General features: G+C 35.6%; 3 protein-coding genes across 3 annotated transcripts; all 3 read left to right on the plus strand.

Moving 5' to 3' along the window:
- The first annotated feature begins 8,727 nt into the window (after positions 1-8,727).
- On the plus strand, positions 8,728-9,816 carry LOC140450484 (zinc finger BED domain-containing protein 4-like). The gene has a single exon (XM_072544129.1). The coding sequence runs from the start codon at positions 8,728-8,730 to the stop codon at positions 9,814-9,816; it is 1,089 nt and encodes a 362-aa protein (XP_072400230.1).
- Positions 9,817-16,382: 6,566 nt separating this feature from the next.
- Positions 16,383-21,815, plus strand: LOC140450485 (uncharacterized). The gene has a single exon (XM_072544130.1). It carries the CDS (start codon positions 16,383-16,385, stop codon positions 21,813-21,815), a length of 5,433 nt encoding a protein of 1,810 aa, XP_072400231.1.
- Positions 21,816-34,285: 12,470 nt separating this feature from the next.
- LOC140450486 (uncharacterized) lies at positions 34,286-34,795 on the plus strand. The gene has a single exon (XM_072544131.1). It carries the CDS (start codon positions 34,286-34,288, stop codon positions 34,793-34,795), a length of 510 nt encoding a protein of 169 aa, XP_072400232.1.
- Positions 34,796-72,089: the final 37,294 nt, after the last annotated feature.

The raw sequence follows: 72,089 nt of genomic DNA on the forward strand, positions 1-72,089 counted from the left end.
TTTCAACCAGGTATTGCTGAAGATTTCGGCGTTCACCTTACGACTGTATGTAAAACCATAAATAATGTTGCTGACAGAATTTTTGAGAAATCACATCAGTGGAAGGTATGGAAGAAGCAAGGACAAAGTGGGCAAATCGATTCCAAATACCTACCGTTATTGGCGCACTGGATTGTATCCATGTTCAAATTAAAAAACCTTCAGAATTTGGTGACGAATTTATTAAACGTCACGCGTGACGTTTTGGCGTGACGCGTGACGTCTTCACGTAAAAATGTGACGATATATATAATAATATTCGTAGTGTTATATATCTCGTATGTTACTATATATTCATTAATAATGCTAAAATTAGTTTTACTTTATAATTTTTAATTACCCCCGGTATAATTACTAATAAAAGTTTTCATACATCATAATAATTCCTCGAAATATTATATTATAACGAAAATGTGTAGTTTGCTATCTGACGTCACCGGATGTAATTGAATTCCAATCGCTATTTTCGTTCCCACATCGAGAAGTTCGCAATATAATACCCGGTGCACGTGTGTACAAACATGCTTCAGCTTGCAATTCTCGATAATTTCCAGTCGAGTTACGTCATACCAGCCTGCCTATTTAATGAATGAATACATTTTTATACTCGCAGTGTGCAGTTAACCTTTGTGATAGCGTGTTCGTTTGGTGTTTGTGCTACAAATAAAGATTAAAGAGTGAGTACTATTTTATATATTTTAGAGGGCTCGAATTTGATTTTTTACACCATCATTCTAAGTTTGTCATATTGTTAATTTATTTCTACATTATTTAAAACATGCAATATTATTTGTCAATATGTTTAATTTTCTCGTATTACGTTTAAAATTCTCACTCTTTTGCTGAATAATATTTTTGTACACACCATATTTTGTTAAAAATATTGTTGTAAAGTGTTCCCGCAGGTATTCTATTAGAACATTTTCTTCGTATTTACAATATGTCATTTCAACAACTGAGTTATAAACAAAAAAAACAAATACTTTAAACATTACTTTTATTTATATCCTAGCATCTGTATTATAGCAATAAACATTTTTTTTGTCGTATTTTAACTCTGGAGTAACCTTACAATATGCCGACGTCGATTTACTTTTACACACTCCTTTTTTCATCGTAACACCATCCGAGTAGACCTTTGCCTGTTGGTAATATTCAGTGTTAGAGATGTTTGTGATGGGGATAATAAAGATTTTTTTGTTGTTTACATCTATGCTCATTGTTGGCAATTGAATAATATGTTAGACTCTGCCGGTTTCGATATATAATTCTCTATTCAGCAAATTTTACATGTAAATATTCGATTCAAAAATGAATACAGTGTTGAGGTGTTAATATGTTTAAACGAACCAAAACAATGTGAAGGATGAAGTCTGATAGCTCTAAACAGTACATCATACTAACTATCCCCACCACTTTTAGTCTTAACGAGGTCAAAAGAAAATATTTACTTTGTTTTTAAGTCGGTTGCAATGGTTTATTGTTTTGTAAGTTGCCTGTAATGGGTTATTTTTTTGTTTTTCAATATATTGTGTTCGAACCGCTATGTCCCATCTTATGTGCCCATGTTCACCATAATTGGACCCATAATACTGAATATATAACATAAACCCTATTGGTATTGCGTTAACTTCATTAATTTTTATGAGATGATGCCTCTCATATGTTGATTATGTCAATTATGCCAAAGACATTGCATAATGCCCTACTGGCTTTGTAATTTTTGTTTGTGTCGGTGTTGTAATATATTCGTTAAGCCAGACAATAATCATGTTAGTAATGTACCAATAATGACGAAAATGTTATATAATGTCCTATTGATATTGCACATTTCTCTGTTTGTCGCTGTTAGTATATTCTAATCATTAAATCCTATAAGTGATAAACCGCCAAACGATACAAGTTAGCTGCAATGATTTATTGTTTTTGTAAGTTGACTGCAGTGGTAAATTTTTTTGTTTTTGTAAGATGGGTACAATAGTTTATTTTTTTGTTTTGTAAGTTGGCTGCAATGGTTTATTGTTTAAAGTTGGTACATCATACTAATTACCCCCACCACCATTTAGTCTTCCGTCCGACCATAAACCTACCTTATACCCTGCTGTCGCCCAGCCTACTGAATTGTGATTGGTCAAATGGCAACAGTAATTGCAGCCAATCATAATTCAGGAGTCTGTTGCTCATTTTCTGTATTATCGTTGGTTGAACGGCATCTAAGCTGCAGCCAATGATAATACTGAAAATTGGGCATTGGTCGTCATGCAGGTCCAATCGTAAAGAGGTCCAAAACGACCGTTACGATTGACCTACTTTTTTTTTTTGGCATAAAAGAAGTGCACGACGGCCAGGAAATCAGCATTCCTGTACGAGACGTTGAAGGAGTAGGTCACTGGAAACATACCAACTTCTAAACAACGTCGGCGGGAAATTTGAGAGAGTGTATACTCTGAAAATTGCAGTACATAGATTGTCTTGGAAGTAAGCGTCAGACAAGCCGAGGTACCCAGTGGTAGGCAATAAAAGTTCGAAAGTACGGGGTTTCAGTAGAATATACTGGCCCCGGAAATTGTCCATTTATTGGCAAAATCGCAGGGCGTTTAGGCGAGAACGACGACTTATAATTCCGGTATAAGACATACAACGAGGGACCATTTAGCAGCGTGGTAACGCGCGGTGAGTAAGGCCAGTATCAAGTCAACAGGGTACACGTTAAGTAGAACAAGCCTTTTTTTCGGGGGGTTTACAACCCCCTGGCTTCCGTGAGGCTGCGGGGCCTGCTTATAGTCTGTACTTTGCGTTCTAATCATAGTGAAAATGCCTGGTTCAACCAGGTCTGCCATATCCTCCCGGTCTGTGACCAGATCACAGACCGCGGCACTTTCGTCAAACCCTTACGCGCCTCTTATTCAATCCGAACCTGAACCCGAAGAACACGAAGAATCCTACAATCCCGCTGCATCTGCCCACGAATTAAAGCAACTCCAGGCTGAAATCCTTATCCTCCAAACTCGCTTCAATATGAAGCGCAGGGAAGTGGAACTACACGACCCAAATCATCCGATGCTCGCCAAACACGACTCCGAATACCCTCCTCTACCTCCTACCCACAAAAAACTCACCATCAAACACACACCAGCTCCTGAATCTCGATCACAATCACAAAAATCCACAGTCGCTCAAAATACTCACACTTCATCACCTCAAATTCCTCAAAAAACACCCACATCATCTTCTCAAATTCAACCTAGCACGTCCAACACTCAACCTCAACCCTCCACTTCAAAATCCTTCGCTAATGCCATCAAAACTCCACAAATCTTCAAGCCTAGAACCAATCCCAACATCACAAACTCAATTAATAACCCAAAAACATTCGAATATCTTATAAAGGACATACCGCAAGATTTGTGTAATCAACGCACTTTCTTTAGAGTTCTCAACTGCATTCCTTTATTGTATCAAAAGATACACTCTCTTAAAGTCTTAAGCCACGGCATAGCCCATCTCAGAACCCTTCACTCCCTAAATGCTGAAGAAATGCAGTTAAAAATACACAAAGCAACAGGACAGACTCAAATTAAAATCTCTTCTAGAAACCACAGTTCCACAAATCAAGCTCCCAAACCTTCTAATTATTTGTTCCTCATAGTAAACGTCTCACACGATTACGACGAGGAAGAAATAAAACAAATCCTAACCGAGCAAGAAATTCCTGTCTCCAGATTGTGGAGAGTCAAATCTCTGCAAACTGGAAAAGACACTCTACTGACAAGTATTCGCACGTGCTCAATTATGGCATACCAATTGATGGACTTATCCATTACACTGAGCTCCCTCACGGAGCAAATCCCGTCATTCCAACCCCGAAATATTGTAGCAAATGCTGCACTAATGGCCATTCCATCTCAGAATGCCGACATAGAACTTTCGTCTGCCCTAATTGCGGACAAAATCACAAATCTAGCGAATGTCCTTCGCAAACCAACCCTAAATGTCCTAACTGCGGCGGCGAACACCCCGCATATTCCAACAAATGCCCGAAAAGGCAAGAAAAACCATCAGACTCCCGTCAAACCCAACCTCTGACGATCGAAAGATCAACTCCACCTTTCGACCTAACCACCGATTTAAAAAACACCATTAAACTCAGTACCCTTGTCCTTCTCAATATCCTTCCCGAAAGGAGAGATCTCATCACTTCAATCACAAGCTCTGTGATTGAAAAGATATTCGGCCACACAATTGTATTGTCTGGCCACAATAACACCGTAGATATCTCCTTCCATCCTAACTTCTAAATCCGCTGTTAATGGATTTCACAATCGGTGCAGTTAATTGCCAAGGGATCTCTAAAAAGAGACCCCTAATCAAACATATCCTGCAAAATCACAACATCCAAATCCTCGCCCTAACTGACACACTTTGTCAAAACACTCCGACTTTTGCAGGATATACTACAATCTATCGAAGCCGCTGTCAGGTTTCCCGTGGGAATGGTATCCTTATCAAACACGGACTACCACACTCCCCCCACGTATTTCCACAAAACGTCCCTCCACCCAACGTGGACTTCCTGGCAATTGATCTGCATCTCCCTAACAACCAAACCCTTACGATAATCTCTTACTACAGACATCCAGCAAACCCGCTTTCTTTAGAACTTTTAGAGTATTTCTCTACTCTAAATAAAGCAATTCTCATGGGCGACCTGAACTGTAGACACACTCAATTCGGTGATCACTCTACAAATCCGGAAGGCATCAGACTAACTGATATACTTCTAGACCTTCCAATCATAAGAATCACAAATACAAACTTCACGTTTTTGAACGCAAATGGGGCATCTATAGTGGACCACATCATTGTTACAGGTAGCGTGATGCACAGGTTCGACGATAGATGTCACATAGGCGATACAATAACGTCCGACCATCTCCCGATATTAGTTAATTCTGATATCATGTCTCCTCAAATCCCACCTCCTCCCAGACAAATAAGAGATTATCGTCACGCAAACTGGCCACGATTCCAAAACTTCATAAATAACAACATTCCTGAGTTAGGCGAATTAAATTCAACCGAAATTATCGATCAGAGTGTTATCCAAATTGAAAACCTCATAATCGAGGCAATCAATCACTCAATTCCAATGAAAACCATTCTACCATTCTCACCGGCACTTCCACAATACATCATTGCCAAAATACATCAAAAAAGACGGCTTTTACGTCAATACAAAATCAACAGAGACCCCCTCGTCAAAACAGAATATAATCGCATCTCTGCTCGAATTAAGAGAGAAATATCTATCCTACAGGCTCGCCAGTGGGAAGATGCTACCTCGAAATTGGATTACAGAGATGGGAGTAAATTCTGGAATAAATTTAAAGTCCTAACAAAACAAAAACTATCTCAACCCTCTCATCTGTTGATTAACAACCAAATTATTAGTTCTCCCGAACTAAAAGCTGAGGCATTCAAAAACTCACTCAACGAAAATTTTCGCACCCCAGACAAACCAAACTTTGATCGCTTATTTAAACTTGAAACTGAATTCGCAGTAAGAAATACTCTCTTGCATCAAACTCCAAACCACGTCCCAATTATGGACCCTATTACTGACAGAGAAACGGAGAGTTATTGCCAAATAGGCAAAAATAACTCTCCCGGACCTGACAATATCAGTAGAAGGTGTCTAAAGCAACTTCCAGAGAGTATAATCCCACTTCTCACAAAAATCATTAATGCATGTCTCAAATACTACTATTTTCCTACTCCTTGGAAAATAGCAGACACAATCATGATACCTAAAAAAGGTAAACCCCTTACTAACGTGGAATCATATCGACCTATCTCCTTAATAAATTCATTAGGGAAAGTTCTTGAGCTAATCCTAAAAGAGAGGCTCAGCGACTTTCTCGACAGTCACAATATCATCCCAAAATTTCAATACGGATTCCAACCTAATAGATCCACAAAAAATGCATTAGTAGATTTCACCTCTAAAGTCACTCAGACGTTAAACAGTAACGGTATCGCCATAGCCACTTTTCTTGATGTACAGAAGGCCTTCGATCAAGTCTAGCACGACGGACTAATTCGGAGGCTTATGGACATCGGGCTACCCCTACAATTCATTAAAATCATACACTCTTACTTATCGAATAGAACAGTGAAAGTGAGAATAAGCGACAAAGTTTCCACCCCATTCACTCCCCTAGCGGGAGTACCTCAAGGCTCAGTACTCGCACCCCTGTTGTACATCACATACAACAGTTCTATCCCTATCCCAAACCTACCGCACACGCAAAGGTACCTCTATGCAGACGATACAGCCCTCCTTACAACAGCGAGCAGATTTGCCCCTGAGACAACTTTTAGAAGAGCACAAACTCTTTTAAACGGTGTCGAAGAATGGTGTAATAAGTGGAGAGTCACACTAAACGCGGCGAAAACACAAACTATCGTGTTTCGCTGCCCACATTCATCATCTGGTATTATGCGCAATCGCGCCGACCAAACGCCCCTGTTTTTGATGGGAGAAAGACTCGTTTTTAGCCCGACAGCTACCTACTTGGGTGTCTTATTTACTAAAACACTCAACTGGGAACCTGATCTAAAGGCAACTTTAGATAGGGTCAGAAACCGAGCCCGTCTCCTAGTCCCATTATCAGCGACGTTTGGCAAAACCAACAATAAAACTCTCACACACACTTATAAAACATTCATTCGACCCGTTATTGAATATAAGTCTAGCTTATATTGCCTTCTTAAAGGTTATCAAAGGAACAAACTGTCTGCTGCGGAGCGTAGAATCTTGCGTAGAACGTGCAGAAAACGTTGGCACTTCCCCTCCCGTGAAATCCACCGCACAGCAAATACCACTCCCGTCATCGAGAGAATAAAATCTCTCAACAGGAACTTCACCCTCAAAACAATCAACGGCCCCATTTCCATCACACAAAATACCCTAAAAAGTTCCTGTTCCTTCCTAGGTCACATATCCACCCGAATACCTAAAATCAAATATCCTCACCCACCATCAATTCTACTGCAGACATGCGTAGACGACGAACTTCCTGGTGAATATGTCGACATCCTCGAGGCCACTCCACTAGCCTACAGAACCCCATAAATATCACATCCTATTCCCTACCCCGGACAGGGGGAGATTGGTTTTTTGCGGTTTCCCAATCTCACTACTCAATGATACCTGTCCGTCCCTGAGAAAATAGCCGCAACTATTTTCTCAACTGAATCGACAATTGCTGGAACCGTCTATCGAACTCCGACGAGGCCTGGCCGTTAGCGTAAGCGACCGAAAACAGAATTTTAGTGCAATACACTAGTTCTGAAGTCGGTTGCAAACGCATAAACGGCTGCAGGAACAATGGTCACTAGAGAACACGGTTTTAGTTTCTGTCGATTCAGACTCGCACACATACACACTAAATCACATTCACACACACACACACACACACACACACACACACACACACACACACACACACACACAAATCAAACAGTGAAAGGGGCACTCTTTCTGCTACCGAAATATCCTCATCACCGAGACCCCCGGCCGTCTGCAGCCTCCGTTACTTTATACGGAGTCTGTGGGCGGCCGGAGATAATCTAAGTGATAGACGGAATCTGTAACATCGAAATGGCAGCGGCCGTCACTGTTTGATTTACACACACATTCACACTGAGCGAAATGCGACAAGTCAACTCTCGAAAGCCGAGGCGCCTCCACTCACGAGCACACTCGATCACAAAATTTCAGTGCAATACACTGGTTTTGGGGCCGAGTTAAGCTCGAGACTGCACAGGACCAATGGTCACTAGAGACAGGGCTTGTCGTATCTAGCTCAAAACCAACACATTCACTGGAAAGAACATCGATTCCAGTCAAACCCTCTCGCCCCTGGCTCGCTGGCTGCTGAAAAGTGACGAAGAAAGAAGAACAAAAATCGCCGGTGATTTTTCGGACTGTTTTAGCTGTGTGTACGCCATTATTCAAACAACAACATTCAAACTCAAGCCTGAAGAGGGTCAACCGACCCTAAACGGGCACTTCAAACATTCTCTCCCTCATAATAAAGAATCCTTTACCCTATCCTCCTGAGAATGAACAATGTATGATGATGCCAGGAAATCATTCCACTCGAGACGTTCGCAGTAGGGATGTGCTAGTCTGCGATTTCTTTGGAGCAGTGACAGAATGCGATTGCTCCGGCTACGTCACTGTGACAAATCGCAGTGATTTTTCGGAGCAGTTGACCTTGGTCCTATAAACGCTGCTTTCTGATTCTATTACCGAGTAGCATGTAATACTGCGAAATTGCGATTGCGCTATATCGAGTACATGTTGGGAGATTGCTACTTTTAAAGTATTTTAAATTTATTTGTAGTATTAGAAATATTATAGCGATATCAATGATACTGTTAGGCTGTAATAATTTTATGTCTTTAAAATACATGGTACTCGGTTATAACTTATTCTGTCTTAGTTTATATGTGACCACCTCGCAACTCTAAGTTCTTGGAATCCCCGAACTGTAAAACACTATGTCCATTCAGTCATATAGTATAGCGATTACGCAACATATAACGAAAATTGTTAAAGCTGTTTTACGATTTATAATTTGTTGAAAAATTTTAAATTGGTGTGTAGTTTCAGTGATAGCGATGAATAGGAAAAAGACGGCGCATATTTGGAAGTTTTTCACACCCCAAGACCAAGCTAACGCCATGTGTAATATATGTAAGCAAGTACTTAGTTATAAAACATCAACCACCAATTTAAAAAGACATTTTGAAAGAAAGCATCCTTTAGTAAAATTATCACCAGATCTAACTTTAAGAACCAGTGTTTTATCGAGACCGGTACAAATAGCTACTACTACCCAAGTTAATCCTATTCAACCAGGTAACTCTGAACCATCCACATCTTTATGTACGAGTATATCTTCTTCGGCAGGTCATAGTCAGGAGTCAAATGTCAGAAGCAAAATTCAGACTTCAATTCCGTATACCACTAAATTAATAAATATTCATTCGAAGAAAAAGTTTGACAATGCTCTAATGAGATTGTTTACAATAGATTTGCAACCATTTAGTTTAGTTGAAGATACGGGCTTTAGACATTTTGTAAATACTTTAAATCCAGCATACCAACTGCCAAGTAGAAAATACGTTACAAACACTTTATTACCAGCATTATATGAAGAAAAACTCCACAATGTACGGGAAATGGTAAAAACTGTAAGCTCCGTAACTATTACTACTGATTGTTGGACATCGATAAATACTGAGAGTTTTATGGCTACCACTATTCATTTTGTGACCAAAGAGTTTGAGCCAAAATCTATTTTACTTGAATGTAGCTCATTTCACGAAGCTCACACTAGCGTTAATTTGGCTTCTGAATTGAATCGGATTACAACTGAGTGGGGTTTAGAAATTAAAATTTTGATAGCGATTTCTGATAACGCTGCCAATATCAAAAAAGCTATTAGAGAAGAATTGAAATGGCCACATTTTGGATGCTACGCCTATACCATTAATCTTATTGTGAAGGATGGCCTTGAGGAAGCAGAGCCTACTATCAACAAAGTTCGGTTACTAGTAGCACATTTCAAACGCAGTACATTGGCTATGCTGAAACTGAACGAAATACAGAACCAATCGGGTAAGGAGCCTCTGAAATTGTTACAAGATGTACCAACACGGTGGAATTCCACTTTTTACATGTTGGAAAGAATCTTACAGATGTAGGAAATTGTTCGCTCAACAGTCGCACTTCTAAACAGTACTAATTTACCCATTATATCTGTTGAGGAGTGGCAGTTGCTAAGCGATATTAGAAAAGTCTTACAACCAATGGAAGAAGTGACTAAAATTATTTCTGGTCAAAAATATGTTACATTATCATCTGTAATAATTTTAACGAATGGAATTGAAAACACATATAATGACATGAAAAAAGAAAAATTGTCACCCTTAATACTAAACATGATCACTAAGTTTTTAATTGGTATTTCAGAGCAATTACCTTTCCTACAAAATTCAAAGAGTTTGATTGTGTCTACGTTTTTAGACCCGCGATTTAAAAACATTGGGTTTTGTAGTGAAAGTAATGCAGAAAGGGCCAAAAAGCTCGTAATTAATTTAGTTGCCCACAAAATCAACGAACTCTCTACTGCTCCTGAATTAATCAATTCAGATGACAATAGAAATGAGAAAACACTTTCGACGATGCCATCAGTATGGGGATTTTTGGATAAAAAAGTTGTTTCCACAAAGAAAAGCTGCTCAGCTCCGGCCACGTCAAGAGCAATAATTGAGGTTCAGAGGTATTTAGAAGAAGATTTGATTGACAGACATGAGGACCCATTGAAGTGGTGGCAAAGGTGTTCTTACAATTTTCCAAATTTGTCCAAAGTCGTTATAGACAAATTCGGAACAGTTGCAACCTTAGTTCCCTGTGAACGTGTCTTTTCCAAATCTGGACAGCTTTTATCAGAAAGACGATCAAGACTTAGTTCTACAAATGTTAAGAATATAATGTTCCTAAATGTAAATAGTGAGTGTTAATTCAACATCGACAATTTTTATTAATGTAATAAAAATTTTCATAATTTCTCTTTGCTGTAATTAATGCTTCTTATATTTTTTAGGTTGTCATGAAATTTTCTTGTTTTTAAATAAAATCTTAATATTTTTCTAATAATATTGTATATTATAATTATAAATAATTTTCTTAATAATGTGCACGCAATGACATTATTTATTATTTATAACTTTCATTTTATAAAAGATTGAAATAAATACGCAATTCATTTTTATTAAGAACAGCTGTTCTTGTTGATAAAACAATAATGATCCAACCAAAACATCTACATATTGTAAGCGTATTTACGGAAAGAGCACTGTCACTGTCATCACTGCAAGCAAAGGAGCGCATCGCTTTGTCAGTAATCACAGTCACAGTCGCAATCGCAATTATTGAATGTTCGATCTTTCACAGCTTGGCGCTGTTCCTTCGTCACCGTTCTGATCGGACCGTTGAAACGTAACTGCGACAAAATGTAGCAGTGATTTTTTTTAAACCGGAGCAACCTGTGATTGCGACTGAAGGTGAACAGTGACAAAGTAGCAGTTAGCGAAATCGCAACACATCGCACACGGTGAACGTGGGCTGGAAACTCGATATTCCTAGTACAGTATATAGGAATAATACCAAAAAGTGAATAAAATCCAATCGATAGAGGGTGAACGAGTAAAATCCAAACGAGAATATCCACACTAGGAGGGTTCGGCTGTGGAAGGTAACGTTTACGGGAGTACGTCACGGTGCGTCTTCGTGGGTAGTGGTCCTTTTAAAGCGGTGACACCGCTTATTTGGACGTCCCTCGGAGGCGTACCTAGTTAGCTCGCGGAGGTTCGTAAGTGCCTAACGAGCACTGCAGCGATTCCTATCAGGAGCAGGACTTTTTTACTCCAACAAGGTTCTCTTGTTGTTGACGTTGAGTCCGCCGTCGACCAATAGGAATCGCGGACAAAAAATCCGTTCATCCACAAATTTATCCCCATAAATGGGCCTGGCCCACGGAGTTACTGGGCACCTGAGGTGGAGACACCATCACCTCAGCGATGCCACCCCCCTCCAAGCCAAGCATGCCTACCTTGGACTCCCCCCCCCCACATTGGCCGAAACGTCTGAAGACTTTCTCGCCAGATTGGCCATTATCCTCCAGGAGGGCTTTTTAAGGTATCCTGATGCCTCCACCAAAATTATAAAAGATCTAAATATAATCAAACCACTGTTAAATCCCAACTCTATCACCACGGAAGACGAGGACTCCGATGGTAGTTACGAGGACGTTGCTCCTCTGCCTACAATCGTCGAGGAAACCTCCGATTCTGAAACATCAGCCACTCCTCCTACTCCTAGACCTAGGACCCGCTCCAGGTCGAAGAGAACCAGCAGAACAAAAACTTCCAAGTCAGCTTCCAAAACTACATCCTCCAATGTAGTCTCTAAGACTACCAAAGCCTCTGCCACCAAACCATCCGCCCAAACAGCCACTCCAGCCACCGCTGCCCCAGTAAAAATGGTTACAGTCGCCGCCACCATTGAGGTTCCTTCGACCTCACGTGCCAAGCAACCTCCAAAAACTGCTGAGGCACCAGCTGCCCAAGCCAAAGCCGCCAAAACCTCCAGTTCGGAAGACCAGGCGAAGCAGCCTCAGCGCTTCACGTATAAAATTCTCAATATCCCATCAGCCTACGACACTCAACGAAAACTCTTCCAATTGGTCAACACCCAAGAACTTTTCAAGGGTGTCATGATGAATTTGAAGTTTGCCCCCAAAGACCACTTGGCATATCTCGAGACGTCTAAGACGTTGAACATCCGAGATATGTCCAAAGTGCTACAAAACCGAACTGGAGAACCAGCCATCACAATTGAGCCTAAAAACTTACGGCAACGCTCCAATAAGCCCCATATAGATAAGCAGTCACCTTTCCACCTAGTCGTCACAGATGTCGACCTGACCATTTCCATCGAGGATTTGGCAATCAGCCTGAGTGAAATGGAATTTCCTTTCAAATCACTCCACAGAATTATCTCTAAAAGGTTCAATAAACCCACCAGGCTCGTCCGCCTATTCCTCGACTCCGAGGAGTATTACACAGATGCCTTGATCAACGGCATCTGCATAGATGGGTTGATCAGGCCCTGTGAGGCTCCTCACAACCCAAATATTATCCGCCCGGCCTCCAAATACTGCAGCAGATGCTGTCAGAGTGGCCATGAAATATCCGAATGTCAAAAAAGGCAGGCGACTTGTCCAAACTGCGGCAGCGGCGAGCATAAAAGCTCCGACTGCCCACAAATAAAGAACCCTAAATGCCCAAATTGCAAGGGCACACATCCGGCTTGGTCACCAAGATGCCCCAAAAGGCAGGAGACACCCTCCTCACACCAGGAGGCCAAACCTCTTACAGCTGAGCGTAGGATTCGTCCTGCGTCCCTCACAGCAGACGTTAGGTTGTGGATCCAATTCACAACCACGCTGCTAATGAACGTATTGCCAGACAGGAGAGAGACCATCGCCAAGTACTCCTCTGACCTGTCGAGCAAAATGTTCGGGCACTCCATAGTGCCCACTGCAAGAAATAACAAGGTCGAAATGACCTTCGTCCCGCCCCAGTAAGCCGTCACAATCAACTGTGTAATAGGTACAGTCAACTGCGCGGGAGTCGGTCGCAAAAGAGCACTCCTCAAAAACTTCCTTTTTACCCACCAGATTCAAGTCCTTTCCCTCACCGACACCCGCCTTAAGGCGCCACCTAATTTTATAATTCATTCCACTTGAACAAAAGCCAGGTCAGTCATGGCAATGGTCTTTTGATTCACCACACCATACCTTCCTCACCACATACACCTCCTCCTCACATCCTAGACCAGCTCCGTGACGTAGATTACCTGGCAGTTGACCTACACCTATCAAATAACATCAAAATTACGATAATATCCTACTACAAGCATCCAAACATACCCCTCTCCTTACCTCTTGTCGAGTATTTTTCCACACTCGATAAGGCGGTATTAATGGGCGACCTAAACAGCAGGCATACTCAATTCGGTGATATTCACACAAATATCCCAGGCAGACAGCTCTCAGACCTTCTTCTAGAGCTGCCCATCTCAAGAATCACCAACAATGATGCAACGTTTTTCAATCACAATGGAATGTCCATCGTCGATCATATCTTATGCACGGATAGCCTGCTTGATAGGATCGATGATGAATGTTTCATTGGTGATTCAATAACGTCTGATCATCTTCCTCTTTTAGTCAAAACCGACTTCAATTTCCTCCCTCAAACAAGACCTGCAATCTATAGGATAAATTATCGTAAAGCAAATTGGGAACTATTTCAACAACATATCAACCAGAACCTTCCAGAGTTAGGCAATATGTCAACACATAACTTATTTGACACAGGGATCTCCAAAGTTGAGGAGCTTCTACGAGAAGCCTCAGCCCTGGCTATTCCAAAAACCAAATATAATCCATATACTCCAACTCTTCCACCGCACATCATCGCGCAAATCAAATCCAAACGAAAAATGCTCAGAGAGTATAAAAGATTCCGAGACCCACTAATCAAAACAGAGTACAACAGACTCTCGGCGGTTATAAGGCTGGAGGTGAACAGGCTGAAACAACAACAGTGGATGCGTGTCACCTCTGACCTTGACTACCGAGATGGTGCTGCATTCTGGAACAAACTCAAAGTCCTAACTAAACAAAAAAGTCAGCCACGATCACATCTCATAGTAAACAATGTCATTCTCAACAATCCACAAGATAAGGCCGAAGCATTCAAAGACACCTTACAGGCCACCCTCGTCTCCCCAAATAACCCCAATTTCAGCGAAAGATCCAAACGAGAAGCCGAAAGGAGAGTGGAAGATATATTCTACTACCCTCAGGCACATGACGGACCACATCCTCACCCGATGATGGCCCCTGTGACTGAGGACACCGTCAGGTAGATGTGTAACATTGGCAAAAACACATCTCCTGGCCCAGATGGCATCCACAGAAGATGCCTCAAAAATCTTCCACAGAATATAATCCCGTTGCTTACTAATATTATCAATGCATCTCTATCACTGAGCTACTTCCCTACTCCTTGGAAAGTAGCCAGTACAGTCATGATCCCCAAAAAAGGGAAAACCCTCACCAACCCTGAATCGTACAGACCCATTTCACTTTTGAGCACCCTAGGTAAAGTCTACGAGAGGATCCTTAAGGAGAGACTCGTAGAATTCCTAGACGCTCACCTCTTAATTCCAGACTACCAATTCGGATTCAGGGCTGGACACTCCACACAAAATGCATTGGTAGAAGCAACAACCTTCATTTCACACTCAATTAACGAGAGGAAACACGTCATAGGTGTTCAAATCTCTTTAACATAAAAGTATTTATTTACAAAGTAAGGTAATTTACAGGAAAGTCAGTTTGTCAATTCTCTTTATATCAGTTCTCCGAATGTTTAGTGGAATTAAAAATCTATTCTTTGTTCAAAAAATAAAACCTTTCTCTCAGAGACTACCTGACCGTTAAGTCGTACATTGTATTAAATGAATTCTAGGAGTTGTTAAACCGGTGATTTAAAGGGACTTTGTGGTCCCTGACTTGATGTTTGGCGACGATTCAGTAACACAAAAATATATTCAAGTATCGGCCTTCAGTCGTAACGGTTCGATAATATAGAGTTTCTCTCTCTGACTCTCACTCAAGAATAGTAAAGGGGCAGTCACGTCTCAGCCTTCAGTCGTAGCGGTTCGATGATAGAAAAATTTTTCTCTCTTTGATTTTCACGCGGAAATAGTGTAATTAGAATCTTAAACGGGATATATTCACATCTGTTCGCGATCAACGACATAGCAAGAAGCATTTATGGTCGGCTTTCGATGATAATTATTATATAAAATCGCATTTGTTAGAATAGTTGTGATCAATAAAATTGACTGGTAGCAGATTCAATACTTTCTTTATTACCGGAAATCATCCTTACTTCGACCGAGATTATTTGGAATCGACGTCTTAATACGAAACCAACAAAACGCTTGGTTCCCTTTCTTATGTTTGGACGAAACATCACATCTCCACACATAATTTGGTACCCCTGGTGGGACAGCAAACGTCCTCTACAACACTACAGAAGCAAGGATTTCCAGTTAAAGAGTTCTGACTCCATCACCCACATCGAGATTTACGAAGACGCTGCTCCAAACCCGTGAGTCGTCTTCAAAACGACCCTCTCCAACAGGTAACACCGTTTACAACAACGGTGGACTTACAAACTTTATTTATTTTCGCGTTACTCAGTGACTCTAACTCGATACAATTTCTATAAACAATTCTCACAGTGTTTATTTGTATTTTATATATTATCACTCACTATAATTTTTATACTCGTTCTCGTTTTAAGTAATACTTTCTTACTTATATAATTTACGCATAATATGCAATTTTGAATGTGTTTATCAAAGTCGTATCCTACTATATTTATGACTAATTAAAAATTACTTATCGCATTCATTTACAGATATTTCACGATTTTTTTACACATTTATATAATTTTGAATTTGAATTTTTACACATTTTTTATAGTATAGTACAATTTCAATTTTCAGCCACGATCTTTTTTCTTTTTAATAACAAACATATCTTTCTATCTCTACACTGTACACTGGTGTTGTCTCAGTTTTGTTTTCGTTTTATTATCACATATTTTAATTTATACTAATTGACATGGATCTATTGAAAAGAGAGCGTGGCACATGCAAGTCTACAATCACTAGAATTTTAAATTGGATCAATAACTCCCTTGATATTCAAACTAACACCTTTGAATTAGATCACCGAAAAGCACATTTAGTTAATACCTTTAATAATTACAATGATATTTGCAATAAAATAGAATCTATTGATGCGGTCGACTTGCATACCGAAAATAGGGAAGAAATCGAGGATAAATACTTCTCTGCTATGTCACGAATTGACGGAAAATTATCTCAATTAACGCTCAGTAACTCATCTTCCTCCCCATCACATTCTCAATCACAGGAACCCGCTAGTAATTCAAATGTAAGGTTACCACCCATTTCCGTCCCCAATTTCAATGGTGAATACAGTAAATGGCTCTCTTTTTACCAATTATTTTCTTCTCTAGTAAAGGATAACAATAGTATCACAAAAGCACAAAAATTAATATATTTAAAATCTTCTCTTAAAGGTGAACCCTTAACTTTAATTGACTCACTTGAAGTTACTCACGAAAATTTTGATCTCGCAATAACTATTTTAGAAAAAAAATATGATAATAATCTCGCGATAATAAATTCGCATATTAACGCTATAATAGATTTCCCTACACTTTCAAAGAGCAATTATCATTCATTAAATGAATTCGTAAATGATTTGAAAAGACATATTGACTCCTTAAAAATTCTGCATGTTCCGATCGAATCGTGGGATTATCTCTTAATAAATATTATAATTAGGAAACTTGATTTTGCCACTAAACGGTATTATGGCGAAAGAAGGGATCGCGACAACACTCCCTCGATTGTCGAACTTTTTGAAATATTGAATGAACGGTGCAACATTCTCGCAGACCTAACATATACCTCTGACTCAAAAAGAGAAAAATCACACGGCAAATATAATGCTACCTCTCTCCACCTCAACGCCTCTGCTACACTCCCATCTCGCGTTTATATTAAATGTAATTACTGCAATGATTCAGCTCACAAAATATATACATGCAGAAAATTTTCCTCTCTGCCACACTCTGAAAAATACAACTTTCTTAAGGCTAATCACATGTGTTCTAACTGTTTGGGTACAAAACACACCCATGCTGATTGTCCTTCACGAACTTGCTCAATCTGTTCCAAAAAACACCACACTCTACTGCATCAAAACTCCTATGCGCAAAATACCAATTATTCTGGCTCTTCCCATTCTCCGCATTCCGAAAATTATCGTTCTAACATAAATGGAAATCATTCACGATTTAACCATTCAACACAAAACCCTTCGTATGATAATAGAACTAAACATAACTCTTTTCGTCAACCAAATGATGCCAGTCCAACAACCTCACAAAACACCAATTCTCCTAGTCTCTCATATCAACATAAAAATACCACGCACTCCACGGAACCGCTTCGGACTAATAATGTCCAACCTTCTACTTCTAACAATTTTCCAGACAATGGAAACGACTCCAGCGTCGCTTTGAGTGCTACAAATAAGTCCTTTACATACTCTTCAGTTCTCTTATCCACTTTTCAAGTTAATTTGATCGACAAATCAGGAAGGCCCTTACTAATTAAGGCAGTCCTAGACTCTGGAAGCCAAAAAACGTTCTGTTCTCAAGAGTTGCTAAGTAAAATCAATTGCAAAATTTATCACAGGGAATTACAAATTTCTGGCATTTCACAAGGCTCTTTCACCTCGAACTTAATGGCAAATATTAATGTTCATTCTCCTAATTTAAAATCTCAGCATCTTAACTTGAATTGTGCAGTTATCCCAAAAATAACTTGTCAGTTACCTCAATTTCATATTCACCCCAATAAGCTCAATATACCCAAGGGTTTCACTCTTGCTGACAAGCATTTTTATCAAAAATCAAATATTGACCTTTTGATAGGAGCAGATTATTATTATGACATTCTTCAACCAGGTCTCGTAAAGTTAGGACATAATCTCCCTACTCTTTTCAATACAATTTTTGGCTGGGCAATCGCTGGCAATGTTCCAAACTACGCTCAGTCTAAAAATAATGTCTCTCTATTTGTGCAAACTCAAAATACCCACTCTTCAGACTCAAACCTTGAAGCCCTTGTTTCTAAATTTTGGGAAACTGAAGATTGCCCCGGCGAAAAAATATTGTCCCCCGATGACCAACTAGCCGAATCAATTTTCATTAATCACCTCAAAATTCTCGAAAATGGTCGATTTCAAGTAAATCTACCTCAAAAATCTCCATCTGAGCACCTCAAGCTTGGTGAATCATTCCAAATTGCAAAAAAACGTTTCGAATCACTTGAAAAGAGATTTAAAAATGACTCCAATTTATATAATGCATACAAACATTTTATAGATCAATACATCTCCCTAAATCACGGTAAATATGTTCCTCTTACATACCACAACTCGCTAGATGAAAACAAATATTTTCTACCCCATCACTGCGTATTAAAGGATTCAGCAACCACCAAATTGCGCGTAGTGTTCGACGGAAGTGCAAAAACCACTTCTGGATACTCTTTAAACCAGATACTTCTTACCGGCTTTCAAACACAGCCAGATCTCTTTGATATCCTCTGTCGGTTTCGGCAATTTAAATTTGTTTTCATCGCCGACATCGAAAAGATGTATCGGCAAATTAATGTCAATCCCAATCAAACTTTTTTACAAAACATCCTTTGGAGAGACAGCCCACACGAACCCTTAAAGTGTATTGAGCTAACGTCTGTAACCTATGGCGTAACGTGCTCCAGTTTTCTAGCCACTCGCTGTTTAAAAGAGATAGCTATTTTAAATACCACAAAATACCCCCTTGGTTCTGATGCACTGTTAAATCAGACATATGTCGATGATATTTTATACGGAACCAACACTCTAGCCGAATTAGAAGCTGCATATCATGAATTAAATTCCATCTTAAACGGTCACAGTATCACTCTTCACAAATGGGTTTCTAACTCTGCTGAATTTTCTGCCAAATATATTCGGTCATCTCAGTCTAATTATGAAATAACCTCAAACAACTTAAATACCAATAAGGTCTTAGGTCTCTCGTGGCAACCCTTAGATGACTATTTTACGATTTCAATTCCAAGTCCTCCCGCTGCTGATAATAGCTTCACAAAAAGAAACGCCCTCTCAGCACTCGCCAAAATATTTGACCCCATAGGTCTCTTGGGATCATTCACTGTCACTGGAAAGGTATTTATTCAAAAACTTTGGCTCAATAAATTAAATTGGGACGATCCACTCCCTGAAACTCTTGCTAAAGAATGGAAAAGATTTATTAACGATCTCACTCTCCTGGAGTCTCTTAAAGTACCCCGTAATCTTTTTAACAGCAGGCAAATCTCTAAAATTGAAATACACGGATTTGCCGATGCCTCAAGTAAGGCGCAGGCCGCTGTTTTATATTTTCGCACAATTTACGCTGATGATACTATCAGTTGTACTCTAATCGCATCCAAATCTCGTCTAGCTCCCTTAAAAACGGTATCCATTCCTAGATTGGAGCTATCAGCCATGTTACTACTGTCAAGGTTAACTAAAAAAATAAATTCCACCTTTGCAAATCGCTTGCACTTCTCCTCCATTAATTTGTGGACAGATTCACAAATCGCGTTATGTTGGATAAACTCTTCTGCCTCGCGCTGGAACACTTATGTAGCAAATAGAGTAACTCAAATTCAAGACCTAACATCAAATTTTTCTTGGAGACACGTTCGTTCTCATGAAAATGCAGCAGATTGTCTATCTCGCGGCTTGACCGCTACTGAATTTCTAAATTCCCGGATGTGGTGGAACGGCCCTGAATTTCTACTTAAAACGGACTTAAACCTAACGACATTTAACCCGAACTCTACCCAAGTATTATTACCGGACGAAAAGGTATCATCCCTTATAATCAGTTCAAAAATCTCAACACAAGATGAATTTATCAATAATCTATTTTCAAGGTTTTCCTCTTACTCTAAATTATTACGCACCACTGCCTACATATACAGGTTTTCGTTTAATGCAAGAAACTCATCTGATAAAAAACTTGGCATTTTATCTCCGGACGAATTGCGATCCGCCTCTATATCAATATTTAAGGCTATACAATCCCTAAAATTCTCTAAAGAAATCTTGGAAATAAAAACCCAAGGAATTACATCAAATAAGTCCTTAATTACCCTGAACCCTTTTTTGAATGCAGACGGACTTCTCTGCGTCGGTGGACGCCTAAAAAACGCTAATATCCCCTATGAACAAAAACATCCAATATTGTTACCATCTAACTCTCACATTATCAATTTATTACTAACTCATGAACATTGTCGTCTAGGCCACGCCGGACCGCAAACGACATTGTCCAACGTCAGACTTAATTATTGGCCTTTAAACGGACTTCGAACACTAAAAAAAATTGTAAAAAATTGTCACGTATGTTTTAGATTTCGCGCTAAACCTATGGAACAAATCATGGAAAATTTACCTAAGGTTAGAATTACTCCTTCTCGCCCTTTTCAAAATGTGGGCTGCGATTTCGGTGGGCCATTTCTTATTAAATCCTCTAAGTTAAGAAAGGCTCCAATGCAAAAATGTTACATATCTATTTTCGTCTGTCTAGCCACAAAGGCCGTTCACATAGAATTAGTGTCATCACTCTCTACTGATTCATTTTTATTATGTCTAAAAAGATTCATTGCCCGAAGAGGTCTTCCCTCTCTCATATATAGTGACAACGCAACCAATTTCGCTGGTTCAAAAAATGAACTTAAGGATTTGCGCGAATTTTTTAAATCCCCTAGTTTTTCAAATGACATGCAAAATTTCGCTGCACAAAATTTCATAGAATGGAAGTTTATTCCACCTCATAGTCCCCATTGGGGAGGTATATGGGAAGCAGCAATTAAAAGTGCCAAATATCACATTCGTCGAATGATAGGGAATGCTTATTTAGTGTTTGAAGAATTCAGTACAATTCTCTCGCAGATCGAGGCAATTTTAAACTCACGCCCTATTTGCCCCTTGTCGAATGATCCCTCTGATCTACAATGCCTTACACCCGGACACTTTCTAATAGGCAGTAGCCTTACCTCTTACCCTGAAAAAACATTACTACACTTACCAATTAATAGGCTTAACTTCCTTCAAAGATGTTCACAGATTCAACAGTCGTTTTGGAAACGATGGTCTGTTGAATATCTTAGCCAACTGCATAGTCGACCAAAGTGGTCCAAAGTAAGTCAAAATATTAAGATAAATGATTTAGTCTTATTAAGAACTGATAACTGTCCCCCTCTAAAATGGCCTACCGCGAGAGTCCTGGAACTTTTTCCGGGGTCAGATAATCATGTCCGCGCAGTTAAAATTAGAACTGCTACGGGAGAGACTGTTCGACCAATAACTAAATTATATCTCTTACCACAATTTGATTAGGTATATTTTCTTTCGCGTTTTTCTTTCTATTACGCTTTCAATATTATTTACCCATTTTTTACATAGGTACATATCTATTATAACTATCCGCAATTCGCGCGGGCGAGCTTATGTTCAAATCTCTTTAACATAAAAGTATTTATTTACAAAGTAAGGTAATTTACAGGAAAGTCAGTTTGTCAATTCTCTTTATATCAGTTCTCCGAATGTTTAGTGGAATTAAAAATCTATTCTTTGTTCAAAAAATAAAACCTTTCTCTCAGAGACTACCTGACCGTTAAGTCGTACATTGTATTAAATGAATTCTAGGAGTTGTTAAACCGGTGATTTAAAGGGACTTTGTGGTCCCTGACTTGATGTTTGGCGACGATTCAGTAACACAAAAATATATTCAAGTATCGGCCTTCAGTCGTAACGGTTCGATAATATAGAGTTTCTCTCTCTGACTCTCACTCAAGAATAGTAAAGGGGCAGTCACGTCTCAGCCTTCAGTCGTAGCGGTTCGATGATAGAAAAATTTTTCTCTCTTTGATTTTCACGCGGAAATAGTGTAATTAGAATCTTAAACGGGATATATTCACATCTGTTCGCGATCAACGACATAGCAAGAAGCATTTATGGTCGGCTTTCGATGATAATTATTATATAAAATCGCATTTGTTAGAATAGTTGTGATCAATAAAATTGACTGGTAACAGATTCAATACTTTCTTTATTACCGGAAATCATCCTTACTTCGACCGAGATTATTTGGAATCGACGTCTTAATACGAAACCAACAAAACGCTTGGTTCCCTTTCTTATGTTTGGACGAAACATCACATCTCCACACAATAGGCATATTCCTAGACGTCCAGAAGGCATTCGATCAGGTCTGGCACACAGGCCTGATTGAAAAGCTCCACCTTGCTGGACAGTAGTTATAAGTAGATGAGGGTAAGGATCAGGACTTCCGGTCCTGATCCTCACCCCCATCTACATATACAGGATAAGAACTTAATGATCCTCACCCCCATCTACATATACAAAATTAAGACTTCCGGTCGTGATCCTCACCCTCATCTACATATACAGGATAAGAACTTCCTGATCCTCACCCCAATCTACATATACAGGATTAAGACTTCCGGTCTTGATCCTCACCCTCCCCCAGTTATACAGTATTAAGACTTCCAGTTCCGATCCTTAAGATAAGGTAAGAACATTTAATAAGAACTTTCAATACTTTCAATAACACAAAATGTGGCAGTCTTACTCCAAATGGAAAGTAGTTTTTCTAGATAAGGAGAGATTTAGAAAAACTACCAACTCAAGACGAATCAAACCAATAAAAGTACTAAATGAACTTCCGATCATAAGAAAAAACACTGAAGGGATAATGTCTTCAACGACAGCACAAAATACGAAATTAGAAAATATTATTTTTCTATTAATGAAAAATATGACTAGTGCCGTGTGGTGTAAGTATTCTCCAGAAGAACGTGAAATGTTAAAAGAATTTGTGCCTTGCAAGAAATATTATTTTTAACATGAATGGAGTGATATATGTGGTTGTTTCATGACTTCAAAGTGTGTATTTTGCAATGTTTTATATTATAAGCCTGAGTAGTACTGTATCATAGGTAAAATAAATTAGTTTTCTCAGTTGTGTAGCCAAATTCTTTTTACTTGTAAAAAAATAAGATAAACTTTAAAAATAATTGAATTTACCTTCAAATTTAAAATTAGATCCCAAACCGACAAAAAAATTACATATAAGTTAGGGACCGTGATTGCAGTATCAGTTTAGATATTTTTTAAAAATAATCTAGACAATATCTGCATTTTTTCCTTGAGACCAACCTACAGACATGTATTTTTAAAAAAATATGTAAGCTTTATATGTTATATAATTAAAGTCACCTTAAGATAACTTTTACAAACGCATGTTTTTTCGGAAGCTTTTCAGACGAAAACATCCTCGAGATTATGCCTTTTTTCCTTAAGATAAGTAATACAAATATATATTTTTAGAAAAAGTACGTGGGATTTCAAATCTTATATAATTAAAAAATCACTGCAAAAAGTCATAGGTGAATCAGAGGTTTCCAAAAGTTGAAGTCAACTAAATGTAAACGGCTCTATGAAAAAATGTAAATTATCTATTTAACTCTGTTTATAACAAATTTCTGAAATCATTTACAAAAATAAATCATCTTTAAAATTTTCAATATTCAATATGCAATATTCTAAGCAGTTACTCTTGTTCTGAATACAAAAAATTACATAAAAAAGTTGAGAACTTCTGGAATATATACAGATTAAATATATTTGAGTGGTATACCTTAAGTATAAATACAAAAGTTTTACTTGACTTCTTATTAAAGTCATATTTCTTATTATAATCATAGTAGCCAGTGTAGTCAGTGGTAATCATAATGAAAACCGTTACAAGTACCAAAGTTACCCCCAAAAGGGGTGGAAGTAAAGGTATTAAAATATTAAGTTATTATAAAAAATGTGTCGATGTTGATCATGTAGTAAAGTTGCCCAATACTATCAACGAAGACGAGGATAATCAAAGTTCAACTTCGTTGGTGTTTCTAGACGATCCTGCAACAGTTAAGCCAATTGGATATAGATCATTTGCAAGAGGTGTACCAGGATCATCCACCCCTGCGAACCCTATGGAAGAAGATGAAATTTCCAGCGATGAAGAATTAGAACGCAATCTACTGCAAGCAGAAGTTAAAGGTGAGTTTCATCAAAACCCAGAAGGCATCACAGGAAACTCAATGGCCGAGGAAACAATTGACGATCTTCCTGGTCATGATGAATTTGTCTTTGATGAAGATGCTCGAGACGTGTCTCATGATGATAACTCCATGGATAAAACTTTTAACTACGATGAAGAGGTTCGTTTAGAAAATGAGGAACAATGTCAAATAAAGAAGATAGTGGGAAAATTTATTAATGTAAACAAAAATTTTCTTATGACGAAACAGAAAAAAAAGCTACGTATAGAAAGGAAGCTGAAACAATGTGCAGAAAAAGAGACAGAACTCCTAGCAACTATAAATAGGATAAAAAAAAAAGAAAACACAGCTTCAAACTACATTAGATTCTATAAATAAAAAAATTGTATCAATCAATAAAATTACAAAATATATTTATAATTGTAATATTTAAATTAAACAAATAAATCTTTATTATTTTTGTTTATTTATTTCACTAAACAGACATAAAAACATTATGTATTGTATATTGTATTTATGTATTGTATATTATTGTATTGTATATATTATTTATTACAAACAAAATGAGAGTATATGTTGAGGTAACTTGGGTAATCTACAACGGATTTAATATATTTGCGTTGATATAACACATGACATTAACTTAAACATGACCTAAAGCTTGTAAGACAATAATTAGAAAAGTCGATCTCCCTATAGGGAAAAATGAATGATATTTCCATGAATAATGATTTATATACCATTTTGTTGTAAGTCACTATTTACTTATACGAAATATGTCAAGAAAAACAATAATGTTACCTTACATGGAGGCTTCTTATTCAAAAATATCCTTTTTTTAACTTTTATTCACACACGACTTATATAGAAAAATAAAATTTTTTAACAACGTATCACTTCAAATGTATAATTTCAACTGAGGTTGTTATCTCTAATCCGGAAATTAAACCTTGATAACAGATAATCGCTATAATATTTGCTTATAGACCAACTTATAGACCAGTCAAAAATAATCTGAGATTGTTTAAATATATTCAAACAAATATATAAATGTATATATAGTTTTATTTAGGAATGTTTATTGGTACAAATAATACAATATCTTACTAAAGTCAACTGAAATAAATTTTCCGACATACACTGCAATTAAAAGCGATATCAATTAAAGTATACACTGTTCCACTGAAATGTTCCATTAGATGGAAGGGTTCAATTGTAGATTCTAAAAGTGTACTGAAAAAGCAAACAACACAAAGTTTTTTTCACACACTTTATAACAATACTGTGTTAAGCAAAGAACTTTATTAAAATCAGATCTCCATAAGGATATATTAACGGGTTCATTGTGAGATACTTTACAGTTCAAGCTGTCAGAGATATCTGTTTTTATTGGATCAAACATTGCAAAGAATGTCTAGTTTTCACCGGCACCCTTTTGACTACCTGCTTATTAAGTTCTCTGAGGCAATGAATATTTCACCTCCACCGTTTTTGACTACCTGTTTCTTAAGTTCTCTCAGACAATGGATATTTAATGATTGAGAAATTTTTTCAGGAATCACAAAACGAGATTGGTTATGATAACCAGGAATATTATTTAAGGTATCTCTTACTGCCCAGTATATACAATTCGCAGCTAATTCTTGAAGACTAGGTGTAAGAAGATATTCTCCCACTAGCTCAGGTGTTACACATCTATAAGAATTCATGATACTTGTTACAACTATCTGAAATTAACCACTTTAAATAACAAGCAGATATCAATCGTCTTGAAAGATGGAGAAGGGGGGTCTCATATTAATAGAAATCTCGGTAAATGGAAAAGTCGTTAGATAAACAAGATCTGTTATATAAAAAAAATCGTTAGATAATGAGGAAGTCTGTTAGATAAGAGGTTTAAAAATAGAAATCCGTTAGATAAGAATGGAAATCTAAGATAAGGAAAAACCGTTAGACAAGGCGGAAGTCTAAGATAAGGAATTGCGTTAGATAAGCGCGAAGTTTAAGAAAAGCCGTTAGATAAAAAAAGAAGCCGAGATAAGAGCGAAAGTCTAAGATCTGAAAAACCGTGGAAAACTTATCAATAAACAGAAATAATAAGTAAAATCAGTAAGAAAATCACAAACATAAATATTTTCCTTCCCCACCACTTTAAAACTGTATAAAAAACATCTAAGCCGCTATACAAGTCATTAACAGTCACTATGTCGTCCTGTGTAGAGCAAAATGTATACCTAGGTGAAAAAAAGTTTAGTTTAAATTATTCAAACACAAAGTTTATATCAGTGTGCTTAGCAAATGAGTTAAATTTCGATCCATGTGTCAAAATCTCCGATAATAAAGGACATTATATCGTATTTAGTGAAACAGAATGGAACGAGTTTTTATCTTATAAAGTTGCCAAAATTTTGGCAACGAAACAATTACTGTTAGACTCCATCTTAGAAAAATTTAAAAAATGGTATGGCAATTTTATCGCATTGAACATCCCTATAAACAATATAAAAATAAGATATATACTAAAGAAATTAGTACAAAGCCAACCTCCAACTCGATAACATCAGAAAATCGCGCATTTTTAAAGTCTCGTGGTTTTCAAGTTTTAGTATAATGGATATATTAAATGTTTTGTGTCAGCCATTTAGTGACACAACTATTGAAGATTATAGATTTCAACAATACCAGCCATTTTCTACTGCCAATTTAAATTATAACGATGAAATAAGAATTTCTATTCAGGATTTGGATGCGCTAACATTACCTTGTAATAGTTATATGTGTGTGTGTGTGTGTGTGTGTGTGTGTGTGTGTTTTGTTTTATGGCACTGGAATTAAGCCAATTAGCCAGAACAAATGTGTGATATAAGTGTTATAAGGAAAATGCTTCAGTTAAGTATTAATTTTCACTTAATGCGTATCTAATATTATCTTATATTTAATGAACAACACATATTATTATACATAATACTCAATATTATATTATTGATTATCCTTATAATGTAACTGTTTTTTTTTAACTATATTGTTTGGTTTTTGATTTATTTTTTTTTTTGCCGCTAATTTGCCGAAGGGTCGTCTTGGCAGGGTTTTATAAAACGGGGGAGGGGACCCCTGGAATGGATACAAAAGAGTGGGATATATGTTAGTGTGCTTATAATTTAAATTTACATTTAACTGTATGTACATAAATAACCTCATATACTCGTATATCTTCAGTTGCAAGTAAGCTCGATAAGTTAAAAGGTGTGTCTATTTTTAATTTATATAGATTACTAAGTAGTGTAGAGATCTCTTGTTGAATAGAAGGGCATTCTAATATAATATGTTCTAAACTACCATGTTTTCCGCATTCGTAATAATCTTCGTTATGGATACCTAAACGGTGTTTATATTCCGGATCATTGCATGGTTACTTCTGATTCGTGAAATTGTTTTTATAAAATTTCTATTTTGTACATTAAAAAACCATGGTTTTATGTTTAGTTTTGGAAGCAACAATTTAAACTTTTTCCCAGAGTTGGATTTTTCGTATTTTTCTTGCCATTTATTTTTCATGGTTATTTACATTTGGCTTACGTGATCGTTCAAAGGTAGCTTCATGTTAATCATCTCCCCTTCTGTAGTAGCCCTTTTTGCTAATCTATCTGCTATCTCATTATATTCTATCCCACAATGACTTTTTACCCAAGATAATGTAATTATCTTTTCATTTTTATTCAATTTTGTAAGTACTTCATATACATCTTTAATTAAATCGTCATACTGGTCGGTTATGTTAATATTTTTTATCTTTTCTAATGCACTTCTGCAGTCAGAGAATATTACTATATTAGTGCCGGATAGGGATTGAGCATAGATTAGTGCATTTTTAATTCCGACTATCTCTGCAGTGAATATTGACGATCCCTTAGGCAGTTTATACAGTCGCTTTATTTTTTTATTAACATGATAAAGAGCCAAACCGGTATTTCCATTAATTACAGAACCGTCAGTAAAGATGTAATCATGATTTTCCCATTTATGATGAATTTTATTAAGAAAATATTTATTAAGTAATTTTTCTGGGAGTCTAGGGTAGTCATCGATTAAATGGAATACAGGGCGAATATCGTAGTGTTTAAAAGACGTTAAGTTGTTAATAGTTAATATATTGTCCTTAATTTCTGGGTAGTTATAATAACTTTCGATCAATAGAGGAGTTTTTTTATATTTCCAATATCGATTTGTTAAAACCTCGATAGTTAACTGATGAATTGTGTGTGTAAGATTGTCATTTTTTGCGTATATCTTAAATAAGTTTTTATTACTTAAGAATTGTCTCCTTAACTGAAGTGGAGGTATGCAACTTTCCGCCTCCATAACAACTATGGGTGTAGATTTCAGATACCCATTACAGATTCGTAGACATTTATTTTGGATTTGATCAATCTTTTTAAGATGACATTCAGAGGCCGATCCATATAATACGCACCCATAATCGATTATTGACTGGATAAAAGATTTATAAAATAGAAGACAAATATTAGGGTCTGCCCCCCACTTACTATGGCTGAAAACTTTTATGATGTTTATAGCATTTTCAATTTTAGATGTTATATAATGAATATGAGATTTCCAGTTAAGTTTTGTATCTAGGGTAATACCTAGATACTTAATTGAAGCTAGGTAAGGGAGTGTGTAATTTTTTAGTGTTATTGAAGACGGATAATGAAACCTCTTCCTAGTAAATGTAACAGCTGCTGACTTATTTTCTGAAATGGAAAATCCGTTATTCTTTACCCACTTTTCTAATGAATCTGAAGCTACCTCTAAATTTTGATGACATTTTTCTATATTTTGTTCTGCCGTATATATACATATATCATCAGCATATTGTAATGTTTTTATATTCCTATGGAATATAGTGTCCAAGTCAAATGAGTATATAATGTACAAAATAGGACTTAATATGCTGCCCTGAGGAAGGCCAACAGCAGCTTTTTGAGGACCTATTAACTTGTCTAGTGTACGAATATAAATATTTCTCTCATGATACAATTTATAAATATTAAAAATAAGTAGTTCCGGTAGTTTTAGCTTTTGCATCTTGTCCATTAAAATGTCTAATTGAATATTATCGTACGCTCCTTTTATATCTATGAATAAGCAGGTTGTTGAAAAATTGTGTGAGAATCCACTTTGTATGTCAGTCAACACAGAAAATGGTTTCATTAGCCTTTCACTTAGAGCAAATGCCTCGTCACCAACGAAAAAATATGTAATTTCGCGTTGTCTTCCACCCAAAGGTTCTGCTTCAGGCAAACTCAAACAATTATTATGCAAGTTGTTGTACAAAGAACAATTCTTGAATATTCCACCATAAGAAATTCTTCCTTGGCCACCAGCGTCAACATAGATAAAATTATAATTAGCATCAACCAATGCAAGCAAGACTATACTGAATGTTGATTTATAATTAAAGTATTCGCTCTCCGTATTCATTGGTGATTGTAATACCACATGTTTGCCATCCAGGGCCCCTAGACAATGAGGAAAATTCCAAGCATCATTATACAGTTTAGCCACGTCCAACCATTTCTCGGGTGTTGTCGGTATCTGCAAAAAACAATTCGTGTAGCAACTTATACAATTTTTTTTTTTTTTAGGTGGAGACAATAGGTGAAGTATATGAGAGTTTGGGAGAAGATATTCCTGAAGCTACAACAGAAGCAAAAGAGACTCAGGATACTTTAGAAAGTCAAGAGACTGTGAAAGCTCAGGAAACTGTTCAAACAACACAAGATAAATTCGCTACTCTAGCCCATACTTCCCGAATCCGAAAGAAAAGAGGTGCTGATGATGAAAAGTTAGACGCCGCATTTCCAGTACTAACGAAGGTTGCAAAAGCCCAGGAAGATTCAGATTGTAGTGAATATACGATCTTTGGAAAACTAGTGGCGTCCAGTATTCCAATGCTACAGCGTCAATTGTCCAAGAAAAAATAATGGCTGTTTTATTTCAAGCAGACACAGGAACCTTTGAACAATATACACAAAGCCCTACTGCCTCAGTACATTCTAACAATTCTTCAATATCTACATATTCCAATCATATACCTCACTCATCTGAATCCCAATTTTCACCGCAATCCTTTCAAACAACCCCATATTCCACGCCAACATATATACGGTCCCAAGCCAATGATTCCAATATAATTTCCCCGACCATGTTCTCTATAGATATGCCCAGTTTGGACTTAAATTAAATCAGTACTGAACATAATTATAAATTAAATTCTAATAAGAATAAATGAGACGTATAATTACCTGAATGTTTTTTTTTTCAATCCTTCGACTATAGCTCCACATACTTCCGGAATTATTGCACTTATAGATTGTTTCGAGATTTTGAAAAGGTATTGTAAACTAGTGAAAGAATCTACAGTCGCCAAAAAACGGATTGTAACAGCTAACCGCTCTTGAACAGAGATAGCTTTTCTCCATTTTGTATTTTTTCGACCTATTTTTGGACCCACTAAAGTGATCAAAAATTCAAAGTCGGAAGGCGACATCCTTGTGAAATTTTTATATAACCCACTGATCGACTGAAATTTTAAATCCAAGAGTAAGTGATTGCCACCATATTTCTCCCTACTTTTATACATTTGTGTTTGTCACCATCTCCTTTCACTAATATTTTTCGTTTTATTAACTGAATAATGCATAAGAATGTAGGCTGCTGCAGCAACATCCATCTTGCACATGCAAATTCAACTCAATTACTGCTGGAACGCTAAAATGTTTGGTACAAAGTACGGAGCGGTGTTCGGTTCGTTACTTATTTCAATGCCCCCTGTAACAACGTCGCGAACTTCTGTTGATCGCGTCGCTGTACGCGACGGGGTTCAAGACGGTATTCGCAGCATATGTGTACTTACCTTAAGACGACAACTTTAACAGATTTCGTTGAATGATTTAGCTTGGTTTGTTAGCTTTGATTTATTGTTTATGAAGTCAACACGTGAGTTGTTTATTTTCTCGACATCGACTTTGTAAATATACACTAAGTTTCTTTAATTTACTTCTTTTTACGATCAAAAAGTTTACGTTAGTTTATAATAAGTTTAGTAAAGTGCTTAAGTGATTGATTAATTATTCATAATTTTAATTATAACGTGATTTATTTGTTGTTAAAATTAGGTGTACTCATATAAGTACAATGGGCGTATGGGAGTATGTTTGATATTTTGCAATTTTGTTACAGATATGGCATCTGTAGACGATTTTGAGAGTATTAGTGTTCGAAATTTTTATGGAAAGAGGTACGAAGGTTTACCTTCTGCTTTAGAAGATATTCGTGCTTCTAATTCGCGGTCTGAAGTGGATATGGTTATTATTCCTCCATACCCAGATATGCTTGCTGAGGAGGAAGGCACTGAGGATGATAACCTTATAGAGGAAAATTTGACACTACCTAAAGATGTTGTAGGAGAAATTGAAGTGCATTGCTCTTCAGATGAAGACGAAGACTTAGATGATGTACCTTCGGCACTGCGGTTAAAAAGAGTTCGAGAACACAAAAACTTGTACAAATAATAGTATGGTAAGAACATCAGGTTGGAATGAGCGGTTTGAAATCGTTAAACATGAATTACAAGACTTAAATGAAGTTGAGATATTTGAAAAATTGTTCACTGACGACATATTTGATAACATAGTTAAACAAACTAATTTATATTCATCTCAATGCAACAACCTTTGTGTCCAAGGTCGACATACAAAAATTTTTCTGTGTATTATTACTAACAGGATATCAGCAACTACCCAGTGAAAGAATTTACTGAAGCCTTTCCGAAGATTTAAATGTGCCGTTTGTTTGTGCATCTATGTCTAGAAATAGATTTCTAGATATAAAGCATTACATTAACCTTGCCGACAATACAGCATTACCAGCAAATGATAAAATGGCAAAAGTTCGACCTCTGCTAACAAAGCTGAATTGGAATTACAGACTGGAGTATTTTTCATGAACATTTATGTGTTGATGAATCTATGGTTAAATTTTTTGAGAGACATACCAGTAAACAATTTATAAAAAGTAAACCTATTAGATTCGGCTACAAAAATTGGTTGTTATTATAGTGCCAATGGTTATTGTTATGCCGTAGATACTTATTGTGGAGCCAAAAATATTGATAAGAAAAATAGCCTACCATTAGGATCACAGCCCTGGATATGGTAGACCACATGGCTTGCCCATCTGACCATACATTATTTTTTGATAACTTTTTTACAAGTTACGATCTGTTGGAAAAAGTAAAAAAAAAATAGGAATTAGAGCTACTGGAACTGTAAGAGACAATTCGCGAACTCAAGCGACGGTGCTGCCGCTTATTTGGAACTAGAGGAATTGGGATAAAAATGTAAACAAATCATCTGTTAACCTAAGTCATCCTATGTATAAACGTCATTTGAGTGCTTGTCGATTGTGTTATTTTGTTCATTTAACGATTTATTTATAATTATGGAGACCAAAAAGCGTAGTAACAGAATGTGCTCAGTTCCGCAGTGTTCGTTCGGCGAGAGCAACGAAAGATATCTCCTTGCATTACTTTCCTCGAAATGAAATGGAGAAGAAGGAATGGGGTCGTGTACTTCTCATTGGAAAGAAAATATCCAAATACATGAATGTATGCAGTTTACATTTTACGGAGAATGATTATTTTCTACCAAGTAAGTAAATATTTAAATAATGGGCATTGCATATTCAATCCTGCATGTTATTTTAATACAAGGCGTAACATTTTTTTTTGTTCACTTCTGTGAGCCTAATAGTGGTTTTGTTTTCAGATGTAACCACTCACAAAAGATTTTTAGAAAAAGGTAGTATTCCTACCTAGTAGAAAGAGCTGCAAGACTAGCTCAAAGACGGGCACTTAAACATGAAAGTTGCTGCTCCTCCTCTGGTGTTAACGATTACATCTACATCACCTCCACCTGCACAAGATAAAGAGATAAATGTAATGGAGGAAATTTTGACAGCTGCAGAAGATGATCCTGGATTTAAAACATATTTAACTGATAAAGGTGTACAGTAGGGTGGAACGAAAAAGGCCAAAAAAATAAAATAAAAGAAAAATGATTGTGGCTATCGTTTAAAAGTTGTGTCAGGTAATGAAAACAAACGGTGCGAAAGCATTTTGAAATAAAAAAAAATCTTGAGGTTCCATATTGGATTTGAAAAATGAAAAAAACAAAAAAAATATTTTTGTTGAAAAAATCGATTTGGCTGCGATCAACAGTCGTCTTTACGATTGAAAAGCATCTTATGCCAAATTATTTTGAAATTAAACGATGTTTTCAGGTTCCAGAGGCGTCATTTGATAGGGTCAAGGGGGCATTTGCCCCATCCCCCTGGCCCTGAAAATGACTGAAATTTACAAAAAATAGATCAATTTTGTATTATGTTTGCATATATAATGTATGGTATATATAATGCTTGCCCCACCCCCATATCAAAATTTCAAATGACGCTCCTGTCAGGTTCCATAATGCCATTGAAGCTTGATGGTATGAAGTACGTGTTCCAAACAACGCCAGTTGTAGATCAAGTAGGTAGAGAAGGGAAAAACGCAGACGCAGATGTTACATCAATCTTGCAACCATTCACGCAGGCATAGTGACACAACAACAGATAACAGTAATGTTGAGTTTCTTATCTCACACAGACGTGTCGTATATAAACATATTCTTCGAAATGTCAACGCGAAGTAGTTTGAACTGTGAAATACTAGGAACAATTATTGGTGTTTTCAATGATCCTGTTTTACCCACTAAGTGTGACATTCTAAAGTGCTTTCTCTTTATTCGTAATGAACTTAAGTTGACAAATAATATTAAAGATCCATCTATCGCCGACGCCTCGAATGTCGTTGCAACGAAAGTAGAACAAATATGGATAAAAGCTTCTATTCCAACATTATCGCATAAGCGCATTCAAGATATGATCAAAAATATTTATACAGAGTATCAAAAGCTGAAGCGATACACAAAAACTCAGCAAGCATCTAATTCATACAAAGAAAAGATTTGCCAGTTTCGAAATGAGTATGAAAAGTTATTTGATATCGCGGCTTGCAAGTGCAACATGAGTGGAACACTGTGTGAGTGTACTTGTGATAAAACCAAGAAAGTACCACAAAATGAGCGAATTTTTCTTCAAGATCAACGATCCTGTAGAAAAATGGCAATTGGACCAGTGCAATAAGGAAGAAAATGGAAAGAACCAAGAAGGCAAAGGCAAGTTCTCAAAAATATAATACTGAAAAAATTGTTCTTAAAGCATGTACCGTTGATTCCTCAAATCGTTCCATAAGTAGCAACTTGTCTGACTCCAATTCTTCTGATGCAGATGATCATGAAGAAGAATTCATTGCCCCTTTGTCAACAATTACAGTCCAACCATCTACGTCACAAATGCGGATTTGCTTGCCAAGTTTAGCTTCGGCGTGCGACAGAACCGGGGTCTCCGATCGTTCTGCTGCAATTATAGCATCAGCGGTCTTAAAAGATATGGGAGTTATAACTGTGACTGATACATCGAAAGTAATTGATAGAATGAAAATAAGGCGACAGCGTGCATCTCATAGACCTTCACTCCAGAAGCAGAAGGAGGGACTGTCAATCAGAAGTATATTTTTTGATGGGCGTAAAGACAAGACTGTCTTGCAACAAAAAAAAGGCAAAAAGTTTTATAGAAAAGTAGTTACAGAAGAACATGTAACAATTATTGAAGAACCAGGCTCTCGATATCTAGGGCACGTGTCTCCTTTATCAGGATCGGCTGCAAACATCGCGGATAGCATACAGACATTCATCCTGAAAAATAATATTGATATATCGAAGTTAAGCGCAGTTGGATGCGATGGTACGGTAGTGAACACTAGCCCTCAAGTAGGCGTTATAAGAAAACTAGAAGAATACTGCGGCACCTCACTTCAATGGCTAGTATGCTTATTTCATTGCAACGAACTACCTCTACGTCATTTAATACAACAGTTAGATGGACGCACCAGTGGACCACTTGGTTTTTCAGGGCCAATAGGAAAACTTCTGGAACGCTGTGAAGAGAAAGCTGTCGTCAATTTCGTTGCAATAGAAAACAACCTACCAGTATTATTAGAAACAACAGACCTTAGTACCGATCAGAAGTACTTGTACCAAATCAGTCAAGCAGTTTCTGCAGGAAAATGTCCTAACGATTTGAGCCTTCAAAAACCTGGGAAAATATCACACGCAAGGTGGCTGACAGTTGCTAATCGGTTGCTTCGATTGTATGTTGGCACTGAATGTCCCAGCCCTCAATTAATTATGTTAGTAAGTTTCATCCAAAAAGTGTATGCACCAGTTTGGTTTTATATAAAACTGTATCCTAGCTGTTCTGATGGTTCGAAACATTTATGGCGAATGATCCATTATTCACGATTTCTACCAGCTGACCAAAGAAAAATTGTCAATGCAGTTATCCAAAGGAATGCTTATTTTGCCCATCCCGAAAATTTATTACTCGGAATGATAAAAGATGAACGAAAACATATACGGGAGCTAGGACTACGCAGAGTGCTGAAAGCTAGACAAAGTCAGAAAGAAAAAAAGATCCGGAGATTTAAAATACCAACATTAAATTTTAGTGCTGAAGATTATATTGACTTAATTTCTATTTCTGAATGCAGTGTTACGGCTCCGCCTTTGCTAAAACATTTCCAATAAAAATGTAAGGGATATGATTGATTCCGGGAATCACAACAAAATAGAGGTCTTAAACTGCCCCTGTCATACCCAATCTGTCGAAAGAACTGTTAAGTTAGTAACTGAAGCATCAGCTGCTGTTTATGGACCAGAATCAAGGGATGGCTTTATTCGTTCAAGGTTGCAGTCTAGAAATATTATGCCGTTTTTTAACACAAAATCAAACTACCAATCATAAAATGTATATTGTATCATAAAACAATTATTTTGATTAAAAAAACTAATAAAAATATAAATTTTTAAAATTTTTTTTTTTGTTATTTCCAAAAATTTAAATTCAATATGGAACCTGAAGATAGGGTCAAATCCAAAAAATATTTTTTACAGTTTTATTATACATCAAAACGCAACTTTTCCGCACTAGCCCCAAAAAAAATAATGACTTCGACTTTTTCGTTCCACCCTAGTGTACAGGTTACGGAAACTATGCTAAATCAATCTAGAAAATCCACATTGGAAGATATGCTAAAAACCAACAGAGATGTGAACGCATTCACAGGAATTCAGTCAGTGGGTCTACTTGACAAAATATGTTTAGCTGCCAGTATTCTGGAAAAGATAAATTACATTTATCATTACGGCAGCGTATAATACTGGTATTTGTAAAGTTGAAAACTAATCTTTCATTTAGACAGTTGAAGTACTACATAAGGTACTACAACCTGCTGTATCATGGCTGTTACAAGAAAGAGTTTCGAAACGAATGCCAACACTAGGGGTTGGCATCTTCTGGAGACGTTGATGCTTCGCTTGTAAGCAGAAACTGACGACGTGTTGTACTACGGAGGCAATATTTATAATTCCCACTCGCCTCCCCTCCACTGGTTTCGGCTTGAGGGGGCGTGTCGTTGTTTATAGTAGCTTTTCTATCTCCGTGTTTGGCGGGAAGGGCGTTTGTGGATTTTAATACTGGTATCCATGTTTTGTTGATCTTTATATTGTCGAGTCTTTATATTGAAAAAGCGCTCACCTCTAATGGGTACACCAGAAGAGAAATACACAAGGCGATGAACAACGTATCTAGAAGAAGGGACGAAGAAACAGAATGTAAAGGGAAAGCGTTCTTGCCCTATATATCGGGGGTAACGGACAGAATTGGGCGAATACTCAAGAAAGCCAACATAAAGACCATCTTCAGACCTACAAAGAAGATCAAGGATTGTTTAAGATCGGTAAAAGACAAACGCGACCCATTAGCAACGGCCGGAGTATACCGAATACCATGCACATGTGGAATGGTATATGTGGGAACCACAAAAAGACACACCAACACCAGGATAAATGAACATAAAAGCCATTGTCGTTTAGGACATATCGACAAATCTGCCGTTGCCGAACACGCTTTGGGAAGCGGAGAACATCGAATACTATTTGAAGAAACACAGATGCTGGACAAAACTTCACAGTACTACCCACGGTTATATCGGGAAGCGGTGGAAATATACAAGCACCCAAACAATTTCAATAGGATAGAAGAAGGACTAAAAATCAACAAAACATGGATACCAGTATTAAAATCCACAAACGCCCTTCCCGCCAAACACGGAGATAGAAAAGCTACTATAAACAACGACACGCCCCCTCAAGCCGAAACCAGTGGAGGGGAGGCGAGTGGGAATTATAAATATTGCCTCCGTAGTACAACACGTCGTCAGTTTCTGCTTACAAGCGAAGCATCAACATCTCCAGAAGATGCCAACCCCTAGTGTTGGCGAAACGTCGAGAACAAATCTCAACAGAAGACAACGGCCCAACAGCCCGAATAAACAGTTTAATAAGTTAGACGATGGCCGTGAAAGCCTAACGCAATTTATCGAATGCCAACTTGTTTCGAAAAGTATCCTGATACCCGAATAATACTTGATTGCACAGAAATTCCTGTGGAAAAAAATAGGTGTTTAAAGTGCCGCATAATGTCCTATAGTTATTATAAAGGTGATCACACACTGAAGGTACTTATTGGGATTGCACCTTCAGGTTTGATCACATTTATAAGCCAAGTATATGGGGGTAGAACTTCGGACAAGGAAATTTTTGTGCAATCAAATTTAATAAACAAGTTAATCCCTAATGTAGACGCAATAATGGGTGGACAAAGGGTTTTTAATTGAAGACGAATGTTTAGAAAATAAAATAAGACTAATACGTCCACCATTTTTAGGGAAAACGAAGCAATTCTCAGCAGAAGATGCACTATCAACTGCTGAGATAGCTGCAGCTCGTGTTCATGTTGAAAGGACAATTCAAGGAATGAAAATCTTCAAAATTCTTAAAGGACGAATAAATTTATATATGGTTCCATATATGGACTCAATTGTGAATATAATTGCAGGAATTGTAAATCTTTCTGCTCCAATACTTACTGTTGATAAATATACAAATTAGGTTGTTTTAAAAATATATTTTACATTTTTAATTGTTTGTTAACATTTATTGTTTATAACTACTCTAATAAAAACACTAAAAAAATAAAATATAATAAAACTAAAATTTATCCTAATCATACATATTAAAACAAAGAACAAAAATGAGCAATTATCAGTGAGAATCAGGAACTAATGAAAAGGTGGAAGGAGCATTATCAAGAGCTCTTAAACCCAGAACCTGTTAGAAAATTGGATATGAACGGATATATTAATACAATATCCATAAAAATATGTGCATATGTGTATGATGTTGCCATAATAAGTCACAACAAAAGAGAATTCAGCGAAAAAGTTATAAAGCTGAAACTGGAAGCTGTTACATTTGAGCTACATGAGAACCTGAAGGTAGACAACTTTACCTACGAATATGCCTCCACTTTTCCCTACCTAGGCTCAATAATAAATGACAACAACAATGTCAGTCAAGGAATACAAGCAAAGATTCTTAGCGGTAATAAGTGCTTTTATGCAACAAAGACTTAATGAAAAGTAAGTTATTGAATCGTGAATCTAAGCGTGGAACGTGGACCCTCTCCACCACTGATGAAAATCAACTGAGAATATTTGAGGGCAAAATACTAAGAAAGTTATTTGGACCAACCCATTGCCGCAATGGTTAGTGGAGATTTAAAGTGAACTAACGCAAAGCGTAGATATTGTTAGATTTGTAAAGTCACAAAGACTAAACTGGCTTGGTCACTTAGAAAGAATGCCACATAATTAAGCTGTAAAAATAATCCAGAGATGGGAGCCCCAAGGAAGTAGAACAAAAGGAAGGCCCAGTAAAAGATGATAGACAACGTACAGGAAGATCTTAAAACCATCAACATCAGGCAGTGACGAAGAAAATTATCCAACAGAGCAGAATGGAAGAACATTACTAAGCAGGCAAAGACTCACAACGGGTTGTAGCGCCATTAGAAGAAGAAGAAGAAGACATATTAGGTTTGTTCGTAGTAGCGATTACAAACGGTTTGTGATTTGAAATACAATGCGCATGTTCAGTTGGAAACTGTTTGGAATTAGTTTGTGATTTTGTGCTCTACGAACACTTAAAATTTGATGTTTTGCATTTGTCATTGTCGTTTGTCAAATCTCGAAATCTTTCCTTTCCTTATTTCTTGGAATTCGATCTAATTAGTTTGTTAAATCTTTTTATTCCCTTTTTTGCATTAATTGTTTAATATTATTAGTTATACTGTTTATTTGATTTTATTAGTTTGATTAGTTTTTTTTAGTATATTTTATTTTTAGTTTACCTATTTTAATTAAAATTTCTACAACTGATTAACCTTAAGATGGAAGGTAAATGATTTTATTTTTATTACTATTATTCTATACTATATTTATTTAAAATTTTTAGAATCCTTACGAGAGTATTTGGCTTTCCAAGAAGGTGACCAGCTATTAGTCAACGCTGAAACAAGTTTTGTATGGACGAGAGGAAACACATTGCTATTAATTGATCTATATAAAAACTATAGAAAAAATGTGGGAACTTTCGCCATAAAAAATTTTAAAAAGTTGTGGGAAGTTATATCTTCTGACTTAAAAATGAATAATGTTAATTGCACCCCAGCAAATTGTGAAAACCGTTGGAGGGTTTTAGAAAGAAATTTTAAAAAATATATAGACAATGCCAAAAAAACAGGGAGAGGGAGAAAAGATTTTGAATTTGCCGAAGAAATGGGACAAATACTCGGCACAAAAAAAAATATTGTACCTGAATGTGTAATCAGCACAAATTCAATTGTAAACTTAAAAGAAGACAACATTTCTACACCTGTTTCTGAAAATGTAGCAGATGATCACGATTATGTAATAAGTACACCATCAACATCTCATGATGTAAGGGTAACACCACAAAAAACTGTTGCTACTGGTCTTCAAACATCAGCCAAAAAAAGTTTTTTTAGAATCAGCAAACGAGTAGATGTTTTAGACAGACAAAGAGGAGAAAAAAAGCAATAAAATGATGCTAGATTGGCTCTAGAGAAAGAGAAGTTGGAAGCCCACTTAAAATTAGAAAAAGAAAAGTTAGAAGAAAGAAAAGAAAGAAATAAATTATTAAAACAACACCATAAAGAAAGTATAGAAGAAAAAAGACAGAGAAATAAATTAATAAAAGAACAAAATGAATTGTTAAAAAAAACCACAGAGTTGTTAGAAAAAGTTGTAGAAAAATTTGATTTGTTTTTTTTTCAACATTTACACACTAGCATAACAACTTGAACAAAATGAAATTTGAGTTAACTCTTGTACTCGGCTTACAAACATGTACTTCACATAATACAATACTGAATATTGTATTATATAAAGTACATCTTTTTAAGCTAAGTTCAAAGGATAACTGAAATTTTATACTTTTTAAGTTGTCACACTATTAAGATTGTAGTATTGTTTTGTATTTTTTAAGATTTTGTAAAGTTAAAATAAATCCTTATTATGTGAACAACTGTTTTAATGGAATAATATGACAAGTATACTAAAAATTAACATTTTTAAGAACAATCGTTGTGGAACATTGTTCATTGTAATGATGTTTATTCTTTCTACCATGTGAATATAAAACAAACTAAAAAAAAACTTGATTCTACGTGGACCCAAAAATATGTAACAAAGAACAAGAATCGTCAATTCTTGAAAAAAGGCTGTTGTTTTTCAAGAGACTTAGAGGATAAAAGATTTTACCTAACAATTCAAACAAATAGCGACCTGTTAGGCAACATTTTTTATTCTTTAAGGTCTCTTGAAAGAACAACAGCCTTTTCAAGGAATTAATAATTCTTGTTCTTTTGTTACATATTTTGTGCTTACATAGAATCAAGTATTAGTCAGATGGTTTACACAATAAATATCACTACATTAAAAATTAATTTTACAAAACTAAACAAGTATTTCCCTAGGATAAAATACCCATTTCATCATTTATCCTAGACAAGAGTTACTATGTAAGTATAGGTAAGTATTACAATAGAGTTTTGTTGGAGGATTTTTTATTTAGATTTTTGGTGTTACATAAGAAACAATGAAAAGTTAAAAAAGATCTGTATTATAAAAAATAAAACATAACAACTACATTTATTACACCTAAGAAAATAAAAAAGTTAAAGCATAAATTTGATACACAAAAAGTTGTTTTATAAATTTATTAATATTCACAAGGAAACTAAGTTCCTGTATTTGGCTGTATACCATATATTAAAAATTTTTTGAATAAAATCCTTTATAAAAGGTACATAAAAAACCCAGTTGGGCTATGTTAAATTGACAAAACGTTTTCGGAATAAGTATTCCATCATCAGTGTCTAGTTAATACATGGATGTAGCCACTAAATATGTGGGTAAAAACCCTTTAAAAATTATTAAATGAAATTTAGTTTACATTATGTCTAATTTACAATTAAGATGGTAAAGTTACCGTTGGATTGGTAACATGGCGACATATGACTCTACATTAAGTTGCAAGTCCTGAGACGGTATGTCTACGAGGACTTTATTAAAGCAACTGATTGTTGCTTCATATCAGTTGCTTTAATAAAGTCCTCGTAGACATACCGTCTCAGGACTTGCAACTTAATGTAGAGTCATATGTCGCCATGTTACCAATCCAACGGTAACTTTACCATCTTAATTGTAAATTAGACATAATGTAAACTAAATTTCATTTAATAATTTTTAAAGGGTTTTTACCCACATATTTAGTGGCTACATCCATGTATTAACTAGACACTGATGATGGAATACTTATTCCGAAAACGTTTTGTCAATTTAACATAGCCCAACTGGGTTTTTTATATACCTTTTATAAAGGATTTTATTTAAAATTTTTTTATTAATATTAATTTCTTAGCAACATATTTGCTATTCTATTTCTCAGTGCCATTCCATTTTGGTTGTCCTGTAGATTTTCGTCATTTTCAGGTTCATTTTCAACATCGTCAGGTATGTTTTCAAAAATGACAGGTAGTGTGTCTTCTAGAGCTATATTGTGAAGAACACAACATGCCCTTATGAAATGTACACAATCTGAAATTTTTCTTAATTTTAAATGGTACAATTGCCTGAATTTTTGTTTGAGTATACCAAAACAATGTTCAGTAACATATCTGTTTTGGGACAATTTAACATTAAAATTATTTTGCATCCTTCCTAAGTTTCCAAAATCTTTATATGGTGTAAGAAGATGGTTTAAGCATGGGTAACCGCTGTCTCCTAATAAATAGTATTCACCACAATTTTCGGCTAAACTTTCATTCAAAGGTGATGCTCTGAAGACACGGCTATCATGAACTGACCCAGGGTAACCTATGAATACATCCCTTATTTTTCTTTTGTGATCACATACTACTTGTAGCTAAAAAAAGTTTCGAATACAGTTTCAGTTGTATATTCTATACATTATGATACACATAATGGTTGTAATTAAAGAAAAACAAATCGATACCTTAAAGCTCAGATATACTACTTATGTTCATTTTTGGGAATTTTGTTGCTACTATAAATAGACTAGAGACCATAAACATTGATAAAGTAATATTTTACTTTTTTAATCTATTTAGGATAGTATAATGCATCTAAATTGAAAAGGTACTGTAGATTGAAAAAATTGTTTTCTCAAATGGCGTATGATGGACATAGCACATCTATGCATCAAGTTATCGAAATGTTTGTGAAACCAAATAGAACTTACATGAATGGAGTGAAAATGTTTCCTGTTAAGGTATGAATCAGGGTCTTCTGACGGCTTATCTATTTTTATATGTGAACCATCAATTGCACCAATTGCTCCTGGAAAACCATTTTGTCTAAAACATCTTTCAATGTTTATTCTTTCCTGAAAATTTGGCCATTGGATTATTTCAGGAGCCCAATTCGATAAAAAATAAGTCATTCGGACTATAATTTTCCTCAACGAACTTAGAGATATGTTAAACCTATCAGAAACATCTCTGTATGAAGCAGCCTCATGCCCTGCAAACCACAGAAAAACCAATACATATTGCAGAGCTGTTATTTTTCCAAATTCGCCCATTTGATGGGAGAAATGTGTTGAGTTTTTAAATTTTTCTGACAAGTTACTTGCAACTTGTTTGCTCACTCGAAAATGTTCGAAAAACTCTTGGTTACTGTAGGATGGTACAGTATTTTCAACGTAATTTTCATTTCTAGTTTTAGGTACAAAAATATTGTCCTCACTATCGCTTGAACTGGAGATATCGCTTCCCAAATATACACTTGATGAATCACTAGACTCCATTACTTAGTTTAGTATTTACACTACTAAATATGAAAACAAATACAAACAGGAAAACAACTCACTTTACAATTTAGTTAGGTTATTTTTGTTTTGTGGTTATAGAATTGATAGATTTATACAACAGCAACACCACTGCGCATGTCGCTGATTTTCAGTCCGAACAATCGTTGGGGATTTTAACAACCGTTGGAAACTGAATTCTGATTAATCACTTTGTTACTGCGAACAGCAAACTTAAAATCGCCAACCGTCAGAAGTGCTTCTACGAAAGCTAACTGTTAACTGCGCGTGCGTCTGATGGTTGGCAACGGTTGCTGATCGTTCTACGAACAAACCTATTATTACACAAAACAGGTAACATTTTATAAAAATATGCATTTTTAATTATGGATAACATCTCTCCTGTGAAGTGGGGGTCAAATGGTACTTCAATTATAATACTGGATTTGTCATACGAGCAGTATATAACAAAGTGACAGAGGTCGAATCCACTTAATAACATCTGCAATTGCACTTGGCCATAATATTGGTGATTGGTCTTTAAACTTAATGTTCTTTGATGTAAAGTCCCATTCAGGTATTTTAATTCTTTTATTACATCACAGCAAGTTCTGGTTTTGCCTGCTAAAGGACACTTTACCTCTACACAACATTTGTTGTCTACTAGCCCATCAATACTCACACCCAACCATGAAACACTTGATGGTACAATAATGCCAATACGTTCAACTTTGTTGCCTGATTTTTGTTGATAGGCATTTAAAGCATCTCCTTCAAATTTTTTTCCATGGCGAGTTGCAACGTTACCCTTGAAGTGAGTGTCAAATAGTGATTTTACTTTCGAAGCCCAGTTTTGATTTTTATTTTTGTAATAAGTGTAAACACTGTAGCAAGTAGTTCCAGTAATCCTCATTCTTCGAGCATTCCGCCACATTTCACCAGACTGAGAAATAGTTGCCCTACATAAATTTATGCCATTTTCATGAGAAACAAATATTTCTTTGTTTATAGAACTGTACCAAATCATCACTCAGTTCTATTGTAACATTTAAAATACTATCAAACATAGGTAATAACTTATTGTTAGTAAAAATGTCATGATACATTGCTAATTGTACTAAATTATCACCTTCAGACACTTCCACTGAGTTAATGTTATCACTTTCATGCAAACTTAATTGCAGTTCCGATCCTTCTGCACCAGAAAGTAGAATGTCTAAAACACTGGTCTCGGCATTATTATCAAGGCGACTTTCTAGTGCTGCTTGAGAATCAGTTTTCCCCATGTGGCAGAAACCATTTATAGGAACGGTTTTTTCATAAACTATATACTCTTTTTTTAATTTTCCCCATTGCTGCGTCGTATCTGTACTACTTAAGTCTTCCAAGTTCTGAATGGAGCATCTACAACAAAAATAACATGTATTGTCAATTCTCACAAAAAATTAATATGTATTTTTACCGAAAAACAAAGAGCAAAACAGCGACAATGTGTTTGCATTTCCCAGAGGCTCCAGCTTTACAGGTGCACTTGCAAATGAAGGTCTTTTTCGAATCGGTTGACGACTTTATTTCGATTTGTATTTGATGGGGCAATCCTTTCAGATTGCTGGTTTGCAAACATAATGCCTCAAGTTTAACCTGAAATTCATTTTTTGAAATTACCCCGCACATTATTACGTGATTGGCATCGAGCACTGCTTGTCCTTCAATTAAAGGTCTTTTTGAATCACCTACAATATTAATTATATCCACAAACGATATCCCAATTATATCCGCCATATTGATCAACTGCACTGCCCCCTATAGTCGATTGAGTTCGCGAATAGAACAAAAAAATGTCCCCTATCAAATGCCAAACAATTGAAAAACCAAGACAGAGATTATTTTGAACATCAATATGACAAGGCTCAAGGTATATTATTTGTTAGATGGAAAGATAATAACATGTGACTATGGCTACAAATTACAACTCTATGGAATCTGTAGCACAAGTAAAACGATGGTCAACCACTGCTAAGACCAAAGTGAATGTTTCTCAACCTGGTATATATAAAAATTATAATAGGTTTGTTCGTAGAGCGGTTGAAAACCGGTAGCAATCATCAGACGCATGCGTAAATAAAATCTTGTGTTCGTAGTGAAGTTTCGGACGGTTTGCAGTTGATGATTTGGTGTTCGTTGTAACAGAATTTGCAGTCTGCTGACGGTTGTCAACGGTCCGAAAAGTTCGGTACTGTTTCATGAATTCCATGATACATACAAGCGAAGATATGATACCGCGCAGATGTGGGCGGGCTATTAAACGTCAAGTGACGTCAATAGGTGACGATCTCGACATTTTGTTTGAGCTATTTACATTTACAATAGAGGTTGTAACGGTTTTAAGCTTTTTTCGATTTTTTCTAAAATTATTTTATTATTATTTTGAATTTAAAAATGAGGTGTGCTGTAGCAGGGTGTAATGTTAACAACCAGGCGAAGTGTTTCAAGAACGATGTAAAGTTTTTTAGATTTCCAAACGACAAAACTGTGAGAAGTGTTTGGCTGCAAAGATGCCGGCGAGAAGATAGTTTTAATTTAAATACTGCTCGTATTTGTTCTAATCATTTTACCAAAGAAGATTATGTACGAAATTTAAAGCACGAATTATTAGGATACACCCAAAAATATTTTTACAGGTGTTTAAAAAAAGAAGCTGTTCCCTCAAAAAATTTGCCGCTCTCTTCAGTTTCTTCAATAAATAAAGATTTGTTAAGGGAAAAGCGGCAAGAAAGAAGACAACAAAAGAAAGTTGTTGGGGAACTTTTACAAGTGTAAGTATTGGGAACTTTTATTGTGTTTCAATTATTTCTGTTATTTAATTTTTTACAGATGTGAAAAAGATGATTTAAATAAGAGCAATGGGAATGGTACTGATACGAGTGTAACTATTAGTACAATTGCAGGTGATTGCTTGGCAATAAATGTTCCTTGTACTAGTTTGTCACAAGAATCATCTAGCAATGGGTATGTATGCTTTTTTGTTTGTTTACAGTCATCAATAGTAAATCATTATTTAATTTTTCTACCATTTAGTGACTTTGTTTTAGTAAAATTAGAGCAATGTAATGATTATTTATTTGTTTTAATATGATTATTAATTTTTTTAGTGTAAGTACAGACAGGCAGTTAGAGGAGAAAGATAAAACAATTGCTGATCTGAAAAAAAAAATTGAAATGTTGGAAAAGAAGCAAGAAATATTAGAAAAAAGACAAGACCTTATCGGAAAGCTTTTCAGCAATGAACAGCTTAAAAAATTAGAAGGTATGGGCACTTAACATAACTATAATTACATTGAGATTAATTAAACTAGCTGTTAACCAGTTTTTGTATATTTAAGGTTCCAAAACTCGTCTTCGATGGTCAATGGAAGATATATCCAAGGCAATTGTTATTTATTCGGCTGGTCCAAGAGCATATAGGCTTCTTTTAAAAACGGAATATCCCTTTCCTGCTGTGCCAAGTCTTGGATCATGGCTTAAAAAAATTAAAATTGCCCCAGGAATATTAAAAAATGTTTTCAACTTTATGAAATTGACTGAAATGTCTGATATGGACAAAGTATGTGTAATGTGCTTTGATGAAATAAAAATTAAAAAGAATTATTTATATGATAAGGCAAATGACGAAACTCTCAGGCCATACAGTTATGTCCAAGTCATAATATTAAGAGGATTGTTCAAAGCTTGGAAGCAACCAGTCTTTTATGACTTTGACTGCAAACTTTCCAAGGAAAAAATATTTGAAGTAATAAACTATGCTGAATCATCAGGTATTATAATTTAGCATTCGCATGAATATATATTGTCTGATGTTTGTAATAGAATTTGATGAAATAGACCTTAAAAAATTGCATATCTCTAATGATTGTCACAGTTAGCAGTAAGAATTTTTAAAATTATTTTTTTTAATAATTGTGTACAATTTTTGTAGGTTTCCAATTAGTAGCCATGGTAAGTGATCTGGGAAGCAGTAATAGATCACTTCATAACGAACTGAATATTAGTCATACCAACACATGGTTTACAAATCCAGCAAATAATCAAAAAATATTTGTTTTTGCTAATGTGCCTCATTTAATAAAGTTGATTTGAAACCATTTTGTTGACCAAGGGTTTATACTGAATGGGAAGGAAATAAACAAATCTATAATAGAAGAAGTTATAGATGTAACTAGCTCGTCAGATCTTAAGATAAGCCATAAGATCACTAAAGATAGTCTTAACGTCCAAGGAGCTGCAAGACAAAAAGTGAAATGGGCAACAAAATTGTTTTCTCATACCATTTCTATGGCAATTTCTCGATGTGGAGCTATGGGAATGCTAAATCATCATAACTGGATGGAGTGTGCCGAATTTTTTAAAATGGTATGATTTAAAAAATATACTATTATTAAATATTATGTTAATTATGTATTAATGTCTTTCTTTTACTGTAAAACTATTTTCAAACAATAATTGATTGAGTTTTATCTTTGAGTTTATTTCCAAGATGTGTAATTTCTTTCAGGTGAACGATTGGTTTGATGTCTTAAACGTGAAATGTTATGCAACTGATATGAGGGAGAGAACAAAAGCTTATGAGTTAGCATTAAGCACCCAAGACAACATTATTAATGTGATGACTACAAATATTTTAAACTTAAGGGTAAAAGGCAAAACAACATTACTTCCTTTTCAAAAAGGTACTGTAATTTATAGTTATTTATGTTTTTTTTTTAATTTTTCAATTTATTTTAGGCATCATTATGACTAATACATCACTCCAGCTTCTATTTGCTGATCTAAAGGACAGATTTGGCACAAAATATCTTCTTACATACCGGTTAAATCAAGACATTATTAAAAATTTTTTTGGTATAATTAGGGCAAAAGGAGGTCTTCATGATCACCCTAATGCTTTAGAATTTAAATATCGTTTACGATCATACATTCTTGGCAGGAATGAGGGATCTCTTTCAAGTTTCGGAAATGTGGAAGAAGATATTACTCCTGATGTTCCTATGGAAGATGTACATTTATGTGCTAAATATTTTTCTTCTTTTAAAATCGAGGAAAACTTCGATGAAGATATTAAAACTGATCTTGATTTAAAAGATATAGAGTATGATGGGTTAGAAAATTTAGCAGGCTACATTTGCCATAAGCTTAAGCAGCCTGACAATCATTTAAAATCATCCGATTCAAATGAGTATACTTGGTTGACTCATTTGAGTGAAGGGGGTTTAACAACACCTTCACCTGAATTTATGAATAAAATGGTTGAATTAGAAAAAATATTCAAATATGAAAACTGCAATGGTTTGTTCATTTGTAAAAATTATTTAAAGTTATTGCTTCAAAAGAGTACTTCAGTTGATTGCTCAGATAAAACTAAAATGCTGTTTTTTCGATCAAGAATGTATTTTCGTATGAGAGAATTGAATAGGAACATAACAAATTCTTCTACCTCAAGAAAAAGGAAAATTTTAAAAACTGTTAGGTAGAATGTTTAAAATTATAAAAGTAAATTTTTAGTTGTCTTATTTTAGTAGGTTTAAAAAGAAAATAAATTCTTGGTTAAATTTTTGAAATGTAGAATAGTAAATGAAAAAGGCATTTAAAAGTAGGTAAATAACTATTTGACCACTAGAATAATTTGACCATTGCTAGAACTTCTCTCTTTGCAGTGTCATTAAGGAAACTTATCAGTACCAGTTTCTGTCCCTTTAGGTGGCATCATGTGAGTGTATTCCTTAGGCATAAGCTCACCAAAACATCCAATATAAAATAAAGTCACACTGTTCTTACCATATATATATATATATATATTATAATATATATATATATATATATATATATATATATATATATATTATAATATATATATATATATATATATATATATAAGTAAACGTTAAAAATGTTATGTTATTATATATATATATATATATATATATATATATATATATATATATATATATATATATATATATATATATATATATATATATATATATATGAATCGTCTAATTTCAAAACCGGCCATCTCCACTCAAGTAAGTTTTGAGAAAAATGCAAAAAACTGCTGTCAAAAAACTAATGAGTAAAAAATTTGTGTTAATATTATTTTGTGTTTATGATGATAATACAAAGGCATTTCACTATCATAAAATAATGAGTTTCGTATACACATGCGTAAAAATTAATAAAAAAGTTGGAGATGGCCGGTTTTGAAACTAAGCTAGATAGTTGGCCGGTTTTGAAAATAACCTATATGGATATGGCGGTTTTGAAATTACCTGCCGATGTTTGGCCTATATTGATAAGCCAGCCATTCTTTCATTTTTATTAACTAATTATTAAATAAGTATAACGCATACGTTCTTAAAGTTTATTTTAAAACACCAAAAAATACAAATACATGGAACTCAAACAAAAGTTTAAAACTAAGAGACAGTTCAATTAGACATAAATATCTCTTTCTTCTATTTCCTCACACACCAAGTCATCTGTAGGAGCTTCACCTGTAGATTGTTCAACAGTAGCATAGAACTTTAAATTTTCCAACTCTCGCCAGTTTGCTCCATAGTGCGCTTCCAAAAGTGCCGAAACGTCCTTGATTTTCTTGGCATTTGGAGCCATACCAGTTGTTAAAAGAGGAGGAACTAAATTATTGACAGTTTTTCCTTTTTTGACTACTAATTTGTCACTTCCTAGATCGACACGATAAGCCTCCTCACCCCGAATAGTGATATTGTTACGTTTTGTGGTCTTCTCTAAAATAAACCTTTTTGAAGGGTTGAATTTAAAGTGCCACTGTCCTGGAGGCTTTATAATTTCCAGTGTGGCACTCTTCCAATCATTTATTTCCAAATTATTTATATTCCAAACAGTTCCATGGTCTTTAAGAATATTTACATATTCTTCAGGTTTTATTATAATTTCAATTTTTCTTAATTTTTTCTCTATTTGAGCGAATACTCTATCGGGTGGTATAAACGAATGACCTACAATGGGAAAGATAACCTGAACTGTTTTAACATTTTCTGGGGCGAACGATACAAGCCATTTTGATAACATCCCCATTAAAGTGGTGTTTTTATTTTGTCCACCACAGCCATCAGCGAATAAACGGACGGTGTCAATATTTTTTAAATCTGTTTGGCATAATCTGTGGAAAACTGCACTAGCAATTTCGTTGGAACTTTTGGGCCTATCTGTTTCGTTCCAATAATAAATATGAACATTGCTTTTAGTTAAAGCATCATGTGAGCTGCCTACTACAATAGTAAAGTTGTAGAAGTTCCACTGACGACTGAAGTAGGCTCTTTGGTCTGGCACCTTTGGTAGACTCATATTCTTTTGACAATCAAAAGATATAGTGAGCAACCCATCTCTTTTCTCCTGCAGCATATAAAAAAATGCCTTAGCCTTTAACTTGTGCACCCTATGTTGTGTAATTAAATTTTGTTGTTCAGTTGGTTCCTTTTCCGTTTTAATTTTTTCTCCAATTTCTAAGCATTTGGAGCAGACGTCTACTCTGGGAGTTCCAAATCCCAAGTTATACTGTTTGTTAAAAATATTGCGGAAAAATGATTGCTTCACTTTAAGATGTAATTCAACACCTTTGTTGTACATTTTCCACATGGACTTGATGTTGAGCGCAGACGGTAAATATAGCCTAACAGACGTTTTTGAGCGACAGTAATGCGGTTCTTGGGCTGTGAAAGATTCGATAAATTTCATAACTGCCATTTTTTTGGAAATATTTTTCGAACTTTTTCGATCGCCTCCCCTTGTTTCTTTTGCTCCACTACCGCCGCATTTAAAAGAACGCTTCATTACCCCTTGGACACGATGCTTTTTAAGAACCAGAATATTTAAATATGCTGTTCTACATACTGGTACTTTTATACCATCTACTCTTCGAACAACATATTTAAATGTTAAGACTTTTCTGAACGGGAAGATGTTTTCGGGCGATGTCGTTTAGGTTTCTCTAGACTAGTATGGTTTAATATAAAATTATCTTGCTGAATTTTGTCCTTGAAACGGTAGAAATTTTCATGGAACGTCAAAATGTCTTGCATTTTTAATGATCTACACTGATAGGCTTTCGTATTGTGTTTACACTTTGGATATTCAGGAAGTTCTTTACTCGAATACCTGCAACAAGAGTAAACTAAGGTCAAACTTATTAATTAAAATTAAAATGTATTTCAATTACTTTAGATGTATTTAATTACGTGATTATACTTTTAATTTCTTATATTTTCAAAAGTATTTCAATTACTTTTTTCCCCAAAATTTAAATACACAATAATTGAAATTTTGAAATACATTTTTTTCATGACTTTAAAATTTCCAATACTTTCACTGTTTTCATTTCTATGTAGAGCTGGCAGTTATAGCAGGTAAATAAAGGTAGGTAGGTAGGTAGGTAAAAGGTACTACTTAATGAGGATTAGACCAATGGGTTTTTCCCAAAATTAAATAACCATTGTGTAGTATTAAGATAATGGTTATTTAATTTTTGTTAGTTTTTGCAGATTGATTATTATTATGATAATCATCCTTTTATTTATGAGGTATTATTACAATATTTTATACAACCCATATTGTAGGAGAAGTTCTGATGATTAAATTTAGTTTAATATAAAAAAAGCATTGTGAACATTAAAACTACTGGGATAAAATTGTAAATTGGGATAGTATTTAATTACTTTTAAATACTTTGCTAAAGTATTTTGTATTGTAATTAAATGCATGTTCAAAAAATGTATTTAACTACATTGAAAAAGGTATTTTTAACAACATTGTGAATAAGATTACCTTAATGTTTTTAGTTTCTCATTTTTCCATTCATCAGAAGGTTTTCCTTTTTTTCTTGCCAATGTCGAAGAAACGGTGGAGATTGTGCTTCCTATACTGTCATCCATCCTATTGCTTAGTATTCACAATAAATCACAATTAACAAAATTTAATAACAACTTTAAAAAAATGACAAAAACAAACTTGTTTACACATAAATCGTTTATAAGGAACAGCAGAGCAGAGAGTTTAAAGCTAACTGACACAAAATACGCCGGGACCTGTCCAATTGCGGATTTCCTATTGGTCGGTTGGAGATGGCCGGGTTTGAACCCAAGGCAGCATTGGAGATGGCCGATTTTGAAATTAAGGACAATTATTGTAGCAATTAATTTGACATAGATCTGGCCGTTTTTGTTAGGAAATGATTTTATAATACGGTATAGGTAATGTTTTGAATAAAATGTGATTATAATAACTTATAACTAAAATTTTGGAGATGGCCGGTTTTGAAATTAGACGATTCATATATATATATATATATATATATATATATATATATATATATATATATATATATATATATATATATATATATAACTAGCAACAAAATATAACAACTAGCCCAGGACAGAGAAGGATGGAGAGAAATCGTGTAAAAACTGTAAAGGCCTGATGGTGTCACCACATCCCAAAAGGGATTAGGACTGAGGAGGAGGAGGCTATATATATATATATATATATATATATATATATATATATATATATATATATATATATATATATATATACATACATACATATCAATATATTGATCAATAGGATGGTAGGTTCTGGTTAAAATGAAAGAATAAATTTATTTCTTAAACATCTTTAATCTAAAATTTTTGCCATTTTTCTTTTTCTAGACAAAGTAGAATTATGCAAATCTTTATTTAATTGTCTAATTCGAAAAAATATCCTGGATCTAAAAAATAAAGTTTTTGTCTGATTACAGCACAACACTGAAGAACTCTCATCTAATATTTTTTTTAAATAATTTTTAGAAACAAACAATCTATATCCTTCAGCTTGTGACATATATAACCTGCCAAATTTTCTAAACTGTCATATTCAATATCACTGAGCTCTATCAAACATATTAGTAGGTGCCTCTGAATCAGTAATAGTGATATTTTGAATTGAAGAAAAATATTTTCCACATAAATTTGCACTATCTAAAGGTATATTAGGAGTTCATCTTCGACATTTCCAAATCTGAAAGGAGAGCCTTAATTTATTATAGGATCGTAGGTGGTATTTAAATTGCAATGTATCTGGATGATCTTAAAGTCCTCCTGTGGCTCTTATAACTCCAAAGAAGTTTTCCAATACACCCTAATTTAACCTATATGTCAATAGATATTTGGTAGAAAATCTAGTTTTCATATGTTCAAATAGAAGTTTTAATGAATTGTTAGTCATAGTTATTTCACTTTTTTGGAATGGAAGCAAGCATTTATTTCCTTTAACCCGGAGATTTTCCACGTTGTCCATCATTTTGGTAATGATATCATCTTGGATATTTGAAGCTAAGCCATAAGATTTTGTTCGCTCCCTTGAGTCAGTTGAATACTCTCTGACATCAAACCAATCATTTATCTAAAATTTATTATTTATACCATCGCCATATTTACATAAAAGTATTTAATTTACAAATAAAAAAAAACAAAATATGCTTACTAGTTTAAAAAATTCTGCACATTCAGGCCAGTTTGCTTGTTTCAATAAGCCCATTGTTCCACATCTTAAATTGCCATGGGAATGGTGTGGGAATATAACTTAGTTGCTAATTTTGCTTTTTGTCTTCCAGTGCTTTGAATGTTAAGAGACTAGAGATATTTTATGTGTAATTTTTAAATCTGAAGTACCAGTTACATCAATAACCTCTTCAATAATTGTTTGGTTATCTCTGAATTACCATTTAAAATAAATCCCTGATCTGAAGTGATTTCTAAGTGATTTTACAAGTTATGGTACATTAGCCATCACATAGATATTGTGATTATTTGCAGGGTTTTTAAAGGTGTTGGTATGACTAATATTCATCTCTTTATAAAGTGCTCTGTTTCCACCACCTAAATCACTTACAATAGCTACCACAGGAAAACCTAAAAATTAGAGTTTTGACAGATAATCACATTCAGTAACAATAAAATATGTATAATTAAAAATTGCATAACATTTTAAAGAGTACAACTGATAATAATCATTAAATAAGTATAAATATAATGATATCTACCTGACGATTCAGCAAACTATGATTTTAAACAATTTTTCTTTTGAAAGCTGAAAGTCGAAATTGTAGACAGGTTGCTTCCAACTTTTAAATATTCCTCTTATCATTACCAACTGTACATAACAATATGGCTTCAAGGTTTCATCGCTCGCTTTGTCATAAAGGTAGGCTTTTTTTATTTTCATCTCGTCAAATGATAACACACACACTTAAAAATAATATGTTTTAAATATTTGCAAAAAAATATGAGAAACTAAAAACCTAAAATATGAGAAATTTTTGTAAAAAATGTAAATTGATCTACCAACCTTATCCAATGAGCTCATGTCAGAGAATTTCATTAAACTGAACACATTTTTTAATATGCCAGGAGCAATTTTTACTTTTTTTAGCCAAGATCGAAGGCAAGAAACTGCAGGAAGCGGGTATCCTTTTTTAAAAGCAATCTGTAAGATTAAGAAAAATATGAGTGTCAAATGTTTGCATTTCAATAATGAACTAATGCTGATGAATGAACTATGCTCCTGGACCGGCAGAATAGATAACAACTATTGCTTTAGGTATATCCTCAACTTTCCATTTAAGGGCTTTTGAATTTTCTAATTTTTTTAGGTGCTCCTCACTCCTTTTTTACCTTTCAACCATCGATATGTTTTGACATCGACTACAAATATTTCTCCGGTTTTGCAAATAGAACATAATAAATACATTGTTATTTAAAGCTAATAAAAACTGTTTTAGAAAATGTTTTCTATTTTTTATTTAACCCAAAAACCTATTAAATCTTGGAAAGGAATTAAGTATTTATTTTATGTTGAAATTTAGTCGTTTTTCTAAGTCCGCATAAGCTATGGATAGGTAATAGACCTAGAATAAATCACCCAAGAATCATAACTATAACCTGTTATGCACAAGCTCCAGTGCAAACAAGAAAGAAAATGGACAATCAAAGGTTATTTAATTAGTTATGGAGGGAGGAGGTACAGAAACATTTTTGAAAATATTTTTTGATTGTCAGAAATCAGTTCAATTGCACCTATACGATAATACCTCCCTATGTATCCCAGAATTTTTATATATTTTAAAAATGACAATGATTATATAGACATTTTTCAATTAGAAAAAAATGAAATTGATGAAATAATCTCGCAGAATGATGAATATATAATATAAAACATCGGAATCAAACTAAAAAACCTTGACACAAATTTTCACTGAAGAACAAGTTGCAGATGTAGTGACCAAACTTCTAACGAAAATAAGAAATCAGATCCTTCTCTCAAAGACGGGACTGTAGATCCGAAAAACCTTTTTAACCTTTTAAACGCCAACGTTCCCATTTTGGGAACACAGTAAAAAATAAGTTGGATTCAGAAAATATTGAAATATTTTCAAATATTGTAACAAATATGCTTTCTGTATGTCCCATTCTTACTTTCTGTTAGCTGAAATGTTTTTTTTACTTACGGGATTCATCTAGAAACCGCGCAAAATGACGTCCAAATTCATATCACTTGCTTTTTTGTGCTAAAGTTGTTACTGGGAGTCGATATGTACCAAACTGTGATTTATTTTTGAATAGAAATACAGTAAATGAATTATATAAAGGAAATATTTACAAAAAACATATTTACGTAACTTATTTCTAAAGATATCACGTTCAGCATTCATTGTTCCCAAAATGGGAACGTTGGCAACAGCGAAACACTGTTATTCAAGGTTCCCTAGAGAATGACCGCGCGTAATTGTAACGGCTTGGATTAGTCGTCACGACGTTACGACGAAGAAAACACGTGGTGTTTATAATAATTTTGAGTTTTAGTTTTATTTCAGTGAAAAAATGGATATATCTTTGGATCCAAAAAGTTTTTATGGGTAAGTTGGTGGCAACAAAAAAAAGCATAATACTTAGATATATTTTTATACACTTAGATCATCTATACGAAGGCATAGATTTCTAATACATGCACTCGACGATGTGGAAGCTTCAACGTCAGCAGAACCAGTGGATATTGTTATTCTTCCACCTGATTCAGCTGATCAAGGTACTGAAAGCGACGAGGATACTATTGACGATCAGGTGTTAGATATTCCTGATATACCAGACGAAGTACCCGGTGAAGTAGAAATTCACGCTTATGAATCTTCCGACGAAGATAAGGAAGAAAATGTATCGGTTCAACGTAAATGGAAAAAGAGTGAGAAGGTTGGAATTCAAGCTCAAGCTTCCACACCACCAAGAGTAGGCGATGAACACTTGGGCAAATCTGAGTTCGAAATTTTTTCATTATTTTTTACATCTGAAATAGTTCAATTTATTCGTCATAATACCGAACTCTACGCTCATAGAGATAAAAATATTCACAACTTTACTGTTTCTGAGGAAGAACTTCGTCAGTTTTTGGGGTTACTTTTGATAAGCGGATATCACCATGTTCCTTCTGAGGATGATTACTGGTCTACTGCAGATGACATGCAGGCTCCAATTTTTTCGAAAATAATGAGTCGGCAAAGGTTCCGACTTATAAAACGTTATCTTCATATTTGTGATAATGCCAACCTTCCAGTTGGTAATAAAGTTGCAAAAGTTGCAGAATTATATGATATGCTGAAACAAAACTTCAAAAAATTGGGAGTTTTCCATGAAAATCTCAGCATAGATGAATCGATGATTCCGTATCATGGGCATCACTCGGCTAAGATGTTCATAAAAAATAAACCAATACGATTCGGTTTCAAAATATGGATGTTATGCGGACAAGATGGATTCCCCTATAATTTAGAGATATACTGCGGTAAAACAATAGATAGAAAGATGCCTTTAGGTTCCCACGTTGTAAATAAAATGTTAGAAGTAATTGAGAACCCCAACAACCATAATGTATTTTTTGACAATTTCTTCACCAGTTATTCACTATTGTCAAGCTTGTGTGATAGAGGTATTCGGGCATGTGGAACTGTGCGTGAGAACAGAATAAATAAATGTCCATTGGTATCATCAAAAACAATAAAGAAGCAAGATCGGGGAACATTTGATTACAAATCCGATGGTACAGTTATTTGCGTCAAGTGGAATGACAACGCTGCAGTTACAATAGCAAGCAATCATTTCTCCATCAGTCCGCTCCAAAATGCGACAAGAAGAGTAAAATCTGAAAATAGAAAAGAAGTTCCACAACCAAATTTGATCAAGAAGTACAATTTTGGAATGGGTGGTGTCGACCTTTGCGATAGAATGTGTGCTAGTTATCGTCCAAGATTAAGATCAAAAAAATGGTGGTGGAATTTATTTTCTCACTCCTTAAATTTCGGCGGGCGTAATTTCGGCCGGTAATCCCTTGGCCTACCTGCATAAATCAAGGGGTACCATTTATGACAGGGGTAATTTCGGCCGAGGGGTTGATGTTTACGATGAGATTAAAATATTGGTAATTACGCTTCATAGTTTCTGTAAAATATTAATTGTGTATTTATTTGGAAATACCTAATCCTGTGTACCTGTCGGAAATACCTTTAATTTACTTATCTCTTTATTCTAATAACTATGTTGTACCTACTTAAGATTATTCCTTTAAATGTATAAAATTCACAAATAACAGGTATAAAATTATTATAGCTAGTCAGTATTATAACTTATCTTGAAGCTACTAGTCGATAGAAAGCATAAAATATATTATTTGTATACGATGGCATCTGTTTCAGTAATTAAGAGTTCACGCGGTTGTGACTTACTAGTTGTAGAAAAGTTTCAGTTTTGTAAACAGGACGTATTAAAAAGTGGTGAAGTACGTTGGAGGTGTATAAAGAAAAATTTAAGATGTTTAGCCAAACTGTACACTGTTGGTGCGGAATACACAGTTACTAGAAGTGAATTAATCCACAACCACGAGTCCGATGAAACTACGTTGGAGAGAAAAATAGTGACGACTTCATGCAAGCGCAAAGCTGAGGAAGACATATCGGAGAAACCTTCAAAAATTATTAAAAGCGTTCTTTCAAATCATTTGCCAGAGAATTTGTCATCGATAGATGTCAGTCTAATAAGAAGAAATTTGTACAACAGCCGCCGTAAGCTCTTACCAGCCCTGCCTAAGGATATTCACGATGTACATTCTGTACTCGATAGTTATGGACCGAAAACCACAACAGGTGAAAATTTTTTGTTTATTAACAGCACAGCTGATAATATCATTGTTTTTTCTTGCCATACAAATATAATAAGTTTATGTAAAATGAAAGATTTTTACATGGATGGCACATTTTCTTATTGTACAAAATATTTTTATCAGTTATTTACCATCCATGGACTGGAAAATGGGCATTATGTTCCTCTTTTGTATTGTCTGTTGCCCAATAAGACCAGTGACACATATATGAGACTTTTTCTGTTGGTAAAATCTAAAATTTTTGAACTTTATAATATTGTTTTTGAACCGAAGGAGGTATTTGTGGATTTTGAAATCGCAATTCATAACGCATTAAAAGTTGTCTTTCCCAAAACCAAACTAAATGGTTGTAGATTCCACTTGCACCAGGCGTGGTATAGGAAAATACAATCATTAGGGTTAACCCAAATGTATAAAGATAAAAACTGCGAGGAAAGCAAATGGCTTACTCATACTTTTGGGCTAACTTATTTAGACCCCTCTGAAGTTGAAGATTGTTTCATATTTGATCTCATGTCATACAAACCGGACCATAAACTTATAGATAAATACGCAGACTATTTATTAGAAAACTACATAGCGCCAGAATCTCATTTTCCACCAAATATATGGGCATATGAAAACCCATCAATTAAAAGAACCACAAATGCCTGCGAATCATTCCATTCGCACTTTAATTCTAGTTTTTATTCAAGTCACCCTTCTATATTTATTTTTATAGAAAAATTAAAAGATTGTCAGATCGATGCATATTTAAAAATAAAAAATTTAAATATTCCAGCAAAAATTAAAGACAAACAAGTAAAAAACAAACTAAAATTTATCGAAAACATGGTAAATATGCTTCGATCTGACAATATTTCTAGAATTAATTTCGTTAAATCTGTATCACATCAAAACGTTTTTTAAAAATTTATAGTTTACTTAATTTATAGAAATAAGTTGATGTAATAATTTTATTGAAATAAAGAAATATTTTAATATAAAGCATTCTGTTATTTTATTTGATTTGCGACCGAAAATACCTATGAGATAAGGAAGCAACTTAAAACCTCCGGCCGAATTTACCTACCGGCTTTTAGTACCTGCTCTTTTTCCGGCCGAAATTACGTCCGCCCTTAAATTTAGCGGTGGTAGCAGCATTCCGTTTCTACCAACACGTAAATCCTGAAAGTACTATAACTCATTTGGATTTTCGAAGAAATGTTGCTATGGCGCTAATCAAAGTTGGAGCAAGCTCAAGAAAAAGAAAAGGTGGTCCAACTTGTCCAGTTCTTAGAGATATACGATTTGATGGAATAAATCATATTTCTAAAAGTACATCACAAGGTAGATGTACTGTATGCCAAAGAAACACACGCTTAGAGTGTACTAAATGTGAAAAGCGTCTACATAAAAATTTTTGTTTTGATAAATATCACTCACCTTGCTAACATATTATTTGTAACATTAGATTTATAGTTTTATTTTAAATTTTGTTAGTTTTGTTATAATATATGGAATAAAATATGTTTTTACTGCAATGATATTACTTTGTTATATGTTGTGACTTATAGATGCCAACGTTCCCATTTTGGGAACATGGTTTTTTTCTCAAAAACAGCATTTTATTTTTTTTTTTCACAAAACAAAATTATAAAAGATATCCCAATAACATCTTTTTTATGGATAGTTGAAATTTGTTTACAGTTTTTAATGATTCGGCGTTTAAAGGGTTAATAAGGAAAAATGTTAAAATTTAGTGTTAATAAGGTTTTTCCCCATTTTATTAAATAATGTCATAGTTGGTGTGACATAATAATTTTAATAAAAACGTCACTATTTAAAGTTCACATTTGCCTATTTTATCTTTAATATATCCATAATTCACAAAAGTTTACATCCATTATTTCATCACTACGTCTCGTAAAAAGAAATTTAACATAAATAATCCGTAAGATTCCAGTCTTCATGTTATCCGTTGTTTTAAATTGGCGCCATTCATAGTCACCTCTTGACGTCATGCGCGGAATCGAACGAATTTGAAACATTTTGGTATCATATCTTTATATTATAGTATCATGATGAATTCATAGTTTGAGATATGCGCAGATCCAAAATGTCATAAATGCGAATAACCAATAACCACACAATATAACATACATAACCTTATTTTTGATATATTTATTTGGTACATATCATTAATTAGTATTGTGAAAAACAATTTAATAGAAATGTCAGATTCCAGTGACTTAAGCGAAATAAACCATGAAGAATATGAAATGTTTACTTCAAGCAGTGATGAAGAATTGCAACTTTGGTTTCATTGAAATAAAAGAACTAAAAACGAAAATGATTTGGAAGACACTGTTCCGCTATATAGTGAGGAATTATTTATAGAACATTTTCGTGTGAGTCGACACCGTTGCTTCTGAAATTGGTACTCGTTTCAGAAATTCGCCGTATTACTTCAGACAAGCTGGAGAGTTTGGAAAATTAGATTCTTCAGACTATGTCCTCATATTTTTGTGGTTTTGTCTACACGAAGCGACTTCTTATTGGCGATGTCAACGAACTATAGGTGGCGCTTTGACAGATGCTCAGCTGATCACGCACGTAGGAAAACAAAACAGAGCTACCATAATCTTTGTAGGTGAATCATTGTTGTGTCTAAAAATTATCCGTATTTATTATCTTCCATTTATTTTTTTGTTAACGCAATGGCAAATAAAGAAATTGAAGTTGATCTGCTCGATATTTTGAAATATATAGGAGACACAAAAAACCTTTAAAAGAAGGCGAGGCCTTGTTAAAGGCTGGCCACGTTGTGTTGTGTGGCAAATATAATAACAAACTAGTCGGTTTGTGTCTGCAAACGACTAATTTAAATAGTGCCCCACATGAAATCAATGTGGATGTATTAAGAGACGGCCAAGGATAACTGATTTTAAAGCTGCATTGTTTAATCAGTTTATACCAGTATCCGATGATATAAAACAATTAATGTTATTAAGTGCTTGTGAACAATCAACTATAAACTTTTATAACGAATTTGTAAGTATTAAAGAGTGTGAAGCTGGGAGTATTTGCAAAAATACAAGGCAACAGAATAGTGAAAATAAAATGTGGATGCAACATCGGCAGATAAGAATCACAGGTACTTCTGCATATAATTTATATACATATTATTGCGGCAAGAATACATCCTGGGAAACAAAATTATTAAAAATAATGTTCCCTAAATTCGCTGGAAATCACCAAGTATGGTAAAAATTGTGAAAAAGTTGCTAGGGACATTTAAAGCAAAAATATAATTTCATTTTACATGAGACAGGGTTAATAATTAATTCTAATAGCCCTCATCTGGCATTTAGTCCAGATGCATTTATTAAAGAAAATGGAGAGGTACACTTGATAGAGATAAAGTGTCCTTTACAAGGTAAAACTAGTGGAATTCATGAGTTTATAAACACTTTAAATTTTCTGTATGTAGATAAAAAAAAAAAAATATGCTTGAACACTAAACATGCCTATTAAGGGCAAATACAATTAGGACTTGCACTGTGTAATTTGAAAACAGCAAAATTATGCATATATTCAAAGCAAGAGGACAATTGTCTCATTGTTGAAGTTTCAAGGGATGATAATTTCATATTTAATTTAATTAATACATTAAATATAATTTATTTTGATTTATATTTATAATTTTTGTTAAAAAATAAAGATGACGTGCTAATTAATAAATAGAAATAATAAATTGTTGAGTTTTTATCTTATCCATTATTTTTTCCTACCCATAAAATAAAGAGTACTAGAAGAAGATTACAAAGAAAAAAACAGGGAAGTAAAAAACGAGCTAGATTTGACAAAAGGTTGCACATAGAGCAAAAAATGACACACAGATACTACACGCAATAACAAAAAGACTGAAAAGAACTACAAAAATAAAAGAGAAAGAAGGAGATATACTTACCAAGACAAAAAAAGTAGCAGATAGATGGACTCAATTTTGTGCAGAATTGTATGATGAAGACATGGAACTCAATATAGTTCAGCCAAACAACTCTTGTATAGATCATGCAAACACTTCAAGAATCATTTTGGAAGAGGTAACGAAAAAAATGGAGATATTTTTATTAATTTTATAGACTTTGAAAAAACGTTTGATTCGATTAACCGAAACATAATGTGGAATATACTGAAACACTACGGAATATCAGACAAATATATTATTACAATAAGGCTCCTTTACGACCAATGTACTGCAAGAGTTGAGCACAAAGGTGAACTATCCGAACAAATAAATACTAAAAAAGGGGTTAGATAGGGATGTGTTCTGTCACCTATGCTGTTCATAGTAGATTGGATAATTTAACACTCAAGACGGGTCTCGAGCAATGATTGGTAAGGCTAGCAACTTTACTATCAAACCTTTTGCTTTTACTATTGAACCACTGATGTGCCCTTTGCTCCAATATGGAGCTAATATATTATATCCTAAATACATATAAATAAAAGACTTGGTTGTTTTTATATCATTATTATTAGCAATAATATTACGATTTGCTTACTGATCAAATAATAAGTAATTTATTTCTAACCTAAACTAACTAACTTTTTCTAATCTGAAGTCTTACTTAGCAGTATTTCGTTAGTTACTATTATGACATTTATTATACTTACATATTGTAAATGTCCTAATAGTAACTAATTTATACAATATTATAATTAATATTTACATATTACTACTGATCACTTCTGTACAATAGGAGAACTTAACTTTAATATGAACATTGGTAAAACAAATATTATTACATTTAAGACTAGTTACATTAATTACAACAAATTAAGAGTACTATTAAGAAACTAAAATTGTAACACTTTAAAATAAAATGAAAGAATGTACGGAATGAAGTTAAACTTTTGTCCTTAATTTTAAACATTCTATATCTGGAAAATGTGATAAAATATTTCTAATTATGGCTTCGAATATATCTACTGTAACGCCCATGCAAGTAAGAATTTTTTTTTCACTTGTAAACAATTGATCCACAATAGTAAACTTTGGGAATAATTGGAAGATACCAGCTTGTGTTTCTTTGTCACATTTAAGCTCTACTTCCATATTAATATTACCATATTCCATATTACTCTCTTTATCGCTCTTTATCCAAACTACTATCTTTATTACGCTCTTTATCCAAAAAACTCAAAATGAGACTGGTACGGACACTCATTTTTTCAATCTTCAGTTACGGTGCCGAAACATGGACAATAAAATCAGAGGATAGGAAAAGGATTGACGCATTCGAAATGTGGTGCTGGAGACGAATGCTACGCGTCTCGTGGACGGAGCACAGATCCAATCAGTCGATTCTCGAAGAGCTAAACATTCAGACCAGACTCTCCTCTCAGTGTCTTGCAAATGTTTTAAAGTTTTTTGGCCACATTGCGAGAAGAGACAATGGCAACTTAGAAAGACTAATTGTGTGCGGAAACGTAGAAGGACGTAGAGGCAGAGGACGCTCACCTATCCGATGGTCAGATCAAGTACAGAAAGCCACTGGAGAGACGTTTTCCGAGTCCATGAGAGCAGCCCAAAATCGCAAGAGATGGAGAGAATTGACAGCCCGCATTGTAGGAAATCACGATCCTCAGCAATGAGGAAACGACAAGAGAGAGAGAGAGATTCCATATTACCTTCGTCCTTTGATGTACATGCAGTATTCAATGTACCTGCAGCAGATAACTCAGTAATTTTAATTGCATCATCTGAATTGGCCTCATGTACAACTTCTCTCTTAAGTTGTGTCCTAAAAAAAGATTATTTTTGTGGGCAAATATGTGTACTCAAAACAAATACCTTAATAATTCCTGCATTCACCAGTTCCTCATTGATTTTTCTTTCGTGTTTTCCTTTAGGAAGGCATTGAGAGGGAACAACACCTTTCTTTAAAAGTTTCTTTTTCCCTGCTGCAGCTGTAATAGAAATTTTAATTAAGATCTATGTTAGTGTATATATTTGGGGGCACATTATATATAATAAATGTTGCAATTCTGTTCAGCAAACTTACTTGAAATAAAATCTGTTGATAAAAAATGTTGTGAACACACCATCATACCACTTGATATCGATTTCCCAATTTTTAATTCCTGTGCCCAACGATCTTGTAGGTTTTTGTCACGAGGAAAAAATTACCGCATTGCGGTGCAGAACTGTTGCCGAGAGGGGGCATTTGGGCCTGTAGGACCCATCGCCGGCTCTTCGGGCTTCTTCCTATCCCCGGAATTGGATCGGGTATTCACCATCTTTGGTTTGTAGCTGGTAGAAAGGTTAAATACTACCGCTGTTATAAATAACAGTTCCAGTGACAAATATCTGTTATAGGTAACGGTTCCAAGGAACAGTTACAAAGTAACAGAGCAAAAATGGAAAACAGATAGGACTTACGGAAGGAATAACTTAGTAAACAATTAAATTAAATGGTATAAAAATATAATGCAAAGAAAAAAAAATGTTTCTAAGTGTTTCTTGACTTACGGAAGAAACAACTTAGGACAGAAATATAGATAAATGAAATATGTAAATGTGAGAGTAAAATATGGAAATATTTCTAAGTGTTTCTTGACTTACGGAAGAAACGACTTAGAGTGGAAAAATAAAATACTCAAAATATAAAACGAGAAATGCAAAAATGAAACAGATTATAGAAATATGTCTAAGTGTTTCTTGACTTACGGAAGAAACAACTTAGAACAGAAAAACAACAAGAGAATCAAATATGCAATAGAAGAATATAAATATTTACAAGTGTTTCTTGACTTACGGAAGAAACGACTTGTAATATAGAATAGAAAAAAATAAAATGCAAAAATAAGAATACAAATATTTACAAGTGTTTCTTGACTTACAGAAGAAACAACTTGTAATAGAAAATAAGAAAATAAAATGCGGAAAAGATATAGAAATATAGCTAAGTGTTTCTTGACTTACGGAAGAAACGACTTAGCGTGAAAATGAAAATAACAGAGACAAGTATACGAAATATCAGAAATAAGAGTGCAAATATGGAAATACTTCTAAGTGTTCTTTTGACTTACCGGAAAAGAACGACTTAGACACACAATGAAACAAGTGAAATATCAGAAAAATATTTCTAAGAGTTCTTTAACTTACCGGAAAGAACTACTTAGACACAAATACAAGAAATATAAACAATCAAAAAAATAATCAAATAAAATAGTAAATAAATCAATACATGAACAATAGTAATATTCTAACCTGAAAAGGTCTGAATATACGACAAATGCTAAAATAAAAAGGTACACAGGAAATCAGAAATAAAACAATAGCTCAAGTTGATACAATAAAGCACCGACTAGGTCTACAGTAAGAAGAGGCAAGCTCGACTGACCGATGAGAGAAAATCTACCTGCTTTTATGTAAAACAAATCCTTTGTTTTACGTAGCGAAAGTGGAATTTCCCTGCATCGAATCAATTCGAAATTTGGATTTGGCCAACCTTGGAATTCCCAAGTATTTTAACCGATATCCAAATTCCTTGATGCGTCGAGGACATCCCCCCTCCTCTGAAAGACCTAACGGTGCTAAAAAAATTTATTAATAAAAAAAAATCAAACAATACAATAATACAAAAAGTCCTTAACCTAAAAAAAAGAAATACAATACAAAGAAATACAAAGAAATACAATTCAAACTTACGCTAGCGACTAAGATATGTTACACTTAACTATTATAATATCCAGATGGCCCAGGTGGTCCCGGTGGTCCAGGTGGTCCAGGTGTTTCGGCCAGGCTACTTAATTCACCCGGCTGGGGCCTTACGACGTTTCAGAACACGTAGAGTTACTCGATTCACCCTGGTGTCTGTAACGTTTCGTAACAGGGCCCCGTTATCCTCAGCTGTTCTGGCAGGGCTACTTAATTCACCCTGAGGAAGGTCTTACGACGTCGTGAAGATATAAGGTTACTCAGTTCACCTTGATATCTACACGTGTCGTAATAAACCTTAATCCTGCTCTGGAGGTTCGTCCCTAGGTGGAGGAGCAGCGCGGATGTCATCTACATGGATGGTCCTATTCACGTCCCGGTCGCGGTGTATCTCATAGGTATGATCGCCTAGCACCTTCAGGATCGTGTGTGGTCCCGTCCATGTCGGTCCGAAGTTCCCTCGGACGTGGTTCCTCACCATGACCTGCTCTCCTTCGATGAACCTCCTGGCGGGTGGAGCGTTAGGGTTGTCAGGAAACATGTTCCTCGCATATACAGTGGCCTTTTGAACCGCTCTGGCAACCCTTTCGTCTCGTCTGGCTGCGGTGTTTGCCAGACGATGCTCACGCTGTGTTTCTTCTGCGCGCCGTGGCAGATAGCCTAGCAGAAGTTCAGCGGGTGTTTCCTGGGTGGCCTCGTTCCTCCGTGTCCTTAGGCTGAACATGATGTCAGCCAGGTAGGATTCCCATTTCGGATCATTTGCAGTTTTGCATCGGGCGCGGAGTCCCTTTTTGAGCTCCTGAGCTCGGCGTTCAACCGGGTTGGCCCTCTGGTGGAAGATAGGGCTAAATTCGGCTTTGATGTTGTGCCGTCTCAAGAATCTCTCCCATGCATCTGTCCGAAATTGGGCTGCGTTGTCCGTGATGAGGGTGGTAGGTTTCCCCCAGCGGCCGCAGATTTCCTCCTGGAGGAACTGGATGATGTCCCGGCTTTTTGTAGATTGGACGCATCGATATTCCACCCAGTTGCTCAAGCAATCTGTTGCCAAGAGGATGTAGCGGTTGCGTGTTCCTCTGGCTGGTGGATATGGTCCCAAAATGTCGAAGGACACTCTCTCCCAGGGGTTGGCGGGTTCACTGGGCATCACAGGAGCTGCTGGTTGTCGTGGAGCAGCTTTGGTCCTCAAGCAGGTCAGGCAGGACTTGACGTAGGCGCGAACATCCTTTGATAATGTGGGCCAGTAATAGATATTTTTATGGCCCGGATGGTCTCGTCTTGTCCTGGGTGGTTGGCCTCCTCTGAGTCGTGATAGACCTTCATCACGTCCTTCCGGAGGGATGGGGGTACTATCAGCGTCCTGTGGTCTGGTCCAGCGTTGTAGTAAGCGGCGTTATCGACTAGTGTGAATTCACGGAGAAGGTTTTCTTCGACTTCGTCCCGTGGTCCACGTCCGGAGATCTCTAGGTAGCGTCTCCGAAACCGCTGCATACCGTGGTGTGTCTGGTGGCTTCTCCGGATTTTATCCTGGAGTGGTAGGTCAACCAGATCATCTAGGATGGGGTTGGTGTCTTCATCCTCATCGACGTCCTCCATCATACATAGTAGAGGAAAGGACTCGTCTTCCTCCACGTCCGTTGTAGGCCAGCTAAGTCGCACCACTTCCTCGTCTTGGTCAGCTTCTTCTTCTCTCTCCATGGTTGGGTTCCTGGACAAGTGGTCAGGGAGTTCGTTCTCCTTCCCTGGGATATGTATCACGGTGAAGTTGAACTCCTGAAGTAGCAAGGCCCATCGGGATAGTTTGGCCTTGTCTTCCTTGAACCGATGGAGCCATAGGAGAGCTTGACTGTCGGTGTACAGCGTGAAGTGCTGATCCTGGAGGAAGTGCTTGTACCTCTTGAGTGCCCAAACTAATGCGAGGCACTCTTTCTCGTTAATATGGTAACGGGTTTCTGCTGGTTTTAACTTCGTGGAGGCATATGCGATGACTCTCTTGTCGTCTTGGGTTCCTTGGAACAGGACTGCGCCCATGCCGACATCGGAGGCATCCGTCTGGAGGCAGAAGGGTTTGGACGCGTCTGGTCGGTGGAGTAGGAGATCTCCCTCGATTTCGATCTTGAGACGTTGGAAGGCGGCTTCTGCGGCGTAGTTCCAGTGCATCCGTCTCTTATTACCCTTGGTGAGGTCCGTCAAGGGTGTTATGATGTCCGAAAATCGAGGGATGAAATCCCTTAACCAGTTGGCTGTCCCGATGAAGCTTCGCAGTTGCTTCATCGTCCGTGGAGTGTCGAAGCCTTTGATTTTCATTTCGGTGGCCTTGGTGGTCGGCTGACGTAGACGGTCGTCGAAAACGTCATCGTACTCTTGAATCAACTTTTCAACTTGTTGCAAAGCGAAGGATGGAGCTTGATGGGTTCCAGCCGCTGCGTCCTGGATTGCCTTTTTGCTGGGTTCTTCCAGTAAATGGTGGTTCTGCAGGTGGTACCGACGTGTAGACATTTACGTGGTATGTCTACATTGGCCTCTTCCTGTTCCAACCAAGGCATCCCTAACACAACGTCGTTGTTCAAGTCCTCCATAACCACGCAGTTGACGGTTGAATCCAGAGTCTCGATGTTAATCTTGACTTCAGCAGTCTTTAGGGTGCGGGACGTGCTGCCCGTGCACGCCAGCTGAACCAATCCTGATCCTCGTTGCAGGTCCCGTCTCTGGATCAATCTCTGGTGAATGAAGTTCCCAGATGCACCGGTGTCGACTAAGATCTTCACACGTTGTCCGTTGATCCTTCCATGGAGTTGGGGGAGGCCTGTCGTCGAGGGTCGTGTCTGAATCGGGTTCAGTTGGGGCACCATCTTCACAACAGGGTTTAGTTTGCGCCCCTGTTGGCGTTTCCCTGGTTCTGAGGTAGTGGAGGTGGTGGTTGGCTCATCGGTGGCATCCTGGACTGTCTGTTGGGGTTCCTCCATTCCTCGATCGCTTCAGGGTGGCGTGGTGTGTTGTTTTGACGTGGGGGACGGTAGTGCTGTCGCTGTCGGGATTGTTGCTGGGATTGATGTTGGGGTTTGTTAGCGACGGTGTTCCGGCGGGTATCAGCTTCCATTCCTTGGGCTAATGTTAGGAGGTCCTCCTCGGTCTTTGGAATGTTCACTCGTAGGCAGATCGCGATGTCGGGTCTCAGTTGGTTTACGATGGTGATACACCTCTGGTCCTCAGGGGTGTATGGTGCGAGACGTCTGAATAAGGCTGCTTTACCGTTGATAAAGTCCTCCGTGGGTTCATCCTTCCGTTGATGTTCTCCATGAAGTTTCGACGTGAGGGCTGAGAGCAAAGCGGGGTCGTTGTACTTCCTCAGGAGACGGTCTCGGAAGGTGTCGTACGGTAGGTCTGTGTGGGAAAACTTCTGGGCCCATTTCTTCGCGTCGCCGTGGAGTGAGTTGTCGATGAGGTAATCTATCCAATTGTCCTCGTCCACGTCGTATTTTGTCAAGAAGGTCTCGGCTTTGGTTAGAAAGCTGAGAGGGTTTTCAGTGTCCCGGCCTGAGAACTGAGGGGGCTTCATATATGAAATCCTGGGCTTCGGTGGTTCAGGATGAGGCATCTGGGGTGTGGTGCCTTGAGTGGTCGATAGGGCCGTCATCGCTTGCATAAGGGCAGAGATGAAGTCAGCTGTGGAAGGCTGGCTCGAAGACGGTCCTGGGGTCGTGGATTCGGTTTTAGTGGGTTGGGCGCCATGTTGCCGAGAGGGGGCATTTGGGCCTGTAGGACCCATCGCCGGCTCTTCGGGCTTCTTCCTATCCCCGGAATTGGATCGGGTATTCACCATCTTTGGTTTGTAGCTGGTAGAAAGGTTAAATACTACCGCTGTTATAAATAACAGTTCCAGTGACAAATATCTGTTATAGGTAACGGTTCCAAGGAACAGTTACAAAGTAACAGAGCAAAAATGGAAAACAGATAGGACTTACGGAAGGAATAACTTAGTAAACAATTAAATTAAATGGTATAAAAATATAATGCAAATAAAAAAAAATGTTTCTAAGTGTTTCTTGACTTACGGAAGAAACAACTTAGGACAGAAATATAGATAAATGAAATATGTAAATGTGAGAGTAAAATATGGAAATATTTCTAAGTGTTTCTTGACTTACGGAAGAAACGACTTAGAGTGGAAAAATAAAATACTCAAAATATAAAACGAGAAATGCAAAAATGAAACAGATTATAGAAATATGTCTAAGTGTTTCTTGACTTACGGAAGAAACAACTTAGAACAGAAAAACAACAAGAGAATCAAATATGCAATAGAAGAATATAAATATTTACAAGTGTTTCTTGACTTACGGAAGAAACGACTTGTAATATAGAATAGAAAAAAATAAAATGCAAAAATAAGAATACAAATATTTACAAGTGTTTCTTGACTTACAGAAGAAACAACTTGTAATAGAAAATAAGAAAATAAAATGCGGAAAAGATATAGAAATATAGCTAAGTGTTTCTTGACTTACGGAAGAAACGACTTAGCGTGAAAATGAAAATAACAGAGACAAGTATACGAAATATCAGAAATAAGAGTGCAAATATGGAAATACTTCTAAGTGTTCTTTTGACTTACCGGAAAAGAACGACTTAGACACACAATGAAACACAAGTGAAATATCAGAAAAATATTTCTAAGAGTTCTTTAACTTACCGGAAAGAACTACTTAGACACAAATACAAGAAATATAAACAATCAAAAAAATAATCAAATAAAATAGTAAATAAATCAATACATGAACAATAGTAATATTCTAACCTGAAAAGGTCTGAATATACGACAAATGCTAAAATAAAAAGGTACACAGGAAATCAGAAATAAAACAATAGCTCAAGTTGATACAATAAAGCACCGACTAGGTCTACAGTAAGAAGAGGCAAGCTCGACTGACCGATGAGAGAAAATCTACCTGCTTTTATGTAAAACAAATCCTTTGTTTTACGTAGCGAAAGTGGAATTTCCCTGCATCGAATCAATTAGAAATTTGGATTTGGCCAACCTTGGAATTCCCAAGTATTTTAACCGATATCCAAATTCCTT

This window comes from Diabrotica undecimpunctata, chromosome 9 (assembly GCF_040954645.1).
Source record: "Diabrotica undecimpunctata isolate CICGRU chromosome 9, icDiaUnde3, whole genome shotgun sequence".
NCBI classification, from domain to species: Eukaryota; Metazoa; Arthropoda; class Insecta; order Coleoptera; family Chrysomelidae; genus Diabrotica; species Diabrotica undecimpunctata.

What these genes read in the sequence shown, in the direction of transcription:
- LOC140450484 (XM_072544129.1), top strand. Translation starts at nt 8,728, where the DNA reads ATGAATAGGAAAAAGACGGCGCATATTTGGAAGTTTTTCACACCCCAA.
- LOC140450486 (XM_072544131.1), top strand. Translation starts at nt 34,286, where the DNA reads ATGTCAACGCGAAGTAGTTTGAACTGTGAAATACTAGGAACAATTATT.
- LOC140450485 (XM_072544130.1), top strand. Translation starts at nt 16,383, where the DNA reads ATGGATCTATTGAAAAGAGAGCGTGGCACATGCAAGTCTACAATCACT.